Genomic DNA, 63,093 nt, shown 5'->3' with positions numbered 1-63,093 from the left:
TTCCAGCACTATGTTGAATAGAAGTGGAGATAGTGGGCAACCTTGTCTGGTTCCAGTTCTAAGTGGGAATGCTTTCAATTTTTCCCCATTCAGTATGATATTGCTGCTTTTTCTTATCCATAAATGCCTAATGATTCAGTAATATTTCCAAGAAATGGTATTCAGTGATGGATATAAAGATTGAAATGAGCTACCATTACAACAAATGAGAGAGTATTCATCAGGTATCCCCAAGGAAGTTTTATGGCAATTAAACCTATTCTTGCCATCTTGATAGTAAGAATTGTTAAACTCATATTAAGAAGTTGATTTTTTGATGAGAGATATGTGAGAACAAGGAATAAAACATCAACTAAGAACATTTAGAAAGTGAAATAATAGCTACACAAATAGCTAGTTGGAGTGAGTCTCTTCAAGAACAGAAACTCTTATTTGTCTTTGATAACCCAGTGTCTAACACAAGGTCTGACAGGGAGTAAATATTCAATAGAAATTTGGTGAATGCATCTTGTTGTCATTTGTTGGGAAATTTTATATCTATTGTTCTCAGTTGTCTTCTGTAACTATTATATCCTTAAGCTACATGTTTTGTTTTACAGGAAATTTGATTTTAATTATTAATATATCCATATTAATAATTGCCAACATAATCAAGCATGTTATTATACATGATCTACATGGCCTATACAAAGGCAGTAGATATCTCAGCAAAATGATTGGAATATAACTTTATACATGGGGCCCCTACTGTGTTTAATGATGCTGCTGTTCAGTGATCTTTAAATAAATAATGACCTTTGCTTGGTGTCTGAGTTCCCACTGGTATAAAAGTAAATGAATTCTTTATTATTCTCAGAAAAGTTGGGTTGAGAAAGGGAAAAGTGTAAGAGAGGTAATGACCTGAAAAAGAGTCAAATATTTCATGTGCTACCTCTTTAAATGACCCCCTCTCCCCCGTTTGGGAATTAAAACCTACATCACTGCCAAGGACAGCAATCAGAGAGGCAACGGAGTGTCCTTTGTTCCACAAAAGGTGGCCCAACTGAATTGTCTGGGAGGTCATGAGATTGTCTTGAGGTTGTCTTTGCAGGAGATGGGATGGATCAGAACCATCAACTGTAGTTAAACAGCAAAAACCCTCCCTTTAAAAGCTCTATATTTCTGCTTATAGTTAGGATGATGGCACTTTAAGATGAGAGTCTCCATCCTCCTTATTTGCCAGCATATTAATAAACTTCCCTTCCTTTCTCCTCAAACCACTTGTTCTTGTTCTTCTGATGTGGTCTCAGGGACAAGTGCTGAACTTTCAACTTTCAGTAACAAAAGTATATTATACTATGAAAATGAAGAGAGAATGAGAGTTTGTGGTTGAGAGTGTCCATCAAGATAAAGGAATGTGCTCTAGGTGGTGTGTCAAAGGACTGATTCTTTGAGAAATCTTTGGGTTCAGATTGATAATTCTTTTCCATACTGTATTTAACCTTTGATTTAACATCTCAGTATAGTCCTATGTCTGGGCCTCATTTATACATGAACATAAGATGCTATTAATATTTCTTGAGAAGAGCATGTTTTCATGGAAGTGGAATGTTCAGTCCAAACCATAGGCACCACCGAGTTTGAGGGGTGTTAGGAATTATTATTCCTGGGTGTATGTTTCAGAGAAACCAGTCAAGATTTTTTAAGCTTTCAAGGTACAAGGAAAGCACTTGGATTGTAACAAGAATCTCGCTATTCTTACATTAGTAAAGTGGGCCAGAGATAAAAATAGGAGTGCCTAGTGACCTCATACTTATTTGGGTCCACCTAGTAAATCCATGTCAAAACTCAAATTAAGTGCTAGTTTAAGTCTATTCCCCTTTCACAAAGATTGATTTATCTTCTCACATATTCAACGAAATCGTTATTTCTACTTATCCTTGCAAAAGAATTCCATTTTTGGTAAAATAAATAAATAAACAGGTGTTCTATAAATAATTATTGAATAATTGCAAGAATGAACTAAAAGAGTACTACTTTTTAATTTTGAAAGCATCAAATCTAATACAGCAAAATGAAATTGAAAATAGGTATTAGTTCAATACATACATCTTAGCATGGATGTAAAATGTGGTTTAGATGTATCAGTTAATGGCGGTTGTGAAAACTTTCTTTGAGTTTACCCAGTTTTCATGATTTTCTTAAGTTTTTATGTAAAAGAAGTTAGTAAACTAACCAAATATCTTTTTGTCTTGGTATCTCTGAAAAATTAACTTTAAGAAATCTAACCCTTATCAGTAGAATTTTGCTGAGATTAGGAATATTCATTCTGAAGAACTTCTAGTAGCCAAAAATATTCTTTGTTAGAGCAAATGGTCTAGGAGTCCCTCAGTAATAGTAATATCCAACTTTTAAAAAGGGTAGAAGATATGGAAAACCCCAGAATTCTCATTTTTCTAACAAAATTTAATTAAAAGCAAAATGAAAATGAGTGAAATTATTTAGTTTAGCAGAGTAGAACAAAGGAGAATTTTCCTCTAAGTTATTGGTCTTACAACTGAGTGATAGCATGGTAATTTAAGTTATCAACAGACCATTCATAGAAACAACCTTTTTAAACCTTTCATTTATATAAATGATCCATGCCATATTTATTATTTAGTAACAAGATTTTTGAAGAAGAGAAAAATGATAATTTGAACATAATTCTTATATATAATATGGTAACCTGTTTGGCCAAGTGGCTCGTTGGTCTAGGGGTATGATTCTCGCTTCGGGTGCGAGAGGTCCCGGGTTCAAATCCCGGACGAGCCCGGTTCGTTTTCGCTCAATAAGATTTGAAGAATAGTAGAAACGATTTTCCAAACTATTCGTGCCCAGAAAGATGTGCTTTCGTCATATAAACAATGGAATTATCTTCGAAGCAGCCGGGCGCTTAGCTCCAGACCTTGATTGTGGGCAGACCGCGGGAATGTTGAAGCGGCTGCAATAGCGCTCTTCCAATCCCTCTGTTGATTTTGTGTCAAATGCCAAGGAAAGCCTTGGGCAGCATGTGTGTACGCCCATGCTTTCGTGCGTGCCTCCGTTCGTGCATGCATGTGCTTGTTTGGCTGCGTGCAAGAGGGAAAACGTGAGTTGTAGTCATCCGGTTATATTCCTTCCTCTCATACGGAAGAGAGTTTTGATCTTTACTTTTAACTCCAGCTTCAGTGATCATTTCTCAGACTCAGCGTTTACTACCCCTACAACACCGGAAAGTAAAAGTCACCCCAGGTGCTGCTGTTGCCTCTGCTCCCGCTGCGGTCGACTGTTCGGATGTGAGATTCCTGCCTCTCTCTGTCCTGTGTTTCGTCATAGACCTGCCTTCCCTGGTTAGACTTCATTCCTTTGTTCATTCAACGAATGAACAGTCAGTCAATGAATACTGCGTGTCTACCTCAGTGCTGAATGCTAAGGGAAACAGTGATGGATAAGAGGAAAAAATGGTTTTATTTCTATGGAACTTAATATTACAAGTACCTAAACACTTACAATTATCATGCATTCTAAGTATGGGATTCCCATGGAAGTATATAGCACCAGAGCTGATTTATAGACTACTGGGAACATTGCTGGTCAGGGTTCCTCTAAGCCGAGAGAGAGAGAGAGAGAGAGAGAGAGAGAGAGAGAGAGAGAGAGAGTGAAGAGCAATCATTAACATTGGAAGCCCAAGGGCTTTCGCACCTCAGGCTCTGGAAATTTGAGGGTACTTTTTTCTCTGCCCCAGGAAATGCTTTCAATTCAGAGTTGTTGAAAAAGCCCAGGAGAATTAACACTGAAACTTGAAAGAGGAAAAAGAATGGAGAGAAAGATATCATTCCAGTTATTTTGCTCGTACTAGCTAAATTAAAATATTTCCTTGTTTGATTTTGTGGCCCAAATTAAAAATAAACACCCCATCCATCACCCACAATTTCTTTCTTGCTTCATGGGCTCTACAGGGGCTCAGCTTGTGTTGCTCATCTTGGTATTCTGAAAGAGTGTGTGAAAGGAAAATTATACTTTTCCTTTGTATGACCAATTTACTGATCCCTCATGTCACTGATTCTGAGGCTGTAATCAATGCCGGGGTGAGGCTTTGAGTGCATGGTGTTGATTCTAGTCTTCTATCTCTTGTAGCTACCTCCTTCCTACAATGTTGCTGGGTCCAGTCTCTGTTTCATGACTTCTTCGTCCTCAAAAGCAGATATAGTAGGAAGAGAGAAGTAGAGGGTATTTCTTTCTCTTATGGGCATAACCTGGAAGTTTTACATATACTTTCTCTCTTATGCCCTTATTTAGAAATTGGTCACGTGACCACACTTACTGTCAAAGAAGTTGTGCATTGTATCTTTTCATGGGTGGCTTGAGCTCAGCTAAATTTCCACTTTTTGGAAGAGAAAAATAATAATGGACATCTAGCTATCTCTGCCATAGCATGACAATTTGGAGATAAGCTGGTAAAAACAAAAACAGTACAGACAAAAGCCAACTGGCTGAAAATGTTTGCCTCTGCTAAGGAGTAATAGGAGGAAGAGGACAACTGTTGTGCATACACATATTTTTGAAGTCATTGAGTCTTTAAAAAATGTGTGGTTAACTTTGATCAAAAATTTTTAATTAAAAAATAAGCTTTAAACTGAATTATGGATAAATAATTCAACCAGGCTAAAGTGAGAAAGACAAAGAGCAGTACATGAGGGAAAAATGACCTGTTAGAAGAGAGAGAAACTGGATCCTTCTTGATTAAAAAAAAAAATCTGAATGGGACTGAGCATGGTAAGCAAGGTGGAGGAGAGTGGGTTGAGTTGAGGTTGAAGATTTAGGTAGGTCAATGCAGCAAACACTATAATATAAGGGCTCTTCAAAGGAAAAATAAAAGGATGAATTTTTGTGACGCTTGAATTCACAGAAACAAGTAAAGGGTGGTCTTCACTCAAGATGTTAGTGCACCTTAAGGCAAAGTGTCCAGACACTGAGAGTGTGAAAATACAGCAGGAGTCCATTCCTGCAGGATTTCCCCCATGTTCCCTGTTGTTCAACCTGTGAATGATTTGCTTGGGCTTCAGAAGAGAAATCTTCGTGACCACCTTCCATTTTCAGGTTTAAGGATGTTCCTTGATTAGCCACTAACATGCCGCAGGACCCAAGTCTCCAGCCACAGTGATTCCTCAGCACCCTTCTAGACACTGCCGCCTTTTCGCCTTTGTTCAGCCTCTTTCCTCAGCCTGGGACACCCTCTCTCGGACACTTGTAGAAAACTCGCTCTTCAAGATTTACTTTCAATATTACCTTCTTTCCCCAGGCATTTATGATTTACTCTGATTAGTCAGAATTAATCCCTACTCATGTTCATTCAACCAAAAACAAAATAACAACAACAAAAAAGTACCTGAAATAGCTTTCCCCCCTTCCTTACCGCCCCCCCCATCATTTTCTCACTAGGGGTGTTTGTTTTTAAACATTTTTATCAACGCATCCTTTGGAAAATCAAACGAAAGTTAGGCAACCTCATCTCTAGAAAACCACCCTAAGCAACACACAGGTAATTGGGGGGAAATCAGAATTCATGGTTCCTCGTCGGATGCTGATGACCCAGGATAAGAGCCCTACAAATTAAGAATTCTTCTGTGTACAAATGTACCCTATAGTATTGAAGAAGAGGCAATAATACTAAGTAGAAATTGAGCATTACCCTACTCAGATCCATCGTCTAGTTTTCCAGACTGTTTTATTAACCACGAATCAGGAATCTGGATTCACCAGCACCCCTGAGGCCGACCCCAGTGGGACCGATTCTGGGAACCTCTGTCTCTTGTGGGCTCCAGGATGCGCTCTCCAGACGCGGTGAGAGGACAGGAGAGCTGACCAGGCTCCACTCACTGCCAGAGGGTGAAGGCAAACTCCTGTATGTCCCTCGTCGGGCCGGCCACGCCCACCGCCAGCTGCTGCCCCTCCGGCCGTCAGACTATGGAGACAGAGAAAGGAAGAGACCGCCCAGGCAACTATGTCTCTATCGCATCTCAAACTCTTGTATGAGTCCCGCTAAAGCTAAGCCCGTTTTTCCCCCCCTCGCAGTTTTTCCATTCCGGTTTCTTGTTTATTCGTGTAGAAACAACCCATTTCCATGTCTCCCAGACATCTGCAACGCACATTCTAAATGTCTTCGAAAGACTGCCCTTGGCTCCCTAGTATAAACTCTGAAATAAAGTACCCAGAACCACTCGGATGCCATGACGAGGTGGCCGAGTGGTTAAGGCGATGGACTGCTAATCCATTGTGCTCTGCACGCGTGGGTTCGAATCCCACCCTCGTCGGTTAGCGTCTTTTAGCGTGATGTCAGACAGTAGCACCTAGTTCTAGTTGGTGTGTTCTCCTGATTCCTTTCGATTATCTTGGAATTCAGATCCCTCAATTTGGCGAGGAGAAAACTGTTCTCCTAATTCTGCAGTGTTTCCTGTTCCCTTAAAGATCACGATGGTATTCTTCCGTTCTTCGGTTTTTCACCTTTGTGGTTGATTGGGTACTGATTGTCAGTATTTGCGAGACCAATTTGATGAAGTTCCTACTGGTAGCCTTCCTACCTGAGGACTGAAAGAAGCCGTAAAGACGGAAGGGGGAAGGGTGGGAGAAAGGGAGAGAGATGAACCTGACTAAAAGGGCGAAGAAACTGGTGTCTGGTTGTTCCAGTCCCTTCTGTTAGAAACCATTACTACTGTGAGCAGTAAAATAAATTCATCAAAAAGATCAGGTAACAAAAAACACAGGACAAACACAAGGCAGAAATTCAATTACTTAGATTCTCAAGAACACATGGAGGGGCTGAAATTGAAGAAACGTGTAGCGCTGAAGAGATAGCCACAAGTTTGTTGTTTTTTTTTTTTTAAGTTAAGAAATTCTAAGTTATTTTCAAGTAACAAACACACAAATTAAAAAAATTACTTTTGTAATGGTCTTTTCTAGGGCTTGGCTATATTCATGCATCCTTTACTTGCCCTCATAACAGTGTCGCAGAAATAAAAATTCACCTTCTGATTAACATTTCCTCATAAACATTTTTAAACTCAGTCTTCCTCATGATCATTTTAATAGCTGCATTATAGTCAAAGGAGTTCACATGCCATAATCTACTTAAGCAGTTCTTCTGTTATTGAAATTTGTTTTCTTTTGGGAGAATTAATGATTCAAAGGATTGTTTGTTGCAGAAATAGGTCAAAAGCTTTGAACCTCTTATGGCCGTTGTTAGTAATTTAGTCAATTCTATTTCAGCTAATGTTTCTCTTTACAATGCAATCACCAGCGTAGGAGGGACCCACTTTCCCCACAGACACTTGACATGCTGAAATTACAATTCTTTATATAGTGTATATAAAATAAAACATGTTAGGCATTCATATATATTTTGGATATATCCAGTAAGTGGAATGGCCAGAATTTTCCCAAATTCTGTTCTTTAATTATGATTTTATTTGCTGTAAATCTATCAGTCCTTAGAATTATTTGCCGCCACTATTTTTTTCTGTTAATTTTCAAGTACGTTATGAAAATAACTTAATCATAGAAATTTGAAAAATACCTGAAACTTATATTAGTATAAACATAGCCACATATCCACCTCAGAATTTCCATTTTATCACATTTTTGAAAATTCTTGTTCTACAAAACAGTGTTTTTATAATTTTTAAACTTTTTTGTGAAAATTATCACCCATATAGAAAACTACATAAAACATATATGCCAACTTAAATAATTATAAAGCAAGCACCTGCATAATTGTGACAAAAGTCAAGAAATAGAACATGGCAAGTATATAATAAGTGTCCCCTGCCAACCACTGTCCTCTCTTCTATTCAAAGGTAACTACCAACCTGAGTAGATACCAAAGGTAACTACCTACCTTTTATTACTTCCTTGCATTTTAAAAATTATTTTATCAACAATTGTTTCATTCTTAACCACTATTGTTTACCTATGTCTGAACTTTATATAAATAGAATCATATATACAATATTTATTTTTTCTACCTTTTCTTAATAATATTCTATACTTTTTATTCTTTTTGTTGTAGAAGTAGTTTATCTATTTCCACTTCTGTATGGTATGCCATAATATAAGCATACTACAACTTATTTGTCCTTTGTATTCATTATTCATTGCTGTGTAACAAATTACCCTAAAACTTAGTTGTTTAAAACAATATCTTCCAATTTCTGTGTGTCTGGATTCTGGGAATGGCTTAAGTGGGTTCTCTGGCCCGGGATCCCTTACAAAGCTGCAACCAAGGTGCTGTCAAGAGCTTCAGTCATCGCAAGACCACAGTGGAAAAGGATCAGCTTTCATGATCACTGACGTGGTTGTTGGTAGAAAGTTAGACTGAGGATCTAAGTACTCACCAACTGTTGTCTAGAGACAACTTTCAGTTTCTTGCCATTTGAACTCTCCACAAGACAGCTCACAACATAGCCACTTGTTTCATCAGAGCAAGCAAATCAGAAGAGCCAGAGAGAGTATGAACAAGACAAAAGGCACAATCTTTTATAACCTAATTTTGGAAGTGACATTCCATCACTTTTGCTGTATTCTGTTCATTGAAGGTTATTAAGTAGGTCCAGGCCACATTCAAGGGGATGAAATTACATAGGGGCATGACTAACAAGACCTGGGAGTCATGGCAGGACCATCTTAAAAGCTGCCTACCACATTCTTTATGTTGATGAATATTTGTTGCCCTTTATTACTAGGGCCATTCATGTACATTTCTTCTGATACATATGGGCATAAATTTCTTAGTCATAAATAAGACTTTAATTTTAGTAAAAAGATGCCACTTTTTTCTAAAGTATTAACACTGGTTTACATCCCACCAAAAGTGAAAGGGCTTCCCTGTTGGCCCACATCCTCACCTCCACATTGCATTGTCATTCTTTGTAATGTTAGCTATTTGGTTTATCACTATGTTTATTTAATTTTCTATGATGGAATGTCCAACATACAAAAAAAAGGTGGAAATGACAGTATAAAGCACCCATGAATTTCATGCTAATCACCCAACTTCAAATAGTTACCAATATTTTATCAATAAAAAATGCTGACATCATATTATTGTTAAAAATATTTGTCTTGTGTCTCTAACAAATAAGGACATTATGAATAATCACATCTAACACGATTAGTGATAATTTTTCAATATTATCTGAAACTCAGACTAGTTCAAATTTCCCCAATTGTTTAAAAATGCTTTTTACACCAACACCACCAAATGCTGATGAGGATGTGGATCAACAGAAACCCTCATTTATTGCTGGTAAGAATCCAAAGTGTTACAGCCACTTAGGAAGACAATGTGGCAGTTTCTTACAAAACTAAACTTACTCTTACCATATGATCCAGCAGTTGCACTCCTTGTTATTTACCTAAAGGAGTTAAAAACTTATGTCTACACAAAAACCTGCACATGGATGTTTATAGCAGCTTTATTCATAAATGCCTAAACTTAGAAGCAACCAAAATGTCCTTCAGTAGGTGAATGAATAAATAGTATGGTACATCCAGAGAATGAAATATTATTTAGTGCTAAAAAAAAAAAAAAGGAAATGAGCTATGAAGCCATGAAAAGACATGAAGGAAACTTAAGTGCATATTACTAAGTGAAAAAAAGCCAATCTGAAAAAATGTTATAGACTGTAAGACTCCAACTATATGACATTCTGGAAAAGGCAAACTTATAGAGACGAACCTATGGAGTAAAAACATCAGTGGTTGCCAGATGTTGGGGGTGCAGGGAGCGATGAGCAGGTGGACCACAGAGGATTTTTAGGGCAGTGAAAATATTTTGTATGATATTACAATGGTGGATACATGTCATTATACATTTGTCCAAGCCCATAGAATACACAACACCAAGAATGAACCTTAGTGTAAACTATGAACTTTAGGTGATTATGATGTGATAATGCAGATTCATAGGTTTTTACAAATGTACCACTTTGGTGGGGGATGTTGATAATGGGGGAGGCTGCATATGGGTGAAGGCAAGGGGTGTATGGAAAATCTCTGTATTTTCCTCTTAATTTTACTGTGAACCTAAAACTACTTTAAAAAAATAAATCCTTTAAAAATGCTTTTTATAGGGTAGTTTGTTCAAACTAATGTATCAATAAGATCCATACATTATAATTGATTTATACATCTCTTAGAACTGTTTTATTTAAAAGAAAGACATCCTCCCTAATTTTTCCTTTATGCTATTTATTTATTGATATAACTGGGTAATTGGTCCTGTAGGATTTTCTGCATTTTGGATTTGGCTGATTGCTAAGTCAAGATGTCAGAAACCTTGTGATGTCATTGATCATGTTTATCAATGCCATTGCTGTCTGAAAACTAGTAATTAAATCAAAGGCTCGATGAGATTTAGACATAGGTTTCTCTATCTCTCTCTCTCTCTCTCTCTCTCTGGGGCTCTGTGCCTCCAAGTCCATCCAGAAGGAGCCACATCAAACATGAATGTCCCACTTTTATTGACGTTAAATTTGATCTAAGAGTTCACCCATTTATAGTTTAATCTATTCATTTCAAAGTTCTGGGACAACTTGTCACATAATACTTTTAGCATGCACGGTTAATTACATTATTGTCTTCTAGATCCGTTATTTCATCAAAAATTGCAACATGGTGAATTTCTAATTCCTTCTGCATTTAGCACTTGGAATCCTTCTAAGAAGAATAATTTTCTTTCATCAAATATCATGTTACTTTGTGATTCCCCCTTGTAATCAACCTATCCCCTTACTTCTGGCTCGTGGCAACAGCTCTTTGATTCCATAGTTTTGCCTTTTCTGAAATGTCATATAAATGGAATCATATAATAATGTTAAAAAGTCATGTTACTCTGAAATGCATTTTATAGAGAAAAGGCAAGATGAATGCCTGACTCGTACTATTTATTTGCTGATTTTCAGAATAATCTGGTGTCCTGGGCCAGGTGTGGTGGCTGATGCCTGTAATCCTAGCACTCTGGAAGGCTGAGGCAGGAGGATTGCTTGAGCTCAGTAGTTACAGACCAGCCTGAGCAAGAACGAGAGCCATCTCTACTAAAAATAGAAAAAAACCCCAAAAGGATAATTTGGTGTCCTAGCAAAGAAATCTTTAAAGAGTCTTTTTTTTTTAATAGCTTTATACATTTACAAATTTTAAACATTTTGTATATTGTAGTATATCACAGTTATTGTTCTTTTTGTGATAAAACATACATACAAGAATTTGAATAAATTGTAAGTATACAGCTCAATGAATTATATCATTATACCTGTTTAACCAAGGCCATACATTAGATCACTGCTTGCACTTCAAGAGCTGCTCTATATCCCCTTCTAATCACTAATACTTCATTTCTCCACAGATGTAACATTTAGTATGACTCCTAGCACCATATTGGTTTTTTCTATAATTAAATTTTATAGAAGTTGTTCTTAACAGTAACTAAGTCATGTGTATGGCTTTGTACAATATTATGCTGGTAAGATAGATCCATGTAATTATAGTTCATTTCCACTGTGCTGTACTGTTCCATGGTTTGGAAACCCACAACTTATTCATTCATTCTACCCTTGACTTTTTTTTCAAGTTTTGGCTATTATAAAATACATTTTTAGAGATTTTTTATACATCTTTTCATGCACATTTACACTGTATGTATATGTGCAGGAGTTAAATGTTGATCCTGGGTTATGCATAATTTATTAGATAATTTATTAGATAATCCAAAAAATTTTTCATAGATATAGTATCAGTGCACCTGCAGCATACATAAAGTTCCTGTTGCTTCAGATTTTCTCCAAAATTTGGTATGGTCAGGCTTCATAATTTTACTATTTTCCTGGGTGTTAATGGGTCTAGATTGCTTATTTATTCTGTAAATACCTTATTACTAATGCAGTTAAGTATCTTTTCATATTATTATTACACTTAGATATTTCATTTGTGAAATGCCTCTTTAAATCACTTGACCATTTTTTGTTTCTCTCTTCTTTTCTTATTGATGTGTAGTAGTCCTTTCTATATTTTGTCTACAAGCTGTTTGCTGATTATGTGTGTTATAAACACATCCTCCTACTTTGTAACTTGCCATTTGAACTTCATAACCTCTTAATGATAACTTGAGGAACAAAAAATTTTAGTTTTAATGAATCCAAATTTTATATATGTGTGTGTACTATGTATTATATATGTATATATGTGTTAGTGTTTTGTGGGCTTTATTTTAAAAATCTTCTACTCCCTAGAAGTCATAAAGATTTTTCACTTTAATAACATTTAGAGGCTATATTGTTCTATATTTTACATTTAGAGTTACAATGTACCTAGAACTGATATTTATTTATAGTGGGGGGAAATTAATTGGAATATCTATGTGTCTATGTATCTAGCTAGCTAGCTATCATCTACCTAGAGATAAATATATTCATTTTGGTATTCAAATGACCAAGTGCCATTTGTTGAAAAGACCATCTTTTCCCTCTTTGCTCTGTGGAATCACCTTTACCATATATATATGTGTGGTGCTTTTCTGTTCTCTATTCTCTTCCACTTGTCTATTTATCCAACTTTATAATACCCCACATTCTTATTTATTATAGCTTTATGACATAAACTTTACAACATGAAACTTGGCCTCTTATTTCCCTTCAACATTTGCTTGTTCTGTATTGCCTCTTTGTATTTCCGCATACATTGTAGAATTATTTTGTAAATTTCTGCAAAAAGGAAAGCTGCTGTGATTTTGGCTAACAGTGTCTGAATCCATAGATCAATTTGAATATAATAGATATCTTTAAAATATTGAGTTTATAATGTATATTATACCTTCTAATTATTTAGGTCTTTTCTAATTTATCTCAATATTTTAATATTATTTTTCTACATAGAAATTTGGCTCACATTTTACTAGATATATTTTAGATATTTGTTGCTTTTTGTGTTATTATATATGGTATTATTTTTGAGAAATTATTTTGTTTATTAGTACATTAAAATCCAATTCAGTTTTTATATCAGCCACAGAAAGCCTGATATTCATTCATCACGTATATGCTGATACAAGGAGAAGGAGATCTGCTATCAGAAATGCTGTATTAGGAAAAGTTAACCTCACATCAGATGATGCAGGATATGCATGTGTGGACAAGACAGTAGACCACGGGAAGAGCTCAGTCTGAATTAGGGACACTTTCTCATACCAACAATGCCAGGAGGAACATAATCCAAACATTTCACCACCAAACTATTCCACATCATTTTAGAGACATAAACAGTGATGTGGGGGAAGCTAAAACTGACATGGGCATTTGTAACTGAGGAAGAAAATATTGTACTGAAATCATTCTTTTACGTATCTGTGAACATTTTGGACAGGAATAAATCATTAGCTAATTTCCAGCATTATGGAGTGAATGAGTGCTAGGGAGGGAAGATTATTGCTACACAATGAGGGAACCCCCTTTGCTTTACACATCCAAGCTTTCTTCTGAGTGAATTTGTTGACACCATTACAGAGCAATCTCTTCACCTTGAAGACACAATAATCCAGTCACTTTAGGCAAAATTTCCTGTGATTTATATACGTTATGGCAGAAATAAAATTCATTAGAAAGTCTTGATGAATACTCAATATTGAAAATATCGTATGACATGAGCCTTATGCTTTAAGTAGCAGACTCTCATTACTGCTACAATATAAACACATAGCATCTTGTTTTATGGTGATTCTTATTCCCCAAAAGTCACTCCAAACTCCTTGTATCTTTAGCAGAACAAAAACATAAGGAGTTTCTAGTCTCTGACCCTTATGTCTATTCTTTTAAATTATGACTGAGGCTTCTCCTGCTCAACTAACATGGCTCTTTCACGAAGAAAGAATCTATAGCAGTGGTTGTCAACCAAGGGTGATTTTGTCCCATCAAGCGACATTTGGCAATGTCTGGAGACATTTTGGTTGTCACGACTGGAGAGGAGATGCTACTGGCATCTAGTGTTTAAAACTCAGGGATGTTGCCAAACATCCTACAATGCAAAAGACAGTCCCCAAAACAAATAGTTTTCCATCCCAAAATTTCAGTAGCGCCAAAGTTGAGAAACCCTGATATATTGTGATAGATGTTAATATATATTTAATATATCACACATACATATATAGAAGATACATCAAATGGCCACGCTTTACTCTGTCTCTTAGGTCAATACCCAACTCTTGCTGACAGTGAAGACCCTTCATGCTTTTTACTTACATTACTGCTCCTTAGAGTGAAGATTCAGTCTCTTTCACCTGTGTCATGTGAATTCCAATCTCCAACCCATTTCTTAGAATGTTTATGTAACCTACTGTGTTCCTCTTGCTTTGACTAAGTTACATTTTTTTTCAAAGACTATGTCTAGATCTACCCCTTCTAGATATACTATAAAGAAAAGTGATTATTTTCTTCTCTCAGCTCTGATATGTGATGTATTCTCATGTACTCAGCTAATAAGACATCGGCCCAAGTGTACCTTCTTTTGGGTGATATTTCTCAAACTACCCCACTCATTTGGGTACAGTTGATATGTTTCCATCAAATGTATGCAGAAATTTATAGATCTCTTTTCCTAGCATATTGTATCACTGAATAATAATTTGTTCACAATGTGGTATCTCCTGATAGCATGAGAACTCCTCAAGGAATTTTTTTTTTTCAAACAGAAAATACGCTGTTATGGATTGAATGTTTGTGTCTCCCCTAAATTTATATGCTGAAATCCTAACCCTCAATATGATGGTATTAGGAACTGGGGCCTTTGGGAAGTAATTAGGTCATGAGGGTGGAGCCCTCATGAATGAGATTAGCCCCAGAGAGTTCTCTTGCCCTCTTTCTGCCATGTGAAAATATAACCAGGAGATGGCAGACTGCAGCCTGGAAGAGGGCCCTCACCAGAACCTGGCCATGCTGGCACCCTGATCTCAGACTTCCAGTCTGCAGAAGTGAGAGAAATAAATTCCTGCTTTCATAAACCACCCAGTCTATGGCACTTTGTTATAGCAGCCAAAACTGACTGCAACATATGCCAATCAATGTTAATTGTATATTTACACCCTGTAGTGCTCTCTTTCTTTTCTACTCATTCTTTCCACAGAGCTTTAAAGCAAACTATAGTGCAAGGCCTTTCCTAGCCTCCAAGACTAAGGCACCTCCTTTTAAGTTTTTAGAGCCTTGAATAGTTTATAGCACATATAAAAATTATAGTTAAATGTTCCCAATTATTTGTTCAGTATCTGTCTTTCATAAAAGTGTGTGTTTTCCATAAAGCCTATTTGTCCACTCTGTAATATGTCTATGACATCAAGATGGGTTCATAATGGACTTCTTAAGAAATATTAAATGAGAAAATTTCTTCCAGAATAGAATTTTTATATACTGGGTCTAGGTATAAAGGTACATGAGTCTGGGTCTGGGGTCTACTCAGGTTCAGGGAGCAGAACTTGGTCCTCATGAATAGTCCTTGAATATTGAAATGTCAGGAAGCAGTGACCTTTTCAGGGTTCTTGGGGCTCATAGGAAGTCAAACATAGAGCCAGGGTTAGTGACTTCCAAACACACTAATATTGAAAAGCCACATATTGAGAAAAAGACAGAACACAGATACTGCTACACAGTGATGCCCAGACATATGTCAGACATTCACCTAATCAAGAGCCTCAGCGTAGATTTTCTCTGATAAAATAACAGATACACTCAGTGGTACAATAAGAGAGAGACACACAATAGCAAATAATTCATCAGTTTATTCATTTATTGCACAATCATTAAGTCTTCTCTATTCATAGTTCTGTGCTGGGCAATCCTGGGTACCATGCAGTGACCAAGAATGTCCCAGGTCTGTTTAAGGAACTCCATTCTGGTAGGCGATACAGACAGTCAAACCCAGAGATTGTAACACAGGCACAAACTCACACTATCAGGCACAACTCGAATCATATACAAAACTCACTAACAGGGTATTTAAAAAACACAAACAGAAGCCTAGCGTGACACAAACAGATTAACACCCAGAGACATATATGTGAGAAACAGACATGCAATGAAACAGACATTCACATACCCACACTTTACAATAAGGCATGGAGGCCCAAAATGTACCAGATGCTGTGATAAGCACTTTCTAATCAAATTCACATAATATTCTCATAAAAAATATAAGACAGAGACAATTATAATCCCTACTTAAAAGTGAATAAATCCAAGGCACAAAAATATAAATAATTTTCTCAAGGTCACCAGATGACTAATTGGGGTAGGGGTAGAATTTTTACCTGTCTGGTCTGAATCTAATGTTTTTGACCTTAACCACAACTCTAAAGTGTCTCCTTCCCCAGCTATGATGAGGTTCATTCCTGCTCTTCCTTCAGGTCTCAGGTCTAAGAAGGCTTTCAAGAGCACTTACATAAAGATCTAACATTGCCTTGCTTCATCATCTTTAAGAATATTTGAAATTATTTACTGTTCTTTACTTATGCAAAGCTTCTTGTCCCTCTTGGTGTTAGGGAAGATAGAGATCCTCCAACCAGGATTGTCAGATATACTAAACAAAAATATAGAAAGCCCACACTTAAATTTGAGCTTCAGGATTTTTTTTGTTTTGTTTTGTATTATTTTTTAGTATATCTCATGCAATATTTGGGACATACTTATGTTTATAAATTATTCATTATTTATTTGAAATTCAAATTTAACAAGGCATCCTACATTTTATCTGGCCGCCCTACCTTCATCATGGTTAACCCTCGACTCTATGAGGTCTCCCGTACAGTTGTTTTTAAGTGTATATATTCAATATAGAAACACAAAAGTGTTTCTATGGTTGTGGTTCAGGAAATCTATGTAAGTGACTGAATTGTGAAAAGGAATTGGTATTTTTACAGATTTCTAGGGAGAGTGTTCATAGATATTTTTAGATAAACAAATGGATCAATGCTTTTTGCCTTTGCTCTCTCACCAAGTAAGCACCTCCTTTTTATATAGGACTTTTCTTTAGAATTTTCTAAGATTTGTTAATTTCCCAGCTACTCTTCCACAAACCTTCTCCTTAATTCTCTTTGCCTTATAGAAAGACACAGGGAGATAACGTGTTTCTGCAAGGAGTCTGAGGACATCAATGCTCATGGTGGACTAGCCACCCACTGTGTCTTCATTCTCTTTTCATTCCAGGCTTCTAGTTCCTCATTTTACTCACATCCAAAATATTATACACCTTTCAGATTCTTGAAGCAATAAGTGAAATAATGGATGTAAAATTATTTGCAGGCTCTCAAAAGCAAAAGAAATGCCACTAATTGCTATTATTTAATATGTGCATTCAGAAATAGATGCATAATAAGGCACCAAGTGCTGAACAAGATTTGAAGGACTAATGACTTCCAAACACACTAATATTGAAAAGCCACATATTCAGAAAAAGATAGAACACAGATACTGCTATATAGTGATTAGCCCTATTAGGACTAATAGGTTTTGGAATTCAATTACCTTGGTACAGACCCAGGAAAATCTATATCCATAAAATAAGCATATCCCTACAATCAGATGTGAAAATGGTAAGAGGAAATGTTTTGGGAACTCACCTCTACAACTCCCCTGATTTGTTTCCTAAGGGTGGGTGTGTACGTAGAATGGATTATAGGCCCAGGCATCTGCTTGCCTGATACTGGGGCTTGTTGCTGAGTCAGGGACAGAGTCTATGACTCTTTAGAAGTTACATATTCTTTTGGGAAACAAATACTAAAGAAGTAATTAGAGAATTATCTGGTATTTTACTGTGTGCTGTTAAGAACAAAATAAGCCCATGAATACCTAAACAGGGGGTCAGGAAAAATGTCCCAGAGTAGGTGGCAACAAAGCCATAGACTGAAGGAGCTAGAGAACACAGGGACTTAAATATTCAACACTTTTTGATCAACATCTGATAGGATTAAGTCCCTACTCTTGAGAAGCCTCTATTTTATGAGGAGTTACAAAATTGTAATTTATTTTCCCTTGGTGAATGAACCCATAAATTCACAAATTTTTATGGCTACATGGTATTGGCATATTTTTTGAAGAGATTTGTTATGAATAATTATTTGCCTTTTCCAGTTTTATGTAATAGAAATATTTTCTAATTTGTCATTACTTTTCTATCCTTGTTTGTTGATATGTGTTAAAACACCATTCCCCAAACCCCAGGCCACAGACTGGTACTGGTCCGTGGCGTAATAGGAACCCGGCCACACAGCAGGAGGTGAGTGGTGGGCAAGCTAGAAAAGCTTCATCTGTATTTACAGTCACTGTCTCCCATCACCCCCAAATGGGAGAAATGCAGGAAAACAAGCTCAGGGCTCCCACTGATTCTGCATTATGGTGAGTTGTATGATTATATATTGCATTATATATTGCAATGTGATAATAATAGAAATAAAGTACACAATAAATGTAATGCACTTGAATCATTCCGTAACCATCCCCACCCACTCCAGTCCATGGAAAAATTGTCTTCCATGAAATTGGTACCTGGTGCCAAAAAGGTTGGGAGCCACTGTGTTAAAACATTTTAAATGTATACATGTTACTATTTCCTTTTTGTTTTTTATGTTCAGAATGAAATTCATGAACCCAAATTAAAGGAAATAATTTTCTGTATTTTTCATCCTGAAGAATACCATACCATCGCATATATAAAGTCTTTCCTACTCACTATTAAATATACTGGTTCTGTTTGTATACTTCCTGTACAAAATAGTTGCCAAGAAAATTTGGAGTGATGACATATACATGTAACCTGCAAAAATACCAGTGGCAAATCCTGGAGTCCTATATAAACTGGTGAATTTCTTACTTTGATTGTTTTTTTTTTTTTAATGGAAATCCAATCAAAGGAGAAATCAGTTGAGATGGGTGTGGCAGAATGTGATTGTAAGGTGAGAATGGGTGAGTGTAAGGTGTGATCTCATCTGTCCCAATAAAACTGGAACATCAGACCAGAGCCCTCCAGATGCAGCTGGAAGGCTTCAGAGTTGGACACCGAGAGCTCCTCATTGTAAAAGGTGAATTTTAATTTTTGCATTCTTTCTGTGTTTTACTAGAAGTAACTTCAATGAGGGATGTGTGTTTACTGTTGGGGATGTTTGTTTTAAAAAAAAAGAGTAAGTAGATAGTTTGGAAGGTGTAGGAATTTTCTCTCAGCATGCCTTTTTTAATGAAATTTCTCTACCCCTCAACCTTAAAATTTTGGAGAAAACATCAGTAAGTACTTTGGGGAATCTTCCTTAAAGATATAAATGCTTGTGCCACATCGTGGAAGCACTTAATGTTATGCCAAATATTATTTGTTGGCCCCTGGGCTAAAATGGAAAGACATAGAAACATGGACCATATTTTGTGGAGCTTAACACATGTCCTCTTTAAAAATCCTTTCCTCAAAGTCCTCCAATTTTCATGTAAGATATCTTATAGAAGATTCTCTGTTTCTCACTTAACATTTAATATACATTCCATTTTGAATTGAAAATTTTAAAGTGTAATAGAGGGTCATTTTCAAATTTTCTTTCTTTCATATCCAATTTTCCCAGAATTTTTTTTTTACTGAAAAGGCTGTCCGTTCTCACCTGATCTGCAGTGCCAATTGTGTCTTTCATCAAATTTCTATCTTGTTTGAAATTTTGTTTTTCATGGATTTATTGTCTATCTTTTGGACATTACCATGTGGCTTTAAGTAGGCTAGCTTTATATAAAATCTGATATTTTTAGTGCAATTCCTCATGTTTTTTTTTTTTTCTATTTTGAACTATAGAAATGATCACTGAAAGTATAGTCTTTTTTGGGGTTTTTTTTTTTTCCATTTCATATTAGTCTTGACATTTCTGGACCCTTTCCACTTAGACATCAAATTTATATTTATCTTCTCATTTTCAAAAAAATAAAAGAAAAAAGAGAGAGAGAGAAAATGCTGGTAACTTGATAGGCATGTAATTAATTCCACTGATTAAATTGGGGAGAAATGATCTTAAAATACTGAGATTTTCAATCCAGGATCATAATATATGCCATTTCAGGTATTTTTAATTTTTCATTGTACTATTTTAGTGATTTCTGCAAAAAAGTCTTGACCATCCTTATTAGATGTTTCCCTAATTATCAATTACTTTTTTATCTATTCCAAATGATAATCTCATTTAAATTTCTAAATATTTGTTGTTACTGCTATGAAGAAATGAAATTGATGTTTGTACATTGTTTTGTGTTTAGTAGTCTTTCCAAATACATTTATTACTTCTAAGATTCTCTCTAGAGATATTTTTGCATTTTCTGCATATATAACAACATCATTAAGAAATAAGTAGGCTGCTCTAAGTGCAGTGCTATTTACAACTAATTGATCACAACCAGCTACAGTTTCCTTTGTTCTTGCTCCACTCCCACTGCTTCACTTGACTAGCCTAAAAAAGAAAGAAAGAGAGAGAGAGAAAGAAAAGAAAAGGTAAAAGAAAAGAAAGAAGAGAGAGAAATAGAGCGCAACTTCTTTTGAACTATGTTACTAATTTGCCTGTGTTATTGCACTGGGCTAGGTTCTCTGAGAAAGCGGTTACAGCAGTGGTGATGGGGTATCTTTCTTTATGCCCAATCCCTGTGGAAAAATATTTAATATTTTGCCATTAAGTATGGTATTTGCTGTAGATATAGGCAGAAACCTTTATTTGATTAAGAATATGGCCTTTTATGCCTTATGTCTGTAGAAAGGAAACCTTTTGAGTTAGGAAAAAAGTATCCTTTAAATTTCACATTTTAAAAATGTGTTGATTATTGCTTTGTGAACCAATGAGAATTCAATTTTAATAAATATCCGTATAATATACATGTTAAAATTAGCACATTTTATAAACATTTATTTTCAAATCATTTATATTCTCATAGTGCCATTTTTACATTGTTTTGCTGTTTTTTTAATCTATATATGACTTGTATTAAAAAATATCTTCTAATAAATATATATTCCCCTAATCTTTTAAAATCCTATAAATTGTTGCATTGTCTATTTGTGGAAGTAGGCTACTAGGTACATACAAATTTCAAGCTGACAATCTAACCAGATTATCATTATAAAATATTCTTATTTCTAGAAAAACATATCACCTTAAATTATACTTTACTGAGTTTTGTTGCGGGGGAAGGGTGGACAGTTTCCTTAGGATATTTATTTTCTATACTTTTATTTTCTACATTTGTTTCCTTATATTTAAGGGTTGTCTCCTATAAGCAAAATATAATTAAATTTTGTTCTTGATGATCAAATTTGAACATTTTTAGTTTCAGTATTTAATCCATTATTAAATATAAACTAATGTGTGATAATTTTTTATTAGTTTATTTGTCCAATGTATTCATTTATCTTTGAATCATTCTTGCCTCCCTATAGAAGTTATATTTTTCTATTTCCCTTCTATTAGTTTACTTATTCATACTTTTATTATTAGCAATAAGCAACTTAAAATCTGCAATAGCACTTCTTCAACTTTGTAATTTAATATTTTAGCACATCCTGGGAAATGTAAGTTTCTTAAAATTAATTCATATTCTCTTTTAAACACACATTATCTACATTGTTAATATTTTTGCATTTTAATTCTCTCCCTATATTAAAACCCTGCAAGACATCGGAATTGTTATTTATGGTCAACATTTATTTCTATATATTATTTGCATCTCTTTGCCAATGTTCAATCATATATCTGCATTTCTACCCTTAGTTCATCTTTTCTGCCTGAAAAAAAAGCTTTAATCATTTAGTACTAGTCAGCTGAAGATATGTACTCGTTTTATCTTAAAAATGGGTACATATATTTTAGAAGGCCTACATTTGTACTTACTTATTACTCTATCTCTATGTAATAAAACTTCCTTTGAAATCTTAATGTTAATTGTGTATTTTCTAAATTTTCCAATTTAACTTACAGATCCCGTTTCTCTGCAAAATCTGCATCCTGTAGTTACTCAACTATATTCAGTATCAGGCATTATTTGTACATAATTCTGGATTAAGTTGAAGCTTCTAGATTAATGTTCTACCTTGATTGAGGGTCAATTTTTGTTTCTGTTAGATAGACTATGGACAGATTAATCCAATTCAGAATTGAGATAAATCACTCACTCAGCCTAATTGAGGGCTTGGCTTTATCTTGTTTATTTTTAACCCTGTCTTTTCCCTACCCTAAGCAATAAATGCCTTCACACATAGGTCTCTGTAATGGTGCGAACGAAAGTTCCATAAAAAGGAATTTAGAAAAAAGAGAGTTTATTCCGGTGAATAGTTCGCAAACCGGGACACTCAGCCTTTGGGTGTAAAAGTAAGGCGCATTCCAAAGAGGGTTACGGAAACGATGGGAAAGAGAAAACGGAAGGGTGTGGGGCAATGGGGATTATAGCGAAAGTTCCTGCCCAGGTTCCCAAACAGGTCCGTTTATGCAGATGAAGGTTTAAAACTTACTATTTCTGGTTGGTTGAGATTGCTGAGCTCTAATTGATTGCTAAAACTGATCTCTGATTGGCTGAGAAATATGAGTTCTGATTGGTTGGTTCAGGTGAACTCTGATTGGCTAGTTTCCAAGCCCACTGCCAGAAGTTTCTGTCAAGTGTTTCTTTCAAATGCATCCAACTTCTTTCAAATATCAGTTGTTCATATATATGTTCGTTTATTTCTGGACTCTCTATTCTGTTCCATTGGTCTATTTGCCTATTTTAAAACCGTATCATGCTGACTGGCTTTCGGTAGCTTTATAATAATTGTTTGAAATCAAGTAGTTGAGAGCCGTCCAGCTTTGTTTTTTCAGAGTTGTTTTGGCTACTCCAGATCCTTTCATTTCCGTGAATTTTACAATCAGGTTGTCAATTTCTACAAAGAAACCTCCTGGGTTTTGATTGGGTTTGTGTTGAATTTATACATCAGTTTGGGGATAAATGATACCCTAACAATATTGAGTCTTCTGACCTATAAGCCAGTCATATTTCCCCATTTATTAAAGTCTTCTTTAATTTCCCCCAGAAATATTTTGTAGTTTTCAGTGTACATATATTTCACATTTTTTGTCAAATTTATTACTATTTCATGTTGTAATTTTATACTAAATAACATTTTTTAAAATTTCTATTTCTGATTGGTGCTATTATATAAAAATACAGTTGAGTTTTATATATTGATCTTGCCTCCTGCAGCCTTTTTGAACTCAATCATTAGTTCTAGTGGCTTTTTGTAGATTCCATCTCATTTTATACATAGATAATCATGTTATTTGAGAACAAAAACAGTATAGGTGCTATCTTCCCAATTTCAATGATCTTTTCTTCCTTTCTTCCTCCTTCCTTCCTTCCTTCCCTTCCTTTCTTTTTGTTTTCTTTTCTGTTTTCTTTTTTTTCTTTCTCCTGATTGCACTAGCTAGAATCTCCACTACAACATTGAATAGAAGTAGTGAAAGACATAACTATCTTGTTTACAGTCTTAGGGGGAAAACATTCAGTATTTTCCCTTTAAGTAAAATGTAGGTTTTTATAGATGCCCTTTATCAGGGTGAGGAATTTCTCCTCTATTCCTAGTTTTCTGAGAATTTTTATCAGGAATGATTGTTGGATTTTGTCAAATGCTTTTTCTGCATTTATTGAGATCATCATATGGTTTTTCTTTTTTAGTTTGTTAATATGGTATATTACATTGATTGATTTTTCTAATGTTTAACCAGCTCTACATTTTTTGGGTAAACTAAGAATACTTGTACAGGATGTATTTTTTAATATATTATTGAATTTTATTTTCTAAAATTTTATTTAAAATTTTTGCATTTATAGCCATGAAGGATATTGGCCAGTAGTTTTCTTTGTTTATAATAGATCTGTCTGGTTTTAGTATCAAGATGATACTCATCCCATACAATGAGTTAGGATAGGAGTTGGCAAACATTTACTTTAAGGGGCCATATAGTAAATGTTTTAGTCTGTATAGACCATAAGGTCTTGTTAGAACTGCTCGACTTTGCTGGTATAGTGAAAAAGATAATATACACATAAGTTGGTGTGGCTGTGTTCCAATAATACTTTATTTTCAAAATCGGGTGGTGGGCCATATTTGGTTTGAAGGCCATGGTTTGCTGACCTCTGAGTTAGGAAGTATTTCTTCCTGATTCTAAAACATGTGAAAATTCAAAGACAATTATAAAAAGCACAAACACAATTAGAGGAGTTACACTGTGAGATATCAATCCCTATCTTAAGCTATGGTAATAAGGATAATTGCAATTGAGCAAGAAAAATGTATGTAGTCACCTGATCCATGACAGAGGTAACACTGCAGTGCAATGAACGTAAGTTGTCTTTTCAATAAATTCTGCTGGGTGAAATGATATGTCCATATGGAAATATCCATATAGAAAAGATTTACAAATCATTAAGTAAAGAATAAACAACCCATTAAATGTGGGCAAAGACATGAACACTCTTTTCCACTAAATGATACTCAGTGTACAGGAAGCATATGAAACACATCATTACTCATCAGAAAACTCAAAATTAAAACAACTATAAAATATCACTAGACATCCTCCCAGAAGGGCAAAGATTTTAAAGCCTGACAAAATAAAGGCAAAGATACGAAGCAATTAAAATTGTCTTATACTGCTCACAGAAGTTTGAATTGGTTTATCCATTTTTGAAAAATATTTGTCAGTGTTTACAAAACCTAAATATATGGTTACCTTAAAACTGTCAATTCCATTCCTAGCTATATGCTCAAAAGAAATGAATACATATGTTCAACAAAAGACATACACAAAAATATTCATAGAGCTTATATTTATAATGGCGAAAAAAAGAGAAAACTTAAAAGCAACTGAAAAGTAAACAAGGGCATCAAATTTTAAATTGTTAACATTTCCTGAAATTGTCTTCTAAGACAACTCGCTTCTTTTAATTCTTAAAATTGAAATTAACACTTTAGCCCTAATATGTCATTATTTATAGGCCATCATGAGCCAATCAAATAGTTTACCATGTATGTATTACTTTTAATCACAATAAAACAAAGACATTTTAGAATTCAAATCTACAAACTTTAAAGTATTGACTTTGTAACAATTAATTTAAAAATAAATTGAAATGTATTATACTTTGATATTCTCCAATATAACTTTTTACCTAAAATGTAAAATGGACCTTTTTTATTAAGTAGAAAAATAGAACATTTCTGGAAAGCCTAAACACAATGTGGAAACTATTGACTTGCTCTAGTATCAGTCTTATTTATTGTTATAAAACAAAAAATATACCATTATAGTTACTCTTAACTATCCAAGTGTTTGTAGGTCAGCTGTGGCACCTGCCAGATGAAGCAAATGAGGCTTTTACCTAAAGGTGACAATTTCATGGAAATAAATTAGTATCAGGGAGGGCTACACAATGCAAAAACAAACTTCTGTAAGGACTTGAACTCAAAACCTTTTGCTTATCAGACAAGTAGGATGAATGACAAAGCAACAATCCCCTATCCTAAATTAATTTATTTGATGTCCCTAATGTGGACATTTAAAAACATGCCAGTAGAATTTCAGATTTTGATTTGTCTTGAGCAGAAAACACATTAAGTAAGTAAGACAAACTTGCTTGGTACAAGACATTGTCAAGGCCTTGTTACAGCAGAACTCACCAAGAACAAACCGACCTGCACGAGGAAGGTGGAGAAAATCAGGTTTTATTACGCCAGAGGGCTCAGACGGGACTCACCACCAAATTCTGAGCACCTGATTCCAGGTTTCTTTCTCTTTATCTTGTTATAGCAGGAAGTTGCTGCAAGCAGTTTACGGAAGCGAGAGTGGCAGCGGTTTAGCGGTTACGTAGGGGATTGTTCACAGGGAGGGGTTTTGCTTAGTGGAATTTTCCATTTCTCTGTCATTTCCCCCCTTTGATGCTTATTACAAAATTCTTTTTATAATGCATCATGTAATGGATGGTGCTCTTGTAAGACCATGAGTCGGGCTGTCCTTTGTGAGTTGGTGTTTTCTATGAATTTTGTGATTGAATTAAAAATGAGGGGGCCTAAAGTTATTAGGAGGAGTATAGTTATTATGGGTCCAGCTAGGAGTAGTAACCATTTAGCCCATGATCCTAGGCTGAAGTCCTGTGATTGTTCTAAATCTTGGTTTCTTTTTTTAATTCTTTTTTTTAATTCTTTGACTTTGGTGGCTACTATTCCTGATTGATTTACATAGTAGCAGCATTCTTCTCCCTGAAAGACAGGAATTGATAGTAGGAGAATGTACTTTGTTTTGTGTGGAACAAATTGTCTGAGTTTAGAAAAATGTGCTCTCGTTGATTCTAACTGATGCCATTTGCTTCTGTAACCATGCTCGCTTTTAGGTGTTTGTTAAATATAGGAGTAAGAGCAGGAGTGACTCCATGACAAGCTGAATTTCCTGGAATAGGCCTAAGTTTCAGTTTACCTGGAACCAAAACACAGACCACAACTGGCGCCGGCGTGAAAATTGAAATCCCAGGGCTTGGAGCCAACCAATCAGGAGTCAAAACAATCAGCCACTTTCAAAGGAACCAATGGACTAAGGGGGGAGGAGGGATGGTGTGCCCAGCGTGTCGTGTGGAACCTGCGTGTCGTGTGCCACCGGTGTGTCGTGTGCAAAAGAAAGTATAAAAGCTTCACTTTTACCCCAGGGCAGGGTCCTGGTTCATAGGGAGGTCACTGCGTTTGTGCTCTGGGACTTGGACCCTAGCTCGAGCTAGCCAATAAACTCCTTTGCCATTTGCAGCCTCGGTGACTCTGCCTCTCTGTTCCTGGGGCCGAGGGGAACCGGCTCTAACATCCCACGAAAAAGCAAGTTCCCCCCTTTTCTGAAGTAAGGAGGTCCCGAGCCCCGTGGTTTTGTAAGGTTACCGCAGCTAGTGAGTTTCTTTGGGCTTTAAGGGATAGAAGGGAATCAGCTACTCATTCCATGTCTTCATTTAGTTCTTTAGATAGTTTGTAGTAAATGTTTAATGATGTTCCTAAACCGCCCACTCCGGTTTCTATTCCGGCAGCTATTCTCCCTCCTATCAGGAGGCTGGCTAGGAGGGCTCAATTGTCGAATTTTTGGATGAGGGCTCCAGGCTACTTCTAGCTCCTCGTTGCTGAAAACAGATAGGCCTGGTGTGAGGAAGATTTGTGTACCTCTTCCTGTCCAGTTGCCTGGGAGGCAGGAGTAAGCTTGGTTTCCACAGAGGAAGAAGATTCCTCTAGGGACACAGGTTATGTCTTGTGTGCAAATTTCCCCAGGCATCTCTCCCACTGTGACATTACCTTGTATTTGGCTGTAACATGTAATATTCTGATTTTGGGCTATAGCTAGTCTGACATTGTTGGCCACTGGCCCTTGGAGAGCTGTCCAGTTAGTGTCTGTTCCCAGTATGCTATCCGTCCGATTCCACTCTGGGGGTACAGGGATTCCAACATAAACCCGTTTTTGGAGTGGGAGACAGACTCAGCAGGAGGTACGGTTGGGTAGGGCCTGAAGGGTTACATTTAAGAACTTAGCAATTAGTGGGGATGTTTCAATAGGGTTTGTAAGTTTTCGTACACCACTGAGACCAGGGCACTTGTATGGTGCTGCTGCTGCTGAGCCTATTCTGATGAGTTCTGCCTTAACTCGTTCGTTGCACTTATCTGCTCCCTGGTCTTGGACCCCCCCCTCCATCTGACATTCCTACATGGGTGTAATATGACCAACACGCCAGCTTTCTGTATGGGGAGTGACATGTGTTTTGGTCTCCGGTAATAATTCCGGTCCAATACACCTCTCCCCCATAGGAACATTGGGTGGCTGAACTATAGCGACTGTTTGGCATAGGGTGTTAAAGACAAATCCAGCCTGGTGGCAGTACCTGAGGCCTGGGGGCATCCATATGCAGGATTTCTTTGTCATGCATGAGCATGATGGGTGTGCCTTGGTAGATAAGCCTAAAAGGGTTAGAGTGATTGCCAAAGGTAGAAGAAACATCCTGTTGTGGCCCAATATAATATAGTAAAAATTACTTTCCCCATCACCATCTGCGGGGAACGTGGCCAGTGTTCCCCGCAAAAAACCGGGTCCCTTTGGTAGAGTTGCAAGGGATAAGAAAATAATAGAGAGAAATGGAAAATGGAAGAAATAAAAGAATACACTGAGACAAAGATATAGTTTTATAAGTTTATAAAGATTATAGGCAAAGCGGGAGCTCAGGGGGCTCGGACCTCTCCGTTGGTCTCAAAAAGCCCCGAATGAGGTCTTACATGGTAACTTATAGGAAATAGTGAACAATTGTCAGGGGTAACAGATTTACATAACAACAGGTAGTTCCTCTCAGGTTAACAGATTTTCAAAAGGCTTTTACAGAAGGCTTCTACAGATTCTTTAACTAATTCTATTTACGTGGGCAAACGGTTACAAAGTCTTTCAAAGGTTAATTTCTAAATTCTAAGGTAAGTTTATCATTTAAACAGAGGGGTTAAACAGAGATATGCAAGCTCCATGTTTATTAGGTTATTGTGAATGGAGACAGGTAGTCTAGAGTGGTTTAAACAAAAGCTTTGCTTTTGGCCATTTGGGAAGCTGTCGTTTCTGGGAAGCTGTTTGTTCCGGAGGGCACTCCATTGTCAGCTCTAAGCCTATAGTTTTTAACAGATTCGCTTGTGCTTTACAAAGCAAATCCAATTCTTTAGGTCTGAGAAACGTGGCGCCTCGTGGGATACAGCCGCAACTGCCTTTCAGAGACGCCCTTCCAGTGTAACAGCATTCGAAATGCAAACCAGCACATTCACCTATGCCTTCAGGGCAAAGCTCTGTAAAAACTCCTAAGACAGATCCTGTCCCAAAACACGTTTAACACTAATTCATGGAGCAACATCTCCCCCTTTCTTTTTTTAGAAATAAGTTGATGGAGTTGCACAGCCATCACGGCGAGGCATTGGTCCCCGGATTCTTGTCTTCCTCGGAGTTTTCTCTAGACTATAAATAAGCACAAGCAAATGATTAAAATAATACCAAAAGTTACTATAGTGAAACTCCCATAGGTTTTAAAAGGAGAAAATGGATCAGCTGACTTTAAACCAGGTGAGATGCCATTAATAACGTCAGCCTTAGAGAGCAAATTAAGTTGGTGACTGAAGGTACTTAATATCTCTTGTTGCAAATTTCCAATCTCTTCAGTCAGATTTTCTTGATTAAGCAGATGTTTTTTAATGTTTTCCCAAGGAAATCGAGTTTGATTGTATATATGAGATATAACATAAAATTTAGTGGTATTCCAATCACAATGGAGTCTAAGTTGCTTTTGTGGATTTACAACCTGGTCTCTGTAAGATGACTGCTTGTTGTAAGTCAGCCACTTGGGTAGCTAACTTCTGTCACTTTGATTTTGGGTAGACCATAATTGATTTTGTAGGGTTGTAGCGGTACCCTCGGTGGGTCCAAAGGAGAGACGACCGCCCAAAATCAAACCCAGAAACCGGGACTTGATGCAAAAATCAAGAGGTTTTATTACAAGCGCGGCACAGGGGCTCACAGCGTCACCAAAAATGGCTAGCTGCAGCCCCCGACAATTACAAAGCTGGGGTTTATAAAGGCAAAAACCACACTCAGGTGGCTGGGGTAAGAGGAAGCTTAGGGTGGGGTATTTCCAAGAGCTGAATCTTGTATAAACGACTCCAGGAAGTCTGGGGTGGGGTAATTCCAAGAGCTGTAATGGAAACTCGCAGGCAAGTTTAAGCAAGAACACACGGGGGGGGGGGGCGGATTCTGCTATAACCTTACATTCCCCCCTTTTTCTGTTGAGTAGTTTTAATCCTGAAACTAGAGGTCCTCATCCGCAGGGAGGGGTTGGTAACGTTGTTGAAGGACCATTAATTGGACAGCACTAATTCTGTCACGAACGAAAGTCACTAGGCGGTTTAGTATGCAGGGCCCAAAAGTCAGAAGTAAGAGGAGGATAATCAGGGGTCCTAGTAAAGTGGATATCAGGGTTGTTAACCAGGGGGAGGCATTAAACCATCCTTCAAACCATCCTTGCTTGGATTCATGCTCTTTCTTTCGGGTTTCTAGTCTCTCTCTAAGTTTGGACATAGAATCCTTTATCACTCCAGAGTGATCTGCATAAAAACAACACTGTTCCTTAAGAGCCGCACAAAGGCCTCCCTCCTTTAAGAATAGGAGGTCTAGTCCTCGCCTGTTTTGCAGAACCACCTCAGATAGAGAGGTTAAGGACTCCTCAAGCTTTGTGATGGACTGCTCTATGCTTTTAAGGTCCTCATCTATGGCTATTCGGAGCTCTTCAGTATAGGAGGGTCCTTGAATGAGAGCTGCTGTCCCTGTCCCTACCCCGGCCGCCACCCCTAGTCCTAGGAGAGTGGCTAGGGTAAGAGAAACTAGTTCCCTTCTTCCTCGTGGGGCACAGTATTCTGAAGTCTCGTTGAAGGCCTTTGCCGCCAAACATGGGGTGAGTCCTGTATTACAGGCCCACCACCCTCCCCGGGGGGGAACCAGGTAATAATTACCACTAAAGGGGGATTCCATAGTCTCGTTGCAGAGCCTCTGACGGTCCTTAGGGACATTTCCTATGCAAGTGCCCTGACCTGAGACTTCAGTTAGGGTCAACTTCCCTTGTCTTCCCCAAGTGCAGCCGGTAGGGCTGGTAGTATTACTGTAATTTCCGAAAAAGGCAACTCCTTCATAATAGGGTGGTCCCACTGTCAGACAAAGCCAACAAGATTCGGTCAGGGTGCAATCGGACACATTTAGGGAGCTAAAAGCCCCCTGGACTAGCCCTAATAACCTTTGACCCATACTGGAGTTTGAATGGGTAGAGCCTGTATGGGGATCTGCTGTGGAAGTGGCTGTGGGGAGCCGCAAGGGGGGTTGCTGATCCGACAAAACAGGGTTCGGTCCTATGGGGACAGGTGGGTTATAACTGTCTACATCTAGGATTATTTTGAAAAGGAACCCATCATCGTGCTGCTCTTTGTATAATCTGAATCCCCAAGTTATCCCCCATTGCCGTCTGTTTATGTTATGTGATCGTCCTGCCGGGGTAAAGGTAATGTTTAGGATGTTCTTCCAGCCTAGAGGGCCAAAAGATGTTTTGTTCCTTTGCACCTGGATGAGGTCCCAGGAAGGGGGTTTGTTTATCCAGTAAGCGGTTCCCGTTGTCTCACATCCCCAGGCAGCAAAGTAATAATCACGTTCCCACCCGCAATTTTTCCTGTGACCCAGTCTTTCCTTAGGGCAGACATAAAAAGGGGTTCTGGATAAGCGTTCACGGGCTCCTGAATAACTACAGTGGACTCCAACCCTCAGGTCCCATGCATTGCCTATATAATCTCTAGATTCTAACTGCTGTCTGGTCTCTTCTGCTGTCTTGTAGGGGACATCCCATAATCTCCACCCGGCAGCCATAGCACAGATATCTGGTGTTAATGATGGCCACCATGTTCCCAGGGGGGCTATGTTGGTGGTAGACCAGACTATTTGTCCCGTGTGGGGAGAAGTTACCCTCCAGGTTAGCTTTTTGGGTACATGGGGGGTGCTACTTATCAGCGGCAAGTTCATCACGAGGAAGACGATGGTGAATCCGAAGCTTGAGGGGGTTGTCTGTTTTTTCCACAGTCCATTCACCATTGTTGTCCAGGGGAGCTGCTCGTTTGGCGTGAGAGGCGTGGATCCAGGCTGCAATGCCGTCTACCTTGATGGCTGTCGGAGTTGTTAGTAGCACTAGGTGGGGTCCCTTCCACCTTGGCTCGAGATTGGCAGCTCGGTGCCGTCTGATGTAGACGAAATCTCCAACTTGGAACGGATGCGGCACCTGCAGTTCTCCGGGCTGGTAGAGAGAGGCCAAGGGGGTCCAGACCTCCCTGTGAACAGTCTCAAGAGCCTTTAACCTAGCAAGTAGGGATTGAGGGGTGTGAGTATTTGTTGGCATAGACCACGGATCGGCCATGAGGGGTGGAGGGGCCCCAAACAAAATCTCAAACGGAGTTACCCCTGGAGGGCCGGGGGTGTTCTGAACGCAGAAGAGGGCAAAGGGAAGGAGGACTGTCCAGTCTGCCACACCAGTCTCTAAGGATAATTTAGTCATAGCCTCTTTTAATGTTCTATTCATCCTTTCTACCTGACCTGAACTTTGGGGCCTGTAAGCACAATGTAATTTCCAATCCGCCCCTAGTATCCTGGCCATCCCCTGACTCACCTGGGCAACAAAGGCTGGACCGTTATCAGATCCTATTACCTTTGGAACTCCGAACCGAGGAAAGATGTCTTCCAAGATCTTCTTGGCTACCACAGTTGCCGTTTCTTTTTTGGTAGGGAAAGCTTCTACCCATCCTGAAAAGGTGTCTATGAAAACTAAGAGGTATTTATATCCGTACCGGGCCGGCTTTACTTCCGTAAAGTCTACTTCCCAATTACTCCCGGGGCGATTGCCCCTGAGCCGTTGCCCGGGACTGACCTGGGACGGGTGAGAATTTACCAGCTGGCATGCTCTGCACTGATGGGCTATCTCCTCTGACAGATGGTTGAGCCCTCTAATATGATATCCTGTTGCCTGGCAGGTGGAGCGTAGGTGTTTCGCTCCCAAATGAGTAAGGCGATGTAACTGTTTTAGGTATGCTTTAGCTGCTTCTTTGGGCATGACAGTTTTTCCCTCTGTGGTTTTCCAGATTCCTTGTTTGTCCTTGGAGTACCTCTCAGGCCTTTTTGATAGGCTCTCCTCTTCCTCTGAGGAGTAGTGGAGGGGTTCCGGCGGGGCTACCGAGGGGCTGGCAGCGAGAACCAGGGTTCCCGATTTCAGGGCGGCCTGCTTCGCCTCCAAGTCTGCTTTTCTGTTACCCTGGGCTATCTCGGAGGTTCCCTTCTGGTGACCAGGGCAATGGATAATGGCTACTTCCTGGGGAGCGTGAACAGCCTCGAGGAGATGTAAGATCTCCTGCTTATTTTTAATTTCCTTTCCGGCAGAAGTAAGCAGACCCCTCTGGCGGTAGATAGCCCCATGAACATGGGCTGTAGCAAAAGCATAGCGGCTGTCCGTGTAGATATTAGCCTTTTTGCCTTCTGCTAATCTGAGGGCCTGCGTCAGAGCGATCAGTTCAGCTCTCTGAGCGGAAGTTCCTTCAGGCAGACTACTAGCCCATATAACTCGGTCCTTGCTAACTACCGCCGCCCCCGCGACCCTTTTACCTTCGTGGATGTAACTACTCCCATCGGTGAACCAGGTGTAGTGTGGGTCAGGCAGTGGCGCATCCCGGAGGTCTCTCCTTGGTCCTGTTTCTTCCGCCAGGATGTCATGGCAGGAGTGAAGGATCTCCCTGCCCTCTGGGTCCACCTCTGGCAGCAGGGTTGCCGGATTCAGAGTCACCGGTGTCCCGAAGAAGACTCGATCACCATTTAGCAAAAGGCTCTGGTAATGGGTCACTCGGGCGTTTGACATCCACCGCTCAGGGGGCTGCCGGATGATGCTTTCCAGTGTGTGTGGGGCTATCACCGTTAGTTTTTGTCCCAAGGTAAGCTTGTCTGCATCCTTTATGAGTAGGGCGGTGGCTGCTATAGCCCTCAAGCAAGCCGGCCATCCTCTAGCTACCGTGTCCAATCTTTTGGATAGGTAGGCTACCGGTCTCCTCCAAGGCCCCAGGGTTTGGGTCAAGACCCCCCGAGCAACCCCCTTTCTTTCGTCCACAAAGAGGGTGAAGGGCTTGGACACATCCGGTAAGGCCAAGGCTGGAGCGGAGAGGAGGGCTCTTTTAATGTCATCAAATGCCTTTTGCTGAGTCTCTCCCCACTCAAAAGAGTTTCCCTGTTTTGTTAGTGGGTATAGAGGTTCCGCTAACGTTGCAAAACCGGGAATCCACAGACGGCAGAAACCAGCGGTCCCCAGGAACTCTCGTACTTGACGAGGGGAGCGGGGTCTCGGAATCTGGGTGACCGTGTTCTTGCGGGCTTCAGTGAGCCACCTCTGCCCCCCTTCAAGAGCATATCCCAAGTATGTCACTTTCTGCTGACATAGTTGTGCCTTTTTGGCTGACGCCCGATACCCTAGGCGGGAGAGCTCTACAAGTAGGTCCCGGGTACCTGTTCTGCAGTCTCCTTCCGTAGCTCCGGCAAGGAGGAGATCGTCCACATACTGGAGGAGAGTAATCTGTGGGTGCTCAGTCCGGAAGGCAGCTAGATCTTGATGGAGGGCCTCATCGAAGATAGTGGGGGAGTTTTTGAACCCCTGGGGGAGCCGGGTCCAGGTCAGTTGTCCCGTGGTCCCCGAGTCTGGGTCTCTCCACTCGAAAGCAAAGAGTTTTTGGCTGGCTGGGTGCAATCGTAAGCAGAAAAAGGCATCTTTTAAGTCCAAGACCGAGTACCAAACATGGGATGGAGGAATAGAGCTTAGTAGGTTGTAAGGGTTGGGAACCGTAGGGTGGATGTCCTGGACCCTTTTGTTAACTTCTCTAAGATCTTGTACGGGTCGGTAATCATTTGTACCCGGCTTCCTGACAGGGAGGAGCGGGGTATTCCAAGGAGAGTGGCATTTGACCAGGACCCCCAGTTGTAGAAGGCGGTGAATATGAGGCTTAATCCCTTCCCAGGCCTCCCTTGCCATGGGGTACTGCCGTACAGCAACTGGGGTTGCTGAGGACTTAAGTTCTACTACTACAGGGGGTTGTCCAATGGCCAGGCCCATTCCCGCAGTCTCAGCCCAGGCTTCAGGGTACAGTCGCAGCCACTTGTCATCTATTCCCCTTTTCCCTTTAGCACTGGCTTTGAACAGCCGGTGTTCATCTTCCAATTGGAGGGTTAGGAGGGTGGTTTGCCCCCTATGTTGGGTGAGAGTTGCCCCTCCAGGAGTGAAGGTGATCTGGGCTCCCATTTTAGTCAATAAATCTCTTCCCAGGAGGGGAGCAGGACACTCAGGTATTATTAAGAAAGAATGAGTTACCTTTCCTGTCCCTAGGTCCACAGTCCGAGTGGTGGTCCATGGGTACTGCTCATGGCCTGTGGCTCCTATTACCCAAGAGGTCTTTTTGGAGATCGGTCCTAACGGCTTTTTCAGGACCGAGAACTGAGCCCCTGTGTCAACTAGAAAGCTGACAGGCTCCCCCTCCACTTGAAGAGTTACCCTGGGCTCGGGGAGGGGGTCCGAGTCCCGACTGCTTCATTCACTATCTTCATGGAGGGCCAGCACTTTATTTTGTAATTTGGGACAGTCCTTTTTCCAATGTCCGTCTTCTTTACAATAGGCACATTGGTTTGGCCCTAACGGTGGCTTGTTGCCCGGGTTGTCTGTCTTTTTACCCTTCCCTTTTTGCTGCGGTCTATTCTCACCTACAGCTGCGGCCAGGATACGTGTTAGCCTCTTCTCCTGTCTTTTTTCTCTTTTATCTTCTCTTGCCTCCCTTTCCCTTTCTTTTCTTTGCTCTTTCTCCTCCTCTGTCTCCCTTTTGTGGTATACTTTCTCTGCTTCTTTAACTAAATCCTGAAGGGTGAAATCCTGTAATCCCTCCAACCTCTGGAGTTTCTTTTTAATGTCTAGGGCTGATTGGCCTATGAAGGCCATAGCCACTGAGGCCCTTTGTCCCTCTGAAGTGGGATCAAAAGGGGTGTACCGCCTGAATGCTTCCATCAATCGCTCGAGGAAGACAGAAGGGGGTTCAGTTGGCCCTTGAAGGATTTCTCTTACCTTAGCCAAATTGGTGGGGCGTTGTGCTGCCCCTCTGAGGCCTGCCACTAGAGTCTGGCGGTAGACTGTCAGTTGCTCCCTACCTTCTGCCATGTTGAAGTCCCAATTTGTTCGGGTCAAAGGGAAAGCGGCATCCATCAGGTGCGGAAGCTGGGTCGGGCGTCCATCGGGCCCGGGGACGTTTTTGCGCGCCTCCAGGAGGATCCGCTCCCTCTCTTCAGTAGTAAAGAGAGTCTGGAGCAATTGCTGACAGTCATCCCAAGTGGGCTGGTGAGAGAACATCAGGGACTCGACCAGCCCAGTCAGACGCTGGGGGTCTTCAGAGAAAGGGGGGTGATTGGTCTTCCAATTATAAAGATCAGCTGAGGAGAAGGGCCAATATTGGAGAAGTTGGAGGGGGGCTGTGTCATCGTCACTCCCCGGGACGGGGTGGGGGACCGGCACAGGGCGAAGAGGACAAGCAACAGTGGAGTCTGGAGACGGGGGAAGCCCCCTCCTGCTCTGGGTGCCTTGAGCTGGCCCCTCCATTGGAGGGGCCGATGGCTCAACGGACCCTGGTTGCAGCGGATTGGCCTGTAAGGGAGGAGGATAGGGTGGAGGAGAATCAAAGAGGAGAAGGTCAGCCTGAGGATCACTCAGGGGGCGCTTGGTCGGGTCTACAGGCGCCGCCTGAGCAACAAGGGTAAGAGATGGACGGGACACCCAGGGCTTGACCCATGGAGGGGGGTTCTGGACGAGGTCTTGCCAGACAATGATGTAGGGCTGTTGATCCGGGTGGCCCTTCGGCTGGAAGACCTTCTTTTTTACTGCAAATATAATGGAGAGGTTAAAGGTTCCGTCCGATGGCCACCCGACACCAAAGGTGGGCCACTCGGACGAGCAAAAAGTTCCCCATGGGCCCTTTTTGACGTTGACTGAGAGGTCGAAGCCTCGGCTCCGAATGTCCTTCCAATGTGCTAGGGTGAGGGAGAGAGGAGTACTCCTTCCCTGCCCCATGTTTCCTGGATAAGTGAGGATAAGAATTAAACAGAAAAGGACGACGGCACAAGAAGCAGACAGACACCGAAGCCACCGAGCCCTACAGAAAAGCACAGATGAAGGACGATATCCTATCCTAGTAGTATTTTTGACCAATCCCGCAGCTGTCTGCGAGCAAACAATGGGAGGCGACCAAGCCTTCTTGGTCGCTTCCGAACCCTGGAGCGTCCTCCAGAGAAAGAGTCAGGTACATAGGCTTCCACATCTCTCGGGGACGGAGAGCATTAGGACATGAACAGAAACACACAATCTGTGCCATTCCGAGACCCAAAAATCAGAAACAACTTCGAAAATTTCTGGGAGCAGCAGGATTCTGTCGTATCTAGTTTTGTAGATGTGATAGTTATGCAAGTAATAGTGGGAAGCACACACATTCATCTGGTTTCCCAATGTGAAGTGCCTAGTGCAGTTTCCTTAGTAAATGAATACAGATACATTTGCAAAGACAAATACTAATAAAAAAGTTCTGCAGGAATCCCTATTTTTTTTTTTTTTTTTTTGAGACAGAGTCTCACTCTGTTGCCTGGGCTAGAGTGCCATGGCGTCAGTCTAGCTCACAGCAACCTCAAACTCCTGGACTCAAGCTACCCTACTGCCTCAGCCTCCCCAGTAGCTGGGACTACAGGCATGCGCCACCATGCCCAGCTAATTTTTATGTATATATATAGTTCTCCAGCAAATTTCTTTCTTTTTTTTTTTCTTTTTTTTTCTTTTCTTTTTTTTAGTAGAAGTGGGGTCTCGCTTTTGCTCAGGCTAGTCTTGAACTCCTGAGCTCAAATGATCCACTCACCTCGGCCTCCTGGAGTGCTAGGATTACAGGTGTGAGCCACCATGCCTGGCCTCCTATTTTTTTAAATAAAATTCAAAACTTCTACTCTACTTTTCATGTGTAGAATGCAAATAATGCCTTTATGTAATGTGGACTCTAAACAGGGTTGCATATTCAACATTTGGGACAATATCAGGAAAAGAGATACTCCAAAAGTAAAGCATGAAATAAGGTCATTTGAATCAATGGATAGTTTGTAAGTATAGTATTTCTAATTGGATGTTTTCCATTTGTCATCAAAAATTGAAAATAAAGTTAAGAAAAATTTATATTAGAAAACTAACTTTAACATACAAACACAATGCTTTAATTGAAGAATAGATATCTACATGATATCAGGATATAGGACCACTAACCTTTGTGGCTGTATCTCTATCTGCCCAGGGGAATGGGCACCTTGATTTCAATAGCCATTGTAGATTAGCTTAAAAAGAAATATGTGCACAGTAGAAAAAGTAAATATAATCATTTGATATGGCTTGCAAAAAAAAATCCTTTGAAAACAGCTAGTTTTATTTCATCTAAGGCTATGCTCCAGTCTTCATGGTTGTTTGTAATCTCTGGGGAAGCCCTGCCAATCAGTTACAAGCATTTTAAGCAACAAGTATCTATTTTGTGAGAAGATATATGTACAATGTACATTTTTTTAAATAGCAAACTGTGATTGTTTAGTTTTGAACCAATTCTTCTGTAACTGATTAGCAATGGGTTAATTGGCAGCATTTAGTTTTTTAAGCAAAGAATTAAACTCTCATCCTTATTCCTAAGGGAACTTTACCAAGATGCAAATAACCCAAAAGATGACTGTTCAATTTATTTATCCCTCAGGCAATCTAGTTTTGAGTTATAGAATTAGTTGGGTCCTTTTCAACTTAATTCTGTATAGTTTTAAAAAGTTTAGTCTTTGCAAATTTTCACCTGTGGCTAGACAATATTGCCCATGAGTCATCTTCTGTCCCAATCCCTTCTCCTTTTCCCACAAATTCTGCTCTTTATTCTGATTACTATATCATATAAGACAGAGAACCAACAATGAATAAATATTTAGCTTGGAAATTATCATCTGATTATTTGGATTAATAGAGGATCAGAGGCTCATGTGACATAACAAGTCATGACATAAAAATCATTTAAGTTCTGTTTACTCACAGGACTCAGTTGTTAGTGTGGAATGATGATGGCAAAGGAAAAGAATTTGCTTTATTTATTTTTGCCTTTTCCTCTTTTGATGTCATGAGTGTACATTCTTTACACAGAAATACATACAACAAACCAGGTAGAGAGCAATTCAACTGTATGTATACATATGCAATTCAACTATGATATATACAAGAAACTTTATGGAGTTTCCAAAGGCTAGACAAATGTTAAGAGAAAAAGCTCAAAAAGGGAAAGAAATTTCAGAGAGCAGGTAAACGTAAATGGGCTTTGAAATATGGGTAAGACTTGAGTCAAGGATGGAGAACAGCATATTTGACAATGGACTTAACAAAATACTAATTGTTTTAGACATTATTGTGTTAAATTTAGATCCATTCTAGATAAGTTAAAGTTTATGTAGAATTACTACCTTTCAAACAAAAACCAATCATGGTGGAAGCTTCCAACTACTTTATAAACCTTGCATTTTTATCGCAAAGAGACACATAATTTTGTATAGTCATAACCTAAAGAAACATTGTCATTTGTTGGGTGACTGGTACTCATTTATGGCAACCTGAATGACTCGGACTTGTATTTCCTCACTGGTTCCAGGAAAAGTCAAAAACAGTATTTACAATAAGAGCAAAAGGAGCTTTAAAATTGAAACCGATTTTGATAAATGCCCTCAAGTTTTCTGCCTTCATTACATCCTTAAATAGTCCAGCTTAAGTCTTGTAAACTTTCAATTATACGGATATAAGCTAAAGAGAAAACAGCATCCTAATTTTAAAAAAAGCATTGATCTCCCCGAACGAAAACTGCACCCTTTGAATACTTTACGAGCCAACGAAAATTTGAACTGTCGGTTTGTGTACCGGGTTTGCACAGTAGCTAGGCCTGGATTCTAGTTGCGCACGCGAACCGTCCTTGCTTCTTGGACACCGCCAGCCAATCGGGATGCTGACAGCAAGGGCAGGCAGTGCCCGAGCAAATTCAAACTGCCCGCGCAACCTCTGCAACCGGCACTAAGTCCAATGCATTATCTAACAGGTGACTGGAATACTTTAACTTGCTCAGATCTTGTTTCTCTTCCAACTCATTACTTACACTAACGGTCATAAGAACTGGTGGCAGACGACTTTTAAGTAGAGTTCTTAAAAATAAAGAGAAACTCAGGGCTAAAGCTATTCTACTGAATCCCAGAGGATAACTTAACTTTTAGTGGTTAGTAAGTCTTCAGAGTTTACCTTGGCAGGGAAGACCTAATAGATTACCCAATTATCTTACTTCAGAATAAAAAGCTTCGTAGTAAATTGTGGCAAGCAGGTAAACACAAGCATCAAGCTCTCTCTTTGAAGATATAGGTGGCTCTTAAAAGAGCCGTTAGGGTTGAGAGTTTATAACCAACTCACTGTTTACTTAGCGCTAGTATACTTGGTGACAGCCTTGGTGCCCTCAGACACAGCGTGCTTGGCCAGCTCCCCTGGAAGCAGCAGACGCACGGCCGTCTGGATCTCTCTTGAGGTGATGGTCGAGCGCCTGTTGTAATGCGCCAGGCGAGAGGCCTCGCCCGCGATACGCTCAAAGATGTCGTTGACAAACGAGTTCATAATGCCCATAGCCTTAGACGAGATACCGGTGTCCGGGTGAACCTGCTTTAGTACCTTGTAGACGTAGATGGAATAGCTCTCTTTACGGCTACGCTTACGCTTTTTACCATCTTTTTTCTGGGCTTTGGTCACAGCCTTTTTAGAGCCCTTCTTAGGCGCAGGAGCGGACTTCGCTGGCTCAGGCATTACCGAAACTAACGCACTCCGGAAAAAAAGCAAAGACCAAATATGAGCAAAATACACTGTGTCCTCTTTATATAGAATGTCTTATGCAAATAAGGAGGAGTTAAAGTCTTATGTCTGATTGGTGGTTATTCAGCAACGACAAGACTAGTTTTGCCCAATCAGGATCCGCAAATCCTGAAGTCGCATCTCCATTGGTTAAATGAAGCTGCACTCTTAGCCTATGACACGTCTTCTTTTTCGCGCCCAATATGGTTATAAAATGCGCCGCCGTTACGCCTTCATTTTATTTGCTGTTGATAGGGAGCTTACCCAGATCAATATGTCGGGACGCGGCAAGCAGGGCGGTAAAGCTCGCGCCAAGGCTAAGACTCGCTCTTCTCGGGCGGGTCTTCAGTTCCCCGTGGGTCGCGTACATCGTCTGCTCCGCAAAGGCAACTATGCCGAGCGGGTCGGAGCCGGAGCCCCGGTGTACCTGGCGGCAGTGCTGGAGTATTTGACTGCCGAGATTCTGGAGCTGGCGGGCAACGCGGCTCGCGACAACAAGAAGACCCGCATTATTCCTCGCCACTTACAGCTGGCCATCCGCAATGATGAGGAGCTTAACAAGCTGCTGGGCAAAGTCACTATTGCGCAAGGTGGCGTCCTTCCCAACATCCAGGCCGTGCTGCTGCCCAAGAAGACTGAGAGTCACCACAAAGCCAAGGGCAAGTAACGACTTGGATTAGTTTGCATTAACTCGAGTAAAGTCGAGTCCAAACCCAAGGCTCTTTTCAGGGCCACCCATATCTTCTTGAAAAAGAACTTAACATTTATTCTCCAGTGACTAAAAAATGTGAAGCACAGAAAAAACGTAGTCACAGTTAACCTGACGACCTTTGTTGAAAGCAAAACGGCAGCGAACACCCCATATTTACAAAGATGAAACTTTAGAATAGTTGGCAAGATCTTAGCACATTTTAAGAATTATTGTGAGCAGACTTACCAAGCCGCTATATACTTTTAAGTTTAATTAGTATGTGTCCACAGGCAGCCATCTGCTCCATCAGTTCCTGTAACAGTTTGGTACAAAATTAACTGCCCTGGCTTTAGCAGACGGATCCTTGCAGACCACGGGCGGCATGAGGAAGCCCCGCCACTACTGACCTGGGACATGGTGGCTCTGTGAGATCTGCCGCTACCGTAAGTCCACAGAACTGATTCTCGAGGTGCTGTTGCTCAAGAGCTTGAGAGCTTGGCTGTGGCGCCGGCGCAGGAGGTGTGCGAGGCCTACCGAGTTTTGTAGCACGATAGTCCCAAACTGCCAGAGCCACACACATTTTTCCTGACAGATAAACGCTATGAAGCATAGCCTTGCCCAGCCAGCCCTATGTTGCAAAATATGCCGTTAAATTGAAGTGAGTAAAATATTAGGATGACATCTGGAGATATGATATCATCTAGAGCTCATATTTGGAAAACGCTTAAAATCTCAAGTACAGTGGCCTCAGAACTTGACAGGATGGTTATTTCTAAAACCTTAAAACCAATCAAAAAGTTTGAGGAAATGTTTTCCGTTAACTATTGCTAATCACACAAGTTTGTGTCGGGAAAGAAAAATAATAGAGGATTATGACGTGGTTTGACAAAGGGCTGTCTATGAATATTGAAAAAACTCAAAGGTGTTGGGGGCTCCTGACAGAAACTGAGACCTAGCAAGGTTGACAGTTATCGGTGAAGGAGGGTTATTTAATGTGACATTGCAAATAACTTTTGGTGGTGGTATAAGCAAATAAGGACTACCCATGCCCATTGTTTTCCTTGCATAGGTTGCAGAATCTCGCCTCCTACCTCTGCTCACTGAACTCTGATGTAATCTCAATAAAACAAAAACAACGACAAAAAACGGCGTTCTTAGCTTTTTGTCTTGTATGTTGTGAACACCTTTGGCTTTCTGGTGACATTTAAGGAAAATCTCAGAACAATGTTTTAAGTGTATAAAATGCAAAAAAAAAAATTTTTTTTAAATAAGTGCGATTTCATCACTCTATTAGTTAACATATTACATAATTTGGCGAGCCTAATAACTTCCATTAGTAATTAGTAAATATAAATACTTCAAGATAATCAGCATTTGTAATGAGAAATGAGACAACTGAAATTTCTTTTGAGTAACAATTACTGAAGTTTGTAGCCTAAGTTGATAATAAAGTGAAATGCTAAAGTTTAATCAAAGGTTAATTAAAATATATATATTTTACTACACAAACTCACAGACTTCTCCCTCATCCCACGACCACCAAACTGCTGAATTTATCCTTAGGCACATTGTGACATTATGTATGGACCTCTGGTTAAAAACTCTTGCTCTAAAAATTTGGTAGACCTACTCCATTCCTTTTCAGCTTAATTATAAGTTTTCCCTGAAACCTCTTATTCCTATCTGGAATTTTTTTAGCTCTTAGTTTATTGACATCACATATAAACATTCACACCCTTACTGTTTCTATTTCTTGTACTTATAACTACTTCCAGTCCTTATATAAATATTATTTTTTTTGGAATAAAAATGTGCTGACAACAATGTCTAGCAAAGATAGGCACTCAAATTCCCCCCCAAAATAGTAAAATATGACTTTTGATAGGATTTTTAGAATATGTGTAACTCGAAGTATGATTTTATTCATTATTCAATAGTTCTGTCTTTAAATGTCTTCCAATTTAAATTAATTTATTAATTTAATAAATTTTATACTTAAATAGATAATGCTTTGGTATAGGATATATTTTGCTAGTGTGACTAACAAAATTTGCTGCTAGATTTGTTGTGTAGTGTGAAAGAATGTGAGAATGCAAGGAAATATACCTTTATTTGAACTAAATTTATCTTGATAGTCAGTTACCATATTAGAAAAGAACCTGATTAGCATCACATTTTTTAAATGATATACAATGTGTATGTTTACAGAAAATTAAACACCTCTGGCTACCAATTTCAGAAACTAAAGAGTCTGATAAACTTTTCAGATAACCACTGTAGGGAAGGCAACATTTTACCCCTATCCTCTCAAGGTTTTTCTGGCTAGGCCTGAGAATTAAACAGACATAAAACAGATTAACAGGAAAAAAGCATATAAATTTATTTAATATACATTTTATGTAACATGAGAACTCTCATAAGGAAATAAAGATCCAAAAAAGTGGCAAAACTTAAATGCTTTTATACTACGTCAAACACAGTAAATTGGAGGAAAGTAACAAACTGTAGGGAGGCTAAAGGAAGATAATTATTTTAACAAGGTCAATTTGCACAGAATTCTCTTGGTTTTCACTTCTTTAAATTGATAAGAAGAATGTTCTTTTGGTATAGGGAGGACATCTTCCAGATGGGGGTTTTATCTCCTGCTTTCAGAAAGGGAAAGGCCAGAGTGTCTTTCTTGTACCTTTTTTTGTAATTGATTATAGCTCAAAATAATCCTTATACCAAAGCAGCCTATTTGGGGGTGGCATATTTTGCCACCCTCTACCATCCATTGCTATCCTTATTATCACTAACTGCTATGCAAAACCTCATGAAATCAGATAGGGAGGGAGGATTCTGATTCGTGGGAATTTTACTGATTTTTAAAGTAGAGAAAGATCTTTAAAATATATTTCATATAACTAATATTGGGGAAATATAATTAAAAACAAAATCTCCCAAAGAAGAGAAAGAAACAATTACTGAATAAGTATTAAACTAGAATGTATTTTGATCAAAGTCCTAAAATAATTCCTTTCTTGTAACTTAATAAAATGATTTGTAGCCAGGTGTGGTGGCCCATGCCTGTAATTCTAGCACTTTGGAAGAGTGAGGCTGGAGGATCACTTGAGGCCAGGAGTTCAGGACTAGCCTGGGCAACACAGCAAGACATTGTTTCTACAAAAGTGAGCTGTGATTATGTCACTGCATTACAACCAGGCAATAGAAAAAGACTCTGTCTCTTAAAAAAAATTTAAAAATTTTTAAAAAAGATGATTTGTAATTTCAAGAAGAATGGTGATAATAGAAAATTTTTGAAAAATTAATTATGAGGTAGTATAGCAATTACACTATCAAATAATAAAATAGTCTTCAAAGTACAAAGTACAGAGCAAGGCCCCTGGCCCCCTGAAGTTTCACTGAAAAATCACTGCCATGAGACAAGATTGATTAATTAGGACGAAAGATATACAAATTTATTTAGCATGTATACATGGGAGCCTTTAGAATGAAGGCCCAAAGATATAGGGGAAATTGTCCCTTTTCATCCTTGGGATCAACAAAATATGGACAGCTATATAGAAATATGACTGGACAAAAAGGGTATGATTTAATGCTAACAGATTGGGTGGGGTAAGCCAGCAAGGGCCCATCTGTCTAGATTCCTCTTGGCTTCTTTGAGCATGCATTTGAAACCACCCTTACAAATTAATAAAAAGGGGTGCAAGGCGAGAACTGTGGTAAGGGCCTCAATAAAAATAATGATAATAATTAGTCACTACTCCCCTCTTTGCTTCTCTATAATTGCCACTCCAGAGCTATGCAGCTGGTGGTCATAAGGATCCGTATAAAGATTCTTAGCGTCTCCCCATAGCTGGTGTCCATAAAGATTCTTAACTTTCTCCGTAGATAACATCACCTTTTTGAAACCTAAAGGGAGTTTTTAAGATATCTTCCAGGGCCCCCATTCCAGAGGATTGGTTGACCCATCCAGACCAGGGGCCCATACCAAGAAACCTACTCAACTGGAATTGTGACCCCAGGGACTGGAGCAACACAAGAAGATGATTTCTATACCCCTATAATTTTGCCCCAATTAACAAACCTAATTGCCTAATCCCTTGCTTGCCAAACTATCCTTAAAAACCGTCTCCCAAATTCTCCAGGAGGTGGATTCGAGAAATTTTTCTCGTCTCCCTGCTTAGTGCTATGCGGAATTTTTAAACTCTCTATTACAACCTCAACTGTCTCAGTACATTGGCTCTTCTCTGTGCAGCATGCAAATGAACCTCGTTGGGCAGAAACACATTTCTTCCCTCTGGGTATGGGGCAAGGCCCTCTCTGGAACGGGGGTCTTAATATCTACAGACAAACAAGGTTGGTCAGATAATTTCTTTATGGCCAGCTTTCACATAGAATAATTTTAGGTTATATGATTGGCTTTTGGGGAAAAGGGGTTCTGGCTTTTATGACCTGCCTTGAAGAAGAGGAGTTTTAGTTTCTATGGCTCATCTCAGGGAAGAACAGGACTGAGAGGCATGGAGGACAGAGAAAAAGGTTTGCCTCTGAGGCCTTCATTTTGGGGTACTGTTTTCTGAGCCCCATCACAAATAATTATAATACTTCAGCAATATATATTGTCAACGGAAAAAAAAGACCAAACTCTGTAAAGTAATTTTAAAGAGATTTACTCTGAGCCAAATCTGAGGACCATGACCTGGAGCCACGCCCAAGAGGCCTTGAGCAAGTGGACTCACTGAGGTTGGGTTACAGTTTGGTTTTATACATTTTAGGGAGACAGGGGTTACAGGTGAAGTCATAAATCAATATGTGGGAGGCATACATTGGTTTGGCCCGAAAAGGTGGGCCATCTCGAAGCAGGGGCTTACAGGTTATAGGTGGGTTAAAAGATTCTTTGGCCTGTAATTGGTTAAAGACATGAAGCTTTGTCTAGAGGCTTGGCATGTTTTAACATAAGGAGCTCTTTATCAGAGATAAGCCACTGGACATAGATTTGTTGTATAAATTGAGGACCTGCAGGTTTGTCTTGTATACCCTTAGGCCTGTTAATGGGTTATAAAGGATGTCACCAAGAAGGGAGGGGAGCATGATAAGGCATGTCTGACCTCCTTCCTCCTGGCAGGCAATTTAGTTTTAGGGTATTCCTTTGGCCACGAGGGGGTCCGTTTAGTCAGCCAGTGGAGGGGGTGAGCCTTAAAATTTTATTTTAGTTCACAATATAGACTGGTGGAACAACAGAAACTAAACAATATTAAATATATAATAAATTAAGTTCCTCAAATCAGTGGGGGAAATATTTAATGCAGTATATTGTATTGATTAACCAGCTAGTTAACTTTTTAAAAAATTCTCTATATAAGAAATCAAATCTATATTATTACAGAGTAAAATTATGCAGAATGTTTCTACCCAGTATTACATTGTAGGCATAACAGGAACTGCTAGTGGTGTAGAGGTCAAAGGAAAACTTCATTTTAGCCCTCAGAATGTTCACTCCCCAATCAACTGCCAAAAGCAGATAAATAGGAGAAAGGCATACAAATTTATTAAGGTATGGGGACAGGCATCACTGATTACCCAACCCCTCAATGAGGTACAGAAGCTCATATACCCTTTTTCATAGGGAAAGGAGGAGACAGTTAATATAGACAATTCTTTTGAGAGGCAGTAAATGATTATTAGAGACAATGAATGGGCCAGGGAGACACAAATTAACTTACAAATAATTCTCTTTGGAATTTGAATAAACCCAAGAGGCAGACAGGCAGGCATTATCTAGTGCAAAAGTCCATCCAGGTGGGGTGGCATTGTTCTCTCCTCTTTTCCACCGTAGACCTTGAGGTAAACCGAGAGGGGATAGAAGGCAACTGTGGTTTTTTTGGTAAGAAGCTTTCTTGGTCAGATCAGGAAATTCCAGAGGAAGTCCCTCCCTGTGTGTGCTTGGGGAAAAGAAACAAGACAGGGTTAGAGGGAACTTTAATCTGAAGCCTATTTCTTGAGGCCCTTTAAATTCGAAAAGCATTCAGCATGCCCAAAAGCCATATTTTGGGGAATCATTCTATACTCCAACATTGGAAATGAAAATATTAATAGGTATAACCTTTGGTGGAAGAAGATTTAACAATATACCTGAAAGATCTTAAAATTCTGTATTAGTCCATCTTGTTCTGTTTCTAGGAATTTAGCATATTGAGCATATTGCCATCATATGTTAAGGAGAAAAATGTCACAAAATAGCATAATCTTATGCAGGTAGTGTTAGACAAAGCAAATACATATATACACGTAAATATTCAAACTATATTTTATTCCTTTGCCTTTTCTGTATCTTCTATAATTAAAAATTAAAATTTTGCTGTTTAATGAGGATAGGTAGGAATCACATTAAATGAAAAAAAGAGAAAAAATAGCCTACGTCTTGAGAATCAAAAAGAACTGAAAGAGAACAAAAACGAGCATAGCACGGCAGACTTATTTCCCTTTTAGGTCCCCTCCCCCAATCCAGAGGACCTTCCCGCCACAGTTCTTAGGTTTTCAGTCAGGTCCGCAGAAGTTACCTATAAAAGGAAGTTGCCAAAATTTGTCACGGTTTTTGTCCTCTGGCTGTCTGACAATGTCAGGACGTGGTAAGGGAGGTAAAGGATTGGGGAAAGGAGGTGCTAAGCGCCACCGCAAGGTTCTGCGTGACAACATCCAGGGCATCACAAAGCCGGCCATCCGGCGCCTGGCCCGCCGCGGCGGAGTCAAGCGCATCTCTGGCCTCATTTATGAGGAAACCCGTGGGGTGCTCAAGGTGTTCCTGGAGAATGTGATCCGGGATGCTGTCACTTACACGGAGCACGCAAAGCGTAAGACTGTCACGGCCATGGACGTGGTCTACGCGCTTAAACGACAGGGCCGTACCCTGTATGGTTTCGGTGGCTAAATAGCATTTTGGAGCTATGTTTCCTAAAAGGCCCTTTTTAGGGCCCCCAATCTTTCAGCAAAAGAGTTGGAATGACTGCAGGTTGGGTGTTAATAGAACCATTGTCATTGGATTTCTCCATGCTGCTTACTAAGTTAACCGGGAATATTGAAAACTGGCAGGCGACCGTGGACCGAGATTTTCCGAGGCTGGGACGAAGTCTCTGCTAGCCAGTCGCTTATGGCGGCAGGTTGAAATTACGGTAGGGTTGATTAGCGAGTAAAGGCCAGGGATCTAAACAGGGCTTTGCTGGACACTAACCTTACCCAGATCCTTTGATTTACATAATGTCTCACAGCCTGAGAGGTCTGGGGAAGGAATACCTTAAATTCCACAAAGAGGAGGAGCCTCGAGGGTAGCTGTAGTCGCTGGTTTTAAGTAGAAATTGTCCCCGAGATCTCTACTGGGGAGTCTTGGAGAAAATGTATCTTCTTCCTACCTTAACTACAGTGGAACACAGTTGGGGGTTACCTACGGCCTTGGGGCCATATTGTGGCCTTCTGGATCCTTGAGTGTGGCCTTTTGATTGAATCCAATTTTTACAGAACAAATCCTTTCATTAAAATGGATGCAGAAGAGAAAGATGAAGCTTTTCTTGTCTCCTTTGGTGCTTAAAAAAGGACAATCGTGAAATCAGAAGGCTGCAGGTTCCCCACCCCTGGTTGATAATATATTTACCTCCTTTCTTATGTTTGCCTTCTGGTACTATTTTTAAGTGCTGAAAATATACTAGGTATTTCTACAAAAGACTGGGCGAACACCAAACTCATTATTCAATCAATACAGGAAAATTTCTTCGTATGTCCATTCTCAGTAGCATAAGCTTCCTTTTTCCCTACTGAGAATTAACTAGTATTCTGAATTTGGTGTTTATTGCTCCCATGCTTTTTACTTTTTAACTTTAGATGCACATACCCCTAATCAATATATGTATCACTTTACACATTTTAAGAACTTTCCACATTTGCTTTGGAAATATAGCCATGTTGGAATATGCAGTTCTAATTTCTGTCATTAATCAAGTTTTCTAATGTGTCAGTACAAAATTTATACATTCATTTCTCTATTGGTGGATATTTAAATTGTTTTATTTTTCCCGCGTTACAGGGCTACAATGGGCATTGCTGTACACAGCTGTACACTCTATAGTTACATAATTAGGAGTGGAATTGCTTGATAACCAAATGCTTAGTAATATGTGCATATTCAACATGAATAGAGGTGAACAATTTGCTTTCTAGGGTAGTATTTTTTAGTTTACACTACCACACTCCGCCATTAGTGCTTGAGAGTTCTTGTTATTCCATATCTTCATCAGCATCTGTAATGTCAGTAAAAATTTTTGACAGTATAAAGATTTGTTAAATGGTATCTCATTAAGTTGCATTTCTCTAATTATAACAAAAATGCATATTTTTAACGGGATTTTTGGCTATTTGAAGATTTCCCCCTCTTCTGGGAATGTTCTGTTGAGATTCTTTGGCCATTTTTCTTATTTTCTATGATTTTTATGGTATTTTTTATATATTTTTACTTTTAATAACCTTTTGTCAGCATGTGGCAAATATATTGTCACCTTGTGGATTTGTATTTAAATGTGGTATCTTTGGATGTATAAAAAATAATTTTAATGTTAGACTTATATTTTTATAGTTTTTGAATGCTGCCTTTTCATATAGGAGTTATCCTTCCCTTCTCCACCCCCAACTTCCCCCAGAGAGCTACAGGATCAATCTGCAAAACAATTTAGGCTGCTTATCTCATGATTTGGTGTAAACTGGACAGTAAGGCTTTTCTGAAATAGTTGTAAGGCAAAACTTCTCCTTCGCCCTCAGAAGGATCGCTGAAAAATCAACTCACAATAAAGCAGATTAGTAAGAGAAAAGCTTGTTTATTCTAAAGTATCACTGGGAGCCTCAGAAAATGAGGATTCAACCCCCCAATGGGGTTCAGAAACTTAGGCACTTTCTGGTAAAATGGGTTACAGGAGGGGGAAAAGAGGAATTCCGTTGAGAGGCAATAAAGGACCACTAGGACGGATAAATGGATGGGGAGCAGAGATTAACTGGTAGATAGTTCTCTTTGAAATTTGAATGAATCTGAGAGATAGACATTATCTTCTAAAAGAGCCTGTTCGGGTGTGGTTACATTCTTCTTTTCTGCCATACTTAATGAGATTACAGGGAGGGGAAGAAAAAACAAGCGTTCTCCTTGGTGGGTCTGGATCTCAAAACAGATAAAGAAACTTCAACCACCTGGGAAAAGTAGGTGATGGGGGGGAGGGGAGGGGGGAAGGTCTGAGAGATCTTGAGGCTTCAGTCAGTCCAAAATGTCAAAATGCCATATTTTGGAGTAAAAATATTTCTAATGTCCTTCAGTAACATATAATGAATAACTCCAGGGTAAAAATCTAAAAAGAGTAGTCAGGTATACCAGAAGGTGGTATTCATCATCCGTGTGGTGTATTCTCGATAAACTACCAAAAGTCCTGTGTAGCTGGAGCCTAGAATACTTACTGGAGAAAACATACTAATAATAAATAATGTATATTATTTTTCTTAAGCTTTTTTTTTTTTTTCAAAGAAATCTAAATAAGCAGAGGCACTATACTGGTATAATTTACTCCTGTCAGCTATGTGAGACCAGCCTGGGAATTATGCTTATTTTTGCTATGAATATTTTGTTATGAAAATGAAGTCAGGAGCAGATAGGGAAGTGAAGGAGGTCCTGCTTGGGAAACTACTACAAAAAGCTCAAATTACACTATCCCCTCCCTTTACATCAGACTTATTCCCTCTCCCTTGCTCTCTTCTCTTCGAAAATTAAGTATTAAAATAGTTCTTTGTACTTTACTTTTCACATTTAAAAATGTGTATAATAATACCTACCTCACAGTTATCTGTGAAGACTAAAGGAGTTCACACATCACTGTGTATTGATCAGTCCCCACACATTGATAAAACATTAACAATCACTGTTGATATACTTCTTATAACACCAATGTAATCCATAAACCACCAGTAGGATAAGATTCAGAACACTAAACATATGCTTTACATATGTGAATTGTTCCAGTTAGACCCCTGCAGTCTCCAAATACACTTCCAAGAAGAGCAGGCAATTCATTACATATGTTCACCTACTGTATCCCTAAAGACTAACAGTCCGTGACCAAAAAACTATGTATGTATACATATGCATTTATATACATAAAAACGTTTATGTTTTTAATCAGAAGAAATAATTTTCTTGCAGGCCAATTGGCCTACATTTCTAAATGACTAATTTAGCCAGTCCACAACCTAAATTTTGTCGACCCTTCCTTTCAGCCTCCATTATTCTTAGAAAAAAAAAATCTCATGTTACTTATTAGTAGGATAAATAGCCATTCTAGCCTCCAGTCACACAACAAAACTCCCCAACCTGACAGGGCTCAGACTCTGAGACCGGCCCAGGGCAGTTTCCTCTCCCCTTCTCCGTCCTTCCGGGTGGTCTAACCCTGTTCTCAGTCTGTTGTCTGCACTGAACTCAAGTTTTTTCCTCTCAAGTCCTGTAAGTTTTCTTGTATGTACCAAGTGAAGAAATTACTGATTGAATCAGCAAAGATTGAAAATGGTCTTAAAAACTAATATGTAGGTCACATAAAATCTTTTCCGTGACCCTTCATGTTGTATTTCTTTACTCAGGAGTAAAGCTATGCTTCTCATCTCCCTCTTAAGAGACTTTATTCTGCCTAGTGGTCTGACATCTTCTCCACCCCAAGTGAGCTGGAGAGGTCGGAAAAGAAAAAAACGCAAACCGGGTGACTGTCTTCCCCCAATTTTAGAATTTTCACAACGTACAGCCTTGGAGAGCCTAAGGTAAGTGCCGAGCTAAATGTGGGCTTCAGATCACCGTAGCCCACGTTTACTTATCTGTCTAGTGGTGTAGAAAAGAACACGCGACACAATAGGCGGGTAGGATTTAAACAGGAAGCCACACCGCAAGGATCTACTTTAGCGCCAAGAATCAGGAAGCGTTGTCTAAGGGACGTACACAGAAGACACTTCGTTATCTGGCTTCCTTTTAGTCGGACTGTAACAAGCATTATACTCATTAGAAGCCACCATAATCACTATAGGCTACAACCCAAACTTAAATTCAGACTTCAGATGAAGTATTTGCAGCTCTAACTACTGATAACGTAAGTGGCTCTTAAAAGAGCCTTTGGGATCGAACTTGAAGACTCTTACTTGGGAAGTTTACTTGGCGCTGGTGTACTTTGTGACGGCCTTAGTACCCTCGGAAACAGCGTGCTTGGCCAGCTCTCCAGGAAGCAGTAGGCGCACGGCTGTCTGGATCTCTCTAGAAGTGATGGTGGAGCGCTTGTTATAATGCGCCAAGCGAGAAGCCTCACCCGCGATGCGCTCGAAGATGTCGTTGACGAACGAGTTCATGATGCCCATGGCCTTGGAGGAGATGCCAGTGTCGGGGTGAACCTGCTTCAGCACCTTGTACACGTACACGGAGTAGCTCTCCTTGCGGCTGCGCTTGCGCTTCTTCCCGTCCTTCTTTTGAGCCTTAGTCACAGCCTTCTTAGAACCCTTCTTAGGAGCAGGAGCTGACTTAGCGGGCTCAGGCATGGTGAAGGAAAACAGGAAAACGGCGAGAGAAACAAAAATAACGAAACCAAAGCGAGACGTGTCTTTTTTATGTAGAACGTCTTATGCAAATAAGGTGTAGAGTTAAAGTCCCGTGTCTGATTGGTTGTTATGTATGGCAACGCCAGAGGTTAGTTTTGCCTAATCAGGAGCTGCAAATCTCGAAGTCGCATCTCCATTGGTTGAAATTAAGCTGCACTCTTAACCTATGACACGTCTTCTTTTTCGCGCCCAATATTGGTTATAAAAAGTGCCGCCCTTACACTTTCACTTTACTTGCCACCAGGAGTTTATCGAAGTCACTATGTCCGGACGTGGCAAACAGGGCGGCAAAGCTCGCGCCAAGGCTAAGACCCGTTCTTCTCGAGCGGGTCTCCAGTTCCCTGTGGGCCGAGTGCACCGCCTGCTCCGCAAAGGCAACTATGCCGAGCGGGTCGGAGCTGGCGCCCCGGTGTACCTGGCGGCGGTGCTGGAGTATCTGACCGCCGAGATCCTGGAGCTTGCGGGCAACGCGGCTCGCGACAACAAGAAGACCCGCATTATTCCTCGCCACTTACAGCTGGCCATCCGCAATGATGAGGAGCTTAACAAGCTGCTGGGCAAAGTCACTATCGCGCAAGGTGGTGTCCTGCCTAACATCCAGGCCGTGCTGCTGCCCAAGAAGACTGAGAGTCACCACAAAGCCAAGTAAGGAGCGAGGTTAGGAACGCTGATAAAACAAAGGCTCTTTTCAGAGCCACTTAAACTATCTTAGAAAAAGCTGGACACACCATCTGTTGTAGGCGATTTTGACTGTCATATTGTAAAATGCTCCTCAAGGCTAAGGAAAGTGAAGCAACTCACAAGTGTATGTAAATTCGCCTACTGGAAGGCAATAGAGGCTGACGGGGTTAGTATGTTCGGGAGGCTTACTTAGCAGGACTAACAGGTGAAGTTAAACACGAAATCCGTGAAACCTGTTTTCTTAATTCTTGCCCTAACAATATTAGTAGCCATGAGTGCAATATACTGGTGATCCTTCAAAAGCAAGTTTAGCGCTTTTGAGTACTATACTGGAATAGAATGCTGAAAAATAACTTTGACTCTTAACCAGCTCAGTGATTTTTCACCAGGTGATGGAATTCTTAAAATACTCTTAGTAACAATTTTTCCGTTCTTTAAGATTTGGTTCTAACAGCAGTTACGAGACTTTGATTTGTTGGTTAGAATTATGCAGAACTTACTGGGTCTCATTAAATTCTTGGCCCTATTTATTTGAAACACATGTATTCACTTACTGCATTCTTCCAGTAGCTTAGGATACAACAGTGAATGTCACCTAGAAAATTTACCACCATGTAAATTACTTCTAGATTGGAAAGACAAGCATGTAATCGTGTAATATGTCAAGTAATATATATCCTATGAGAAAAAATCCTAAGGAGGTAAACTGTAATGCGTAATGGGGACTATTTTAGATAGGGATTAGCAAAAATAACCTCTTTGAAAGTGTTACTTGATCAGAGAGCCACTTAAATTGAATTTAGAAAATGAGACAGCTCTCATGAAAAGAGGCAACTGAAAGTGCAAAAGCCTTAAGACAAAATGTTTGGCATTTTGTGAGAATAACCAGAAGACCTATGAGGCTAAGTAAAAGCAAGTAATATTATGTGGGGGGAGAGGGGAGGAGAAAACCCATAATATAGGGCTTTGTAGGATATATAAATTGATGTGGACAAGTAATCAAAAGCGATAGCAATCCTGATCTGAGATAAGCTTGATAACACAAAGTAGCTAGGTAGAAAAAGCTGTGGAATCTAAGCCACTTTTTAAAAAAAGACACCATAAAAATATTATAACTATATGGTTCACAAACTTAGAAGATTTAACAGGACAGTTTATAATTCAATACAGATTTGCTACCCCCATCTTTGCCTGAAGAAACATTGTATAGAAAAATGATAAAATGCAAGAGACCCAGAAAGAGAAATTATGGTATGGTGACACATGTTGGGTTCTTGGTATGCAGATGCTCAGAAGCTGATTGCATCTTGGGGTGCAAGGTGTTTATTAGGGATCAACATCTGTAAAAGGAGGCAAAAGAACTAGGATTGGGCAGAGGACAATGTCCAGCTGGTAGTACAAACCAGATAAATGCTCAACCAACTCGGTGGAGAAGCTCTGGAGCCAATACTGACAGGCAGAGTTGCCCCACTTTGGGCCAACAGGACTCTGGACCGCCCTTCTTATCCCCACATTGCACTACTGGAAGAGGACTGCCCTGGGGAAGGGTGTGGCCTTACATCCGGTGGAGCTCTGCAACTGAGGCAAACACTGCAGGAGCTGACCGCTGGTGCCTGTCTGCTAACTCTGCTCTCTGCAGTTTGACAGCAAGTCCCTCCTTGAAGGAGGACCTGGGTAATGCATTTCCGTGTCTATGACTTACTGTAAGGTAATTGTAAATACCAACGTTGAATAATGTCTATGATAATGTCTGTGAGACTGACTTTAGAATACATAGCTGGTGTTATTTTATTTTCATCATGGAATTCAAGGGGGATGCATTTTCTTTTAGAGAAATGAGAAAACTTGGACTATCTACAAAATCTTTATTAATTTGATATACTCGAGTAAGAGTTTTTTCCTCAGTCATTGCAAATGGAAGGTAATATAAAACAATTATAAGGTATATGCCAGAGTTTTCCTGCTAGATCCAGCAAATCTCTTCACTTTTTCCATACTGGGAAATAATCCAGCTTTGCCCCATAATGTGGAAGCTTCAAAATGAATATGTGAGGCCCAAAGGAACAGAGTGAACCTTTAGAGGAAACGTAGAAGAGATATTTTGTACCACCACTTGTGGACTACTATGTAACATGAATGTGTTCAATTCTCACAACTCTCTGAGGTGGATTCTAATTTAGAAAAGAAAGTATGGTGTTATTACTTTATCCAGTCTGATTCTCAATTTGTAGGAAAATTGGCCATCGGCCAAATCCAACCTGAAGCCAAAAGGCAAGGACTAAATTCATATATAGATCAGCTTCCTGAGGACATGGGATGGAGCAAGGGGAGAGAAAATCTAGACCCACAAAAGTAAATATCTGACACCATCCATTCCTTTTGTCCTTTGACATTACTCTTACCCTTTGCTCAAGTCAAAAATCTATATTCCAGCACAGCACGTGTGAAATCACAACCAGCTCATAGGGTTATGTCAGTTTGTTCATAATCCTACGTTAAACCTAAAATGTTGGCCAGGCACAGTGGCTCACACCTGTAATCCTACCTCTCTGGGAGGCTGAGGCGGGCGGATTGTTTGTGCTCAGGAGTTCGAAACCACCCTGAGCAAGAGTGAGACCTCCGTCTCTACTAAAAATAGAAAGAAATTAATCGGACAACTAAAAATATATAGAAAAAAAATTAGCCGGGCATGGTGGCACATGCCTGTAGTCCCAGCTACTCGGGAGGCAGAGGCAGAAGGATTGCTTGAGCCCAGGAGTTTGAGGTTGCTGTGAGCTAGGATGATGCCCAGCGCTCCAGCCCGGACAGCACAGTGAGACTCTGTCTCAAAAAAAAAAACAAAAAACCTAAAATGTTAGTCATCACCGTCTTAGAAGGTACTCAGATACAAAGTAAGGTATAATTAGTTAACATTATAGGAACAAAACTGCTATGAATTCTGCTTCTGTAGATTATCATGAGGGTTTAAGTTAGTAATCACAAACTGGGCATGGTGGCTCACGCCTATAATCCCAGCACTTGGAGAGGCCGGAGAGGCCGGGGTGGGAGGATAGTTTGAGCCCAGGAGTTCAAGGTTGCAGTTAGCTATGATCACACAACTGCAGTTGCATTCGCATTCCAACCTGGGTGACAGAGTGAGACCCTGTCTCAAAAAGAAAAAGAGTAATCACAGCTTCCTTCTTCTAAAATTCATTCCTTGTTACCCTGATCTCTGTCAGGATTCTTTACATGGCGATATAAAGTATGCCTTTATTCCTGTGGAATCTGTCCTTGTGGTCTTTTCTTGATGGTTTTGCTACAACTTTTAATTGACCAGGGCTTGTGGGCAAAGAACATTTAGAGGCTTCCCTGGGTTAGTAGTATCTTTACTTCTACTGGACAGCAGACACTCAATTACCTCCTGGATACTGGGACCAATCATTCCAGCGAGAAGGACACTTTTCTCTGCCTATTGGTTCAATGGCATGAAAGGACTAAAATGACCAGAAGCAGTTCTCAAATTCCAATTGATTTAAAAGGTGACAATGCTTCCTAGTGGAAACATTTATGCAATGGACACGAGGACCCTCAATCTCTCGGAGCTTAAGGTCAAAGGGATAAGATACAAAATTCTCCAAATGGATTACTGAGTAATAATGAGAAGAGTTATTCCTACCTCTACTCTTTGATTCACATATATATGCATTCTAGATATGGGGGATATGGCTCTATATTTTGGCAAGTGTTTTATTAATAATACTTTTTAATACTATCACAATGGCAATTAAGTATCAACATATGGATTTGGGGGAACACATTTAGACCATAACAGTTTTCAAGAGGAGGGAGAGATCAACTGTGTCAAATGCTGCTGAGAAGTCATGTAAGATGAGGACTTAACAAGTATTAGATATAGCCATTTCAACTAGTGAAATTTAAAAGATCAGTTTAAGTGGAGTGTTGGAGAAGGCAGGTTGAAGGAGATTAAATAAAGGAATGAGATGAAAGAAATAGGAGTTTGATAACAGTTTTGGGAAATATAGCCATAAAATGAAGGGCAGAACTATCAGTAGCTGAAGGAAAAAAATGAAAGCAAGAGAACATTTCATTCAGATGGAAGAAATAAAATCAGCTTTGAATGCTGATAAGAAAGACCCTATAGAGATCAAATAGTATTTTTTATTATACAGGAGAAAGAGAAAAATATTGCTGGAATTATGCCCCTGAGTAGAAGAGAGAGTTTTTAATTTATTTCTTATAGAAAATTTAGAAATTCAGAAGTGGAAGTGTAACAGAGTAGTCACCCCTCCTCCCATAGATATGGAAGGGAAATATTGAGAGTGGGGAATATGTAACAGAGGGAATGGCCTGGAAAAAAATGGCAAAAATATTTTCTTTCTCTTTAAAACATTCTTCACTCCTTTTTGAGAACTAAAGCCTATATCCCTGCCTCAGGCCAGGGGTTGGGAGGGACAGGTTAAGTCTTTTGCTTATTTGTGCAACAGAAGATGACCCACCCTGACCTGGTAAAGGGAGGTCCTGGGCAGAGGTCAGGAGATTGTCTTCAGCAGAGATGAGATGATCAGAATCATCAGCAGTAGTTGAACAATAATTGCCAGAAGCTGAGAACCCAGCCTTTAAAAGCTCTGTATTTGCGCGAATGTTTAGGAAATTTAGATTTTGAGATGAGAAGGTCTACCATTTTTCCTCCTTTGCTGGCAAGGTAATAAAACTTATCTTTCCTCCTCCCCAAACCACTTGTCCTTGTTCTTCTGATTTAGCCTGGTAACAGAAGAGTGCATGACATTGGTAAATGTAGAGCTAGTAGGTCTCTTATCTTTCTGGGAATCACTGTAGTTTATGTGTCAGATAAAATCCCCAGAATGGCCTTCAAAAGTACGCACAAGAAAAGAGGCTTTATTTTTTTTAGAGACAAAGTCTTGATTTGTCACCTAGGCTGGAATGCAGTGGCTGGATCATAGCTCACTGTAACCTTCAAAGTCCTGGGCTCAAGTAATCCTCCCGCATAGCTAGGATTACTGGCATGCACCACCATGCCCTGCTAATTGTTTTTTTTTTTTTTTTTTTTTTGTAGAGTCGGTGGAGATTGGGGGGGGGGGGTCTCGCTGTACTGCCTAGGCTGATCTTGAACTCCTGGCCTCAAGCAATCCTCCCACCTTGGCCTCCCAAAATGCTGGGATGGCAAGAACCACCCTGCCTGCGACACCAAAGACACAGCTTTTCTCTCTCCTTATAGAGAATCACATTCAGATCATCCCTAATGCCAAAAACATCCCAGCAGAAAATGCTGAAAAGCACTTCCATCCACAGCAGCTTTCTAAATGGAATGGGGGAAGTTCCTCAGGAAAGGAAAGGAAGGAGAGATCCAATTTAAAGAGACCTGAGACAGAAAGGGGGCAGCCTGCTTACTGGTTGCATTTCCTGTCTTTGAGCTCATGTCCTTGAGATTGAGAAAGCCCGCAGGTCTCTTCCCTGATAAAAAGAATTAATGTTGGGAAGCAGATAACTCTTCATTCACCAAACCTGCCAATAATTTGGATGGTTTTGTATAATCTAGAGGAAAGGAGATAAAGAAAAGCTCAGAAAATTAAACACATTGTTTTGGCTCTGCTGAGAAGCTTTATTGGGGACAGTTGCTGGGATAATTTTGAGCTCCTTTCTTTAAACTACTATCAATTCTTTCCCACCAAACATCAGAACGTGAGCATCACCCTCCACTCATAGTAAAGCCATGCCTATGCTGCCAGGCCAGATGCCGTTGGGAGAAGTTGGTTTCATAGAGCATTGGATTATAATCTCTGCCCATTCATTCATTCTGCAATCAAACAATATTGATAAAGAACCTACTAAATGGGGAGCCCTCATGATAGACTATTGAACAAAATAGATACCTCCTCTTGGAGTATATGGTAGAAGGAGGAGAGAGACTGACATTAATGAAATAACTCTAGTAACTTGTACATCATCATAAACCAATATAGGGGCTCTGAAGGAAAAGTAAAAAAGAATCAAGGAATAGAGAGAATAAAGAAATTTGACCCAGACTGGGAGGAATATGTTGCGTGGAGAGGGGAGGGAGGTCAGGAAACGCTTCCCTGATTAACGGCAGCTGAAGCATGAATCAAATTTAACCAGGTACAGAGAAGAAAGGAAATCATTCTGTATCAAGGGGAAAGCACATCCAGGACCTTGACTGTAGAAGGCATGTTTGTAGAACATCAAGCCAGGGAGGAAGAGAAGTCCTACAGAGCTTTGGAGCCACACAAGAAGCACGTTGTTATGTCCCCCTTCTGGGAACCCAGGTGGACAGGAAGAAAGAAGTTTCCCTATGAGGTCTGAGCGCCCCAAGACACAGCATTTTCTGACAGCTGCAGGGGTGGGGAACCTGCAGCCTTGAGGCCACACGTTGCCTTCTGGATCCTCAAGTGCACCTTTGGACTGAATCTACATTTTACAGAACAAGTCCTTTTAATAAAGGGATTTGTTCTGTGAAGTTTGGGTTCAGTTGAGGGGCCACATGTGGCCTTGTGGCCACAGGTTCCAAGCCGAGTCTGGGGCACGCCTTACTGGCTTCTCACAGATATGTCAGTCAGGGTGAGGCCACGTAGTTTCCTGGGACCAGAGACTCACTCTTGGCACCTGTTGAGATGCTAGATGCCATGTTAAGCACCCAGAGATTCTGACCAGGTTGGCTAAAAATGCCACCCAAGCAGGTCCCCTTCAAAGCAGTGTCCTCTCCCTTTTGTTGCCAAAGGTCTGAGAACCACACTTTTAAAACTGAGCAAGAGACGTGCATGGGTTGGAGGTGGAAGTGAGAGTAGGAAGTTTGCAAGTACAGTATTACCAACCCTAGAGAGGAGCCACCAAATTTGGAAAATTCCAGATAGTGAAACTTAATTTTCATTTTCTTTGGTTTGCCATAAGCAACATATCGGGGGTGGGGCATGGTTAAAGGCATAAACTGAGTAGGTAATTCTAAATAAGGACAGAAGACTGTTAGGTATGGAGCAGAGAGAGAGAGAGAGAGAGAGAGAGAGAGGAGAGACACGAAGCCTCATGTGTAACAAAATGCTGTTTATTTTGAGCATGTGGGTGCAGATGAGTGGAGTTCGGAAAAGGCATCCGTGAGAGAAAAGGGGAGAGCCTTGGGTTTTATAAACGGTTTTTCTGGGGGGAGTAAATAAATTCTTTTCAAACAACTGGGAGGGATAAGGAAAGTAAATTCCCCTCTTATACTCCATTCCTTTTATCTCCTTATCTCCCTAGGGAACAACGGGAGTGATAAGCATCTGTAAACATCATCCTTGTCAGGAGGGATAAGGAAAGTAAGTTCCCCTTTTGCATTTCATTTCTTTATCTCCCTAAGGGTCTGGCAAATGCTAATAAACCCCTAGGAAGGGGAGAGGGGTGGGTTTTATAGGAGGTTTGGATGGAAGTTTGGGGAGGGTGAATTCTTTAAGCCTAACATTCCACCCATTTTATTATATACGTGTAAGAAAAGGAAGGGCAAGGTATGAGAAAGGGAAAAAATTAAAAATTAGAAAGATTGGGAAGCAGACGTCATCGTCTTTCCGAGTAGGTTGCCTGCTACTTTGGGAGAGAATCAGCAAAGAGAGTAGGAGAGCTCAAGATTGATTTTTAGCTGTTATTAGAAAATTAGGAGATTCAAGGCCGCCCTAACAAAGGCAAAGTGCAAGGTAGATGATAAAAAAAAAAAAATAGATATTCGTGAGAAATGGCTGAAGGAAGAAGCCTGCAGCTGGTGGCCTTTGGTGCCATGCAGTAATTGTATAGCAGTTAGTACTCTGTGTTGTGGCCTCAGTTTAAATCCAAATTTCTAAATATCCTGTCTGGGCCAATGCTGAGAAACTGTAAACTTTGATAATCTGGAGAACACTGTAAGAATTTGAGGGGGAAAAAAAACCATGGACCAAAAGAATAGCCCCTGTCTCTAGAACACCCAGTTTCCAGAGTGAGTTAGGACAGGACAAGTAGACGGGGTGAGGTAGAAGTGGAGAAGAGTTGATCTGAGATGAGGATTTGGCAGGGAAGAAAAAGTACTTCATGCTACCTAGGGAACCCATGCCAGGTGACTGGAGACAAGTAGATCCCCAGAGGAGATTCCATGAGCTCAGTTCTTATGAGTAGCACAGCACTCTGAGAACACACAAATGGAACTTCATCTCTCCTGGCTCTCCTGGATTGTTAGTGCTCAAAAAATACTTTCTGTCTCCTTATGCATATTTTTAGCAGCTTATTAGAAGTTTGTTAAAAGTTTCAGCATAAGAGTATCTTCTTTTTATTTCCTTCTATGGGGCTAAAATAGACCCCATTTCTTCTCCAACTATCCACCTGAAATTCATACTAACAAAGCTTCAAAGATATTATAACTGAGCTGAAATGTCTTTTACTTTAAGATGTCTTCCTTCCAGCAGCCCGGGTTCAAGGCTTCTTGCTAGCAATCTAACAGCATTCACAGCAATTATCCATGTTCACTTGTACCATAGTCTACCTCAATTTTCTCTTTTGGGTATCTTATCTCTACCCAGTTTTACATGAGTGAGGACAGGGACCAAGTATGTATTGACCCCAAAGGACCAGCTCTTGTCTATTCTTCTGCCACAAATGAATGATAAAATTCAGAATTAGGGCAAAGACAAACACCTTGATCTTGCAATTCTCTAGAATACATTTTCTCCCTTTGTTACTGGCCTGAGTAGAAGAAATCCATGTAATTTGGCTCTGAGGCTACCTCTCAGGGAGAAAGCTAGGATCCTAGATCTGGATCAGAATCAACTTATAGTGCCAGGAGAGTAATAGGGATAAATAAGACTCATCCTATGTGGTTTGCTCAAAAAGTAGAGAGCTTACTTGGTAAGCACCATATAGTACTTGGTACAAAGTACGTGTTTGTATTAAATATGTCAGGTTCTCTGATTCACAATACTGTTTTATAGCTTTGAGTAAGTATCACTAGAAATCTTGTACAAACTAAACAGGGGCATTATGAGATAAAAAGTTTGGATTTTCCAGGTGTTCTTTTATGAAGAAGTGGGAACATCTTACACAACTGCTAACCGCATTTGCAGAAAGAAAATTTCCTAACTCTGTCTATGGCACTCATGGTCTTGAACTGGATTTTTAACATTTCTTTGTCTTGTCATCCTCATTTCTCAATGGAAGTTAATGAGCATTACCACCTTCTACAATTGTTCTAAATGCATGATGACACTAACTCAGTGAGGTACAAACTAAAATTAAGCTGTTGTTATTGTTAAATAAATAAATAGCATTGCTACTTAGGTGACAGAAGGCTTTCATGCAGTGGTGATACTGCAAACACTGGTACCAGCCTCAACATCTTTTTAAATTGACTGCAATCCTCTGCTTTTTTGATGGTGATAAGCTAATTCCAACCATGGCAGGAAGGGTTTTGTCTGTCCTTAAGAT

The 63,093-nt window shown here is 39.8% G+C and overlaps 6 protein-coding genes and 2 non-coding genes across 10 annotated transcripts; 5 read left to right on the top strand and 3 right to left on the bottom strand.

Annotated features, from left to right (window-relative positions):
• Positions 1–2,721: 2,721 nt before the first annotated feature.
• TRNAP-CGG lies at positions 2,722–2,793 on the top strand. Its single transcript has one exon. It is a non-coding gene; the product is annotated as a tRNA-Pro (tRNA).
• A 3,439-nt stretch (positions 2,794–6,232) lies between these two features.
• On the top strand, positions 6,233–6,314 carry TRNAS-GCU. Its single transcript has one exon. It is a non-coding gene; the product is annotated as a tRNA-Ser (tRNA).
• A 25,326-nt stretch (positions 6,315–31,640) lies between these two features.
• Positions 31,641–36,767, bottom strand: LOC105805629. The gene is given in 1 exon segment (XM_012638558.1): positions 31,641–36,767. A coding segment is annotated over 1 exon segment (5,127 nt).
• A 3,429-nt stretch (positions 36,768–40,196) lies between these two features.
• Positions 40,197–40,577, bottom strand: LOC105805687 (histone H2B type 1-J-like). The gene has a single exon (XM_012638619.1). It carries the CDS (start codon positions 40,575–40,577, stop codon positions 40,197–40,199), a length of 381 nt encoding a protein of 126 aa, XP_012494073.1.
• A 319-nt stretch (positions 40,578–40,896) lies between these two features.
• LOC105805681 (histone H2A type 1) lies at positions 40,897–41,289 on the top strand. Its single transcript, XM_012638611.1, has one exon. The coding sequence runs from the start codon at positions 40,897–40,899 to the stop codon at positions 41,287–41,289; it is 393 nt and encodes a 130-aa protein (XP_012494065.1).
• An 896-nt stretch (positions 41,290–42,185) lies between these two features.
• LOC105805704 (histone H4) lies at positions 42,186–48,289 on the top strand. The gene is made up of 2 exons (XM_012638639.1): positions 42,186–42,196; positions 47,923–48,289. Exons 1-2 carry the CDS (start codon positions 42,186–42,188, stop codon positions 48,239–48,241), a joined length of 330 nt encoding a protein of 109 aa, XP_012494093.1. The 3' UTR covers positions 48,242–48,289.
• Positions 46,746–52,952, bottom strand: LOC105805686 (histone H2B type 1-K). 3 transcript variants are annotated; one of them, XM_012638616.1, is made up of 2 exons: positions 52,513–52,952; positions 46,746–47,255 (listed from the first exon to the last, which is right to left on the bottom strand). In XM_012638616.1, the coding sequence occupies exon 1, from the start codon at positions 52,900–52,902 to the stop codon at positions 52,522–52,524; it is 381 nt and encodes a 126-aa protein (XP_012494070.1). In that variant the 5' UTR covers positions 52,903–52,952; the 3' UTR covers positions 46,746–47,255; positions 52,513–52,521. The 3 variants fall into 3 exon arrangements, with proteins under 3 accessions (XP_012494070.1, XP_012494071.1, XP_012494072.1); XM_012638617.1 differs by having other exon boundaries at positions 46,746–47,151; XM_012638618.1 differs by lacking the exon at positions 46,746–47,255 and adding an exon at positions 49,553–49,601.
• A 272-nt stretch (positions 52,953–53,224) lies between these two features.
• Positions 53,225–60,950, top strand: LOC105805677 (histone H2A type 1-H-like). The gene is made up of 2 exons (XM_012638607.1): positions 53,225–53,607; positions 60,910–60,950. Exons 1-2 carry the CDS (start codon positions 53,225–53,227, stop codon positions 60,923–60,925), a joined length of 399 nt encoding a protein of 132 aa, XP_012494061.1. The 3' UTR covers positions 60,926–60,950.
• The last annotated feature ends 2,143 nt before the right edge of the window (positions 60,951–63,093 follow it).

This window comes from Propithecus coquereli, unplaced genomic scaffold (genome assembly GCF_000956105.1).
Source record: "Propithecus coquereli isolate 6110/MARCELLA unplaced genomic scaffold, Pcoq_1.0 Scaffold131, whole genome shotgun sequence".
Taxonomy (NCBI): Eukaryota; Metazoa; Chordata; class Mammalia; order Primates; family Indriidae; genus Propithecus; species Propithecus coquereli.
This window is presented reverse-complemented; position numbering and strand designations above follow the sequence as displayed.

Bases quoted from the DNA above. Each gene is read 5' to 3' on its own strand.
- LOC105805686 (XM_012638616.1), bottom strand. From the start codon at position 52,902: ATGCCTGAGCCCGCTAAGTCAGCTCCTGCTCCTAAGAAGGGTTCTAAG.
- LOC105805687 (XM_012638619.1), bottom strand. From the start codon at position 40,577: ATGCCTGAGCCAGCGAAGTCCGCTCCTGCGCCTAAGAAGGGCTCTAAA.
- LOC105805677 (XM_012638607.1), top strand. From the start codon at position 53,225: ATGTCCGGACGTGGCAAACAGGGCGGCAAAGCTCGCGCCAAGGCTAAG.
- LOC105805681 (XM_012638611.1), top strand. From the start codon at position 40,897: ATGTCGGGACGCGGCAAGCAGGGCGGTAAAGCTCGCGCCAAGGCTAAG.